The following is a 72,089-nucleotide window of genomic DNA, read 5'->3' as shown; positions in this document are numbered from 1 at the left end:
AAGAGTGCAAATCTATTTGTAGTGTTTTGGTTCAACATAAAATACTCTACGGCTTTTACGCAACATATCATTATGCAATCGTGTACAGTCTAATTGAATTATACACTGTACTCATTGCCAATTGATAATAATTGGATAGTGTATTTGCATTACGCATTCATCGCATATGAGAATTGAAAGTGACTATAGAGATATATACGGTGTGTTTCGACGGAGTGGGTTGTGAGAAGTCCGATGTTTTTTTGCTACATACTGCCGAGATTTAGTGGAACTGCATGTTATTAAGGGTAAACGCTAGTAAACGCTTGAGTGTTATTATTGCCGTTAGAGGTAGCCTGTTTTTTAAGAGGACAATCGAGACAAATTCGCACTTGTCACTGTTGTTTATCACACACATTGTGATGAAAACAATGTCCAGAATAATATCGGATAGTTGTTTTCAGTTTAGCATAAAGTTCGGCATAATCATTCAATTCTCATTGATAAGTGAAGATAAACTTCTTGCATTTAGCAGAAAATTTCAATTTTGGCGAAAAAAGTATGATAAGATATAAAGAATTGTTATCACTGCGGAATTAATGTCTTTTGTCCAATGCAAATCAATTGAATGATATCAGCTTATATCACTAGATTTCCTGAAATTCCCACATGTTAACCTTTATTTCATTTCTTCCATAAACCATCCTTTGTTTTTTTCTAATCTAACTGTTGGCCTACCAGGTCTTGATCCAGCCAGTTTTAGTATTGGTTTACTTCTCTGTTAGCAGTAAACGAACAAACAAATTAACCCATTATATCTAACCATTTTTTTAAACAACATTAATATTTTTGACAATTATAATTAACATGTAGCAAAAAAAATAAAACAACATTTTTATTCTTCGTTCTTTTTCAGCAGAAATTTCACACACTACTATTATGGGAAATCTATTCATATATTTATAAAGAAAGTCAGTGTTATGGCTAAACCGAATCACCGCGAATCAATACCAAACAACTCCGCACACAAATTAACTTTAACAACTAGGTCAATTCGCATCACCGAGTCGCGTTGTTCTTAAATCACGTCGCACCATACGATCATTTCACAGCAGTCGCTCACTTGATGCGAGTCCAAATGATAACATGTAAAGGTTCGGTTATAACGACATTCAAAATAACTAGAGTCATCCATTAGCTGCTTAAATGTATGTACTTAATGACCGAAAAACGTGAATTTTGTGTCACTAACGGAAAATACATTTATCCTTATACTACAACCACAGTGTATCTGTCCAACAGGGAACAAGGTGGGTACGTTGATTTCAAGGGAGCGTGCAATTACTGTCATTACTTGTTATATTATTGAATAAAACAAAATTATTGAATTTATTGCTGTAATCGTTGAAGCACAGAATAACATTGCGCGTGGCCATTAAATGCACATAATGTAATAATCATTCTCTAGACAACATACTCACCAAATACACCAATGCTGCTTAAAAAACGTTGTAAAATAACTCCATTCAAAATATTCAATGCTATTTTGGTTTAAAACGTACATAATATGCATACTCAAATAGTGTGTATGTGGTCATGTAAGTAAATGTGTGATACGAAGTGACTTGGCATGAAGTGACCTGAGTCGGAGAGACTATGTGTTATGAAGTGACTGTGAATATTATTATCTAGAAAATACTTGTCGATCCAAGCATGTGTGGGCTTAAACGTCGGTCTTGTCTTCATGAAACAAACTAGGGTAAATTAACTTTTCAGGCAACTATAATTTAATTTCTTGTCCAATGTTACAATCATGGAAACTACAAAAACCAAGACATTTTTTGTGGATTTATCTCTTCACAGAAAATAAATTGACAACTGGAAATGAGGTAAACACCATTATTTGTGTGGTTCATTCCAATTTTGAATCAAATCAGCTCATGTATGCCTAGGAAATGTGCAAAGCCAAAAACGGTTCATTAAAATGCAAAAGCAAACTAACGTACGTAAGTCTTGTCTTATCCTTGAACCTAATTTGTCAACATATCGGCCAAATTATATCCGAAAAAGGAAACAAGAAACAAAAACAAACATGGCAACCAATCTATCAGTTAATTAAATCACAAAAGAAACATACTGTTAATACTAAAAACACAAAATAAATAAAATGGCTACCAGTTGTTAAAAGTCACCGAAACACAAACAACAATGTACCAACGTGTACCATTATGTTTTGTCTTTTTACCTAGAACAAAATCGTTCAAATTGAAATAACACCAATCTGGTCACCAGTTGACCATTTGGAATAAAATCATAAAATAATTTAAACTATGTCTGTTATAGTAAATATAAGAAACGGACAGCACACTTAAGTAGGCCATTTTAAATCACATTATGATTTCATCAAAATCAAAGAATAAACAAAGATAACATTCAAGCTATTTTATCTATTGTACCAAATTTAAACCAATTCTGTAAAACACTTACAAAATAGACCGTTTTGACCGTTTTCGAATCAAATCGACGTGCATCAGAAACGCACCTTGAGTTATTTCAATGCTAAATCAGTCAAGGCATGTATGAGAAAACGGTTACTGACATGTTCAAATACTGAGTTTGATATGTTTGGGATAAACATGGTGACTAGACTGTCAAATGTCACCCAAATATGCACCTCATATGAATCCTCTTTATAAAGTTTGAAAAAGGTTAAGGCGTGTCCGAGAAAGGATGATGGGCAGCCGGACGGACACATCCCTATTCCGGATTTCGGGCTAAGAGAACAAGTAATACACATGACAGAATGTTAATGCAGTAACATGAACATGCACCCTGATAACCATTAAGGTTGCTGGAGAACAAATATTAGCATTTAGCACCATTTTATGTCTAACTTAGATCGAATGAAAAACAATTAACGTGAATATGTATTTATGAAGTTCTTAAAAAATAGTATTACTTGTCTGAGAAATTTGAGAGACAGGTCAACATCCAACAGCCCTCGTATCCAGAATACCACTATCACTTAAACCATACCATAACAGACAGACGGACAACAATATACTGTTACCTCATCTAAGGTGTTTAGTTTCCTTTTTATTGTCTTTCCACCATTTCTGTGAAATCTTGAATGAAAAGAAAGCCATTACATGTATGCAAATCTCTCAATTATCTTCAATCTGATTAAAATCTGATGTAGTGTACGGGCTTTAATTATTTTGGCTATAAACTTATTTTAATTTTAATTTTTATTACTTTTGTTATTAATGCCTTTTTATTTTATTATTGTACTTTTATTTTGATTTTGTTATTCTTTTAACTCCGCCCTACATACATCTGATCCGATGCATATGTAACGAGATTTCAATGAGACCAACTATCGACGATTTTAGTCAACGAATCACAGACCTCCTTATATATAGCGCACATGATGACGTCACAGGGTAGATTCAGATAAATCCGACGCCTAAGTAAGTCCCGTTCAAATCTCGCGTAAAATTTGTCTTAATAATAGTGACACCTGTTGTTTAGTATGATGGATCCTTACGGTTGAGTACATGAGCATATAAGTTTATAAATAAAATTGTTTTCCATAAGAAACATGAAACCATCATAAATGGCCTTATAAACAGCATTTTACTTCATAGTGGTTGGGTGGGTGGAGTAAACCTGTGATTATTTTTATTACTTTCTCACCATCTAGTTTGCCATTTACCATGTTCATTTGCATATAAACAAAAGCTCCAGTCAATATCAGATTTGACTACTTGTTTCAAGCTGTGGCACTTGGAAATGAATGTTGTGACATGTGGCAAATGTCCAACTGTCTTGGATAATAAGGTTGGCTAAATTTCAACTAGAAACAGGTAAACCAGTATACCTGTATGTACAAAACCAGTGAATGTTATTCAAGCCAAATACACATATACAGAGAATATTTTCTTGGAGCACTAAATGTGACAATTGCCCTACTGTCTGTGATAAATATACCACACCAGCTACATAGCGCCCGACGAGGAACTGGGTAGGTAGTGAAGAAAAACATTGACTGAAGCCTTGCAAAGGACTGAATTGTTGTCAAAAGCAACAAACATACTGGGAAAGTCAAAGACAGTGAGAAAAAAAAAAAAAAAAAAAAAACAGGCATATAAATACTAACTTTCTAAGATCTTTATTGGCTCCAAGTAATCCAGAGTAGAAAGAAATGAATTAACCCTTTAGTCCGCCACCTTTATTTTAATATTAGATGCAACCATTATTTTATAGGGGAAAAAGGGTCATAACTTGAGGGGAGTTAACACCCATGATTTTAAAAATGCCTTGATCAATAAGAGTCTAAGTTACAGGGAAAATTATTTTTCAGTGGACCAATAAATGAATCTGACAGGCAAATATAAAAACTCTACCACAACAGCAATTAAAATAGCTTGCTGCATTATACGTATCACTTCCCGGTCAGATTAGTGGTTCATGCTCATTTGAATCTGAACATAACAGGCCAATTCTATCACACCTTGCTAGGCTCGAACTTCAATTCAATCAGAGCATTCCAAATAAATATGCATGATTCCCCACAAATAGTAAAGAGCGCTCTGACCCAAAAATTGCCATTATCTAAATTAAAAGAACTGTTATATATATCTGTTCTGTTTTTATAGAAGAACCTTCCCAAACAAAAAAAAATTCTAAAATTTAAAAATATAAGAGGTAGTCACTAAACCACGTACTTTCACACTCAAGCAAGAGAATAGACATGTTGGTGAACTAGCCTTGCACTGTGAGTGTTTTATTGTTTAGACTAAAGTTTGTTTCACAAATAAAAAAAATAAAAAAATGAACTGCAGACCACACTTCTTTATATTTATTAGTGGGCAAGCCATGTTTCCACATACAAAAATACACATAGTATATTTCTATTTAATTTATTTTATTTAAAAAAAAATATTTTAGAGGCATAACAATACAACGACTAGATTTGGTGTCACAGTTTGCTCCCAATTCATACTGGAATATTGCCAGCAATAATTAATAAAGCTTGTTCAGAAAACCATTTATTCCCGACATCATATTCAATGGCTAGTTCTCAGGATCTACAACAGTAAATAAATAAACAGAAATCATTTTGATGCGTGGTTTTTAGACGACACTGCCATATCGCACAGATATTCAACACCACCATATCGAATTTGTATTTGGCCATACCATTTCAAGCTGCAGGGTGTCTAAACAATGACTCAACAAACAATAAACACATCTTCCACCCACCACACAAATTCTAGCCACAATTGAGCAACCAAGAAAGCAACAAATATCAGGCTGCATCTTGAAAACAACGAGATACTGCATTACAACCAGTCATTTCAAACATGAAATCCTCCACCCCTCCCAGTACACCCTACAGCATTAATGGTTCCTATACTCATTTGCATCTATGTACAACAAGCTTAGCCAATAGACGCACCTGACTCATCAAACTCATTCTAAATACTGTTGAGTGAGGGCGCTATTTACTAATGAGAGGAATCTTTTAAATAAATTAAACAGATCTAATATTACCAGCAGTGAGTATCTAGTTATGTTATAATTAGAGAAGGTATTCAATTCACTGTAAACATACTGTGGCATGACTTATAACTTGTTCCTATAGATTTGGTAGCCTAGGCGTAGTGAATACGTGTACGATATACGTCTCAGATATTGAATTTGCTTTACTTCTGAAATTAAAATAAAATATTAAAATTAATTCATTACAATATTACCAGCAGTGAGTATCTAGTTATGCTATAATTAGAGAAGGTTTACAATTCACTCACCTGTAAACATATACTGTGGCATGACTTATAACTTGTTCCTATAGATTTGGTAGCCTAGGCGTAGTGAATACATGTACGATATACGTCTCAGTTATTGAATTTGCTTTAGTTCTGAAATTAAAATAAAATATTAAAATTAATTCATTACAATTACAAGCAGTGAGTATCTAGTTATGCTTTAATTAGAGAAGGTATACAATTCACTCACCTGTAAACATACTATGGCATGACTTATAACTTATTTCACAGTATAAGCCCCATACCCCAATACTTCTTCAACAAAAACACACGGTAAATTAAAATCCGAGTTTGGCCGGTTAGTTATGTAATGGCGCAACATGGGGTATATACCTCAATATTTACTCCAAAATTATCTCCATGGGACCCGGACCGAAAAAATAACGTGGTCACAACCTTTGTTGCACACACAATAATCACACGGAATCCTCTTTTTGGAGATCACACAGCATCTGTTCACAATCATATGTACTGTTTGAAGTTGATTTTTAGATTACAATTTGCATCAGTGTCTAATAAAAATAGCATTGACGTCACTTGATATGCTACACAATATCTATACATTCAACATATATTCAATGTTACCTTGAAAGTTTCCTGAAAAACTGAAACACACGTCGATATCTTTGCCTGTTCATAGAATAACAATGGCCGTTTTTTTTGAAGTGCGCCACCAGCGGCATTTGATATTATTCCTTCTTTTTAACTAGACGTGGCGCTATTAAAATAAAATTACCCTCAGTACAAAAAAAACATTCTCTTCAATTTCTATAAATTTAAAACTAAAACGAGAAGTTTATACTTATATCAGCAGATTAAATGGCATTGGAACGTTTTCACAAGACGTCAATGCGCTCATTATTTTAATAAATATTTATAAGATGGGAATGTTTTTGTTGACCTTTTATCAAACATTTTGTACCAGTGGCACATACAAAATCAAGCGAAGACAGTGACCAATTCGGAAATAGATACATTTCAGGCTCTCTTGTGACAACTTAGCTTGAAACAGCGGAAATCTCGATCACGGTGAGCGGGGCATATAATATAAATGTTGTTTTTCTATATACATTTTCAAGATATTTCTGAGGACAACACCTAAAGCTCTGTGACTAGTTGGACGTTTACCATTTATCACAGTTTTAGGCATTGTTGGCAAGTATTGTATTCAAATGTATTCCCCATGCCGACAGCAATTTAATTTTCAATTATGGTATATTGTGCAGTCGTTGTTGACTCGTTCATTTTTCATTAAGTCCCCAAGCACAATCACAATTTTAAAATAAGAAACCCTAACCAAAACGACTCCGCTGTTAGATTGTGCCTGACCACTCAGTCATGTAGCGACCACAGATTTCATTATACATATACTCATCATACATACAGGTAGATATTACATGCTTCTCAAAAAATTTTAAAATATCAAATTAAATGATTTATTTACACATTAAAACATATTGTTACAAGTGAGTTACCAGTATAAGAAAAAAAAATGCCCCTTTAGAATGTACGTGATTATATTTTTTCTCTGTTTCTCGTGATCCATTTTAATTGCACATTAGAACACATTGTTGAAGTATGATATTATTTTCCATGACTTTTCAAAACCCAGGTTTTTCAATATAAATAATTTCACCAGTCACCGTGACCAGAAATTTGGCTAAATATTTCCACCTTGGACGGACTAATTTTCACATGATCTAATACTGACAAAATGAGAGCCATTTGCAAAAATTTAAGAACAAATTTCTCGAAAATATAGATTATAGGCCGGATACTGATAAACATGTACAATTTATTGCAAACAGATGGTGTACGGTTATTTTTAGTTCATGATTATACTTTATACAAACATTCCAGACTGCTGTAATCATGAAAATCTGTCATCAAATATTATTGCTGTATGTTTTACTGTCTGTTGAAGTATATACAAATCAATAGGGTAATTAAATTCGGATTAAATTAAATTCGGATTAAATTCGGATTAAATTCGGATTAAATTAAATTAAATTAAATTTAATTTAATTTAATTTAATTTAATTTAATTTAATTTAATTTAATTTAATTTAATTTAATTTAATTTAATTTAATTTAATTTAATTTAATTTAGTTAAAAGTGGTTCAAAAGAAACAAATGACAAATATAATTACATTCTTAGCACACATTGCCGCCCAGAAAAACCAGAGATAAAAACTCCTACATGAGGAGAAAAGTTTCTGGAAACCTGTACCCGTCGCAATGCAAATGTGTGTTTAAGGGGAGGGTGGCAGGTGACACCATTCAATACTAAACAAATTACTGTAAATGAGAAGCGAATAAACTAGAACAGTGAAAATGATTGAATAGTGTGTCTGTTATCCGGTAGAGATGGTCACGTGGCTCAACTTGGAAGCTGACAATTCTGGTGGTATAGCTGGATTAGTTCCATTTCTGTTAAAAAATTAAAATAGTAACACAGGATTAGATATCAGATGGTAGTTTACATGTCATCACCGGCAATTACAAAATATTCACTAAAGGAGCGGAAATACGTTATTAACACGAAATAGACAAGTCTGATACATAGTACGCACATATCAAAAATAAAAAAAAGATAGTGCCATAAAATCAACAAATCTAAAATAATTAGCTAAAATATATACCAAAATTACAAAATTAAAGATATAAACACAAAATGAAGAATCTGAACGAGAACAACTTGAACCATGCAAGATATATACCGAATTTGAAAAAAAGTCAGCAGCGGTCAGATAAAAAAAACGTCGAAAATATAAGTTTTGTCCACAAAAAATAACCTATTAGAACCAAAGATACAAAATTTGAGATATAAAGAAATCTGCGAGAAAACCACCCTAGATACTAATATACCAACATCAAAGCATTCAGGCTACTGGTTTTCAAAAAGCCTGTAAAAAGTAATTGACGACGGGTGGACGCCGGGCGAACGGTAAAACAACGGACGGGACAATCAGTAATGTGAACATTCGCTGAATCATCTTTGATGACAGGAAGAAAGTTCATTGCCAAAAAATGAACGGACAGATAGAACCAGAATGAATATTCCCCGTTAGTGGACAAATTAAGGATGTGATGCACCTTTTTAATGACACTTATAAATGACAAAAAGCTAGATATGACGGTCGATCTAAAGATATTGTTAATCATGAAATATATAATTCCGAAGTTACTAGTACTATAGTTATTCATCAAGACAAGATTGGCCTCGGGTTCCGTATATATTTTGCGTTTTGGTCAAACAAATACATTTGATATTCTTCTGTTTTTCATAAATTCCGATTTTCAAGCATACGCAACTTGGGAGAGAGGCGCGGTGTTTTCAACAAAGGGTATTGATTTACAAGTCAAGTTCACTGCATGAAATCATTGTTTGACGTAACTAACAAACATTGAAAAAAAACAATAAGTGCCACGAAAGGTGCATATCATTCTTAAGGGAATGTCTGCGACGAAAGCAGAAATTCCGCTGAACTCTCCCCGTAATTGTGCAATAGCTCCACTCCCGCAGGTAGATTCATCTTTGCTAAAAATATAAGAGTCGGTTCTTCGGTCTTTCTGTAAATGTACTTCTTTATATTGTCGTTGTGAATAGAATGATTTATAAATCCTGCCCAGTTTGTTCCATCGCAATCATAGCCGTCGAGTCTGGATAGTAAAAAAAATCTGCGGTGAGCAAATGATTAAAAAAAAATCATTTCCATATAGCGTCACTGTACATCCGCGTGGATGAAATCACAAGTACACTATTATTCACAAGATTTATGCATGCCTCCACTTTCACACAAATTCGATACATAGTTTAGAATAGGAACTTCTGGAACCACAAATAATTTCACTCTTTCATTGTTTTGTTTTGTTTCAGGATAAGAGACTCCTTGTATACCTCAATAAATAAAACACATATTACATGTTTCGGCCATTTTCCTGTAGTTGTTACATCTGAAAACGTACTAAAAAAAAGTGGGGAAAAACGTATGTGACATCCGAACTATAATTTTATTAATGCCAGACTTCAGTAAAAAACGTAAATACGAACCAATTTATCGCGGACTATGTTTTGCAAGGTACTTTTATTGTAATAAAATGGAGCACGTGATACACTAAAACTTGAAGGAAAAAACAGACGGTGTAGATGGACGCCGACCTGCAGCGTCAACAATAGAAGGGGTCATTCTCCTTCCCAGAGTTCCTTGCGGTTAGATCACCGAAAGTAAAATAAAACTCTGCCAGGTAGATTGAGACGGGGTATGACACATCCATGTCTGCCTTTTATAAAAGCAGGTACACACTATATTCAATCATTAAAAAACATAACTCAGCAATCTGGTCTCAATATCGAATGTTTGCTGTGAAATGCGGAAACTTTAATAATCGCTGTTGTGCGGTCACTCGTGATGCATCGCTGTCACTAGATGCGTAGCTACCGTTCTGTGCATAGTTAAAGTTAGTTCGATGACGGGCGAAATGAGCTAAACGGAATTAAGACAACGACACACTCTCGCACTACTGCAGCTAGTGACGCGTTGTTAACAATCAACTTCCCGGGTGATTTTGAACAATATTTGTACAGCCAGCGTCAGGGTGTAATAACTCAAACAGTAGGCTCGATCAAGCAACATTTTCAATATGGACATGAATAATGTTGTTATTTCTGTATTCATAAAGATTTTTCAAAACCACCACATAAAATGTGCCTACCATTTTACACTAAAATAATGATGATGTGGTTATTTGGCACTTGAACACCACAAATAATGTTCGCGAACGAGAAGTCTGGTACGCGATGTGTCCGAAAATGGAATGCGCTGTGTCATACCCGTCTAGTTCATAGTTTAGCAGTATTTCTCATTTATATCGGAACACGGACGCGCACGCGGCGCTGTTAAACAACGTTTTCAACTATCGTGTACTCACTTGCTATCCTCGGGGGCATACGTCACAAGACGTTCTGCGTTGCTAAGACGCGCACCACTGTGCCACGTATTTCTAAGGGCTCTACGCGCGCCACTTGAGAAACGCCGAGCGAAGAGCCGGTTAAAATTCGAGAAAACAACAGGAACCCAACTTTGAAGTAATCCTGAACAATAAAATTAATATGCGTTACACACACAAAGTACCGTTTTCTGAGAGTTTTCGGCTTTTGTTTTCACCGGTGAAAAAGCCCGGATGTCCGCCCCGAGAATTGTGACTTACGACTTTCCCCATTTATTTAATACGTGTCAAATAGGTAAGAAAATTAAATATAGATATAATGGCGTAGTGTGTAGTTTGTGTGTATATTTAATACGAATATTATTTTTTAAATCTTTCAAAGCAGAATATATCCAACACTTTTGCCTAACCCCCTTGTATGGAATGTTGAAATCACGAGCGACCAAAAGCACGAACGCTCGCCGAGTTTTGGAACGTTAGCAGAGCGCGACACGATTTGATACGATCTAACCCATTCTCCTTTCCAGAGTTCCTTGCGGTTTGATCACCGAAAGTATCTCTGACACCGAACTCCGCACAGTTCGATACGCGTTACTTATCATCACTGCACAAAGAAGATTTGCATAGAACTCATTTGCATATTCGAGTATGTTCGAACTACAAGACCTTGGCGGTTAACAAAGTTATGCGAAAGTTACTTTAATCACTTTAATAAGACGTTTCACGCCCTGAATCCGAATAAAATGTTTAGTGATTAGAACAAAATATACAAGACTTGCTTTAGAAAACTGCAATAATTTCCTAGATGCCAAAGCATTATAATGTACAATAAATAAATAACTTTATAAATTTACTAGAACCTTTGTGTTCTATGACTGTTAGACGCGGAAAATCGAACCCGTTCAAGCCAGAAATAGTATTGAAATATTCACCAGAATACAAGATGAACGGAAATGTTAGGAAACCCCTTTCAGTGAAATTAGTCTTTAATGTTTCTTTTCCAACTATATTCGTTAACAGAACGTTTCTTTCCTCTAAATTTCAGTGTATCACGTGCGCCATTTCACCACTATAACCATTTCACCACTATAACATTACCTCGCAAAACATAGTCCGCGATAAAATGGTTCGTATTTACGTTTTTACTGAAGTCTGACATTAATAAATAGTTCGGATGTCACATACGTTTTTTTCCACTTTTTGTAGTACGTTTTCAGATGTAACAGCTACAGGAAAATGGCCGTGCGCAGTGAGGTGATTGACCACAAAATTGAAGGCTGCCTGTGGCAGAGGCACTATTGCGTAAAGCGCAAAGGCCTCTGGGAAGGAGATTGCTCTGCCACCACACACCGCCATTTTGTTGTGAAACGCCACAAGACTTTTACTACGCGTATCATTCGCGTATTTTTGTTATTAAAGGTCTCTAGTGTTTCTTTATTCCTACTGAAAAACAAGTTTTAAAATATTTTATCGATAGCTGATAATGATTTTTTTCGTAAACATACTGAAAACGGTTAAATACTTATAATTTTCAAAAGAAAATCATTTCATCACGGAATAACTGTTACTAAGGTGTTACTCGGTTCATCAAGCTGACAGCCCAGTGGATCGCGAGGCGAAGAACTACAAACTATCGAAAGCACTTCGTATTATTGACGAGTAAATCGTCTTACTGTCACACCGTTTGTGTAACAGAAATAAATAAAAAGAAGCTTCTAACTTTGAAAACAGCCAAAATCTGCAAACAACGCGTACACATTCGTTGAGTTCGAAAATCGAACACTTGCATGACAATGTTTTGGTGAGCGTCTTTGAAAGAAGTACCACTCTGACGCATCGACCAATCAACGACGAACATAAGTTCGCGTGGTGGCAAGGATATATCCGTGGAATAGAACTCTGCCTGGGAGATTGGATCTAACCGTGTAACCAAAATAAAACTCGCTTGTGCTTATATTCACTACAATTTACATGATAATTACATTGTCAGTCTGTAATGAATATGTACGACTAAACTTTAAAAACTTATTATTTCAATTATTTATTGAGAATTGAAACCACTGACTAACAGTTGTTTCCTACTGCCATATTTACACGCGTTCTTTACGTCGCTATGAGTCCCATGTCGAATTTCATGGTGCTAAGCGACGACTGTAGACGACATCATCATTCATCGTTTTATTACACGTAGGGCTTCTTCTCAACTGAATGAAAGCCATGATACATACGAGGTGGCATGTTGTTATGTGAATACAGGCATTCTCTTTTGATGGATTCCTCTTCGGTAATAAAACGTCCACGATACTGGCAAATAATTTCGTTTTTTTGGACATTTCTTGAAAGAAATGCACATTTGCCAGCATCCCTGTAATCACGAACTGTGTGCACCTGTAATTATAATTAAAAAAGCACTGTTAACTATGATTATGCAGTACAGTACTAAATGTTAGTTCTACTGTTATAAAACAATACCAACGCAAATTCAGAAAGTACATATTGTCTCATCGTCAGGTATTTTTTTTCTCGAGAATAATGTATTTCCCAGATCTTTAAAACGAATCAAATTTAACTCGCACTTAGCGTTACTTAGTGTGGGCTAACGTGTTTGTCCTTTTAGCCCGTGCTAAGGAGCTGTTCGCAAACGCAACTAATATTCTAAAATACAACAACATTGTAAGATATTTGAATAAATACAATTATAATCACTTTGATTGGCACATCACGATCTTTTGGGTCGATCTTAATGAACTATCAGGGGGAAATCTCTTTTCTCTGGGGTTCTCCACACTTGTCAGGGGGGAATCTCGTCTCGTCTCTCTATCTCGTCCCCTTGAGGTACGGGATCGGGAATGTCACTTTAACTTTACAGTCAAATAAGGCACACACAACGAAATACGTTTCAGCTCTCGTCTTAGTCGGTCTGTCGAGCACTCTGTAAGACACAGCGCCCTGGGGAAAAGTCCCCAAGACTCTCACAAGGCTGAACCAAGACTCGCCCAAGACTGGACTGCGTCAAGGCTCGCCCCAAGACTCTCTCGGACTCTCGACTGGACTCGACTGCGTCTATCGTGGAGTATTCGCCAAGACCAACTCAAACTCTCTTTATTCATTTTCAAAACTCTAACCAATTACAAAGCAGTAAAAAGACTCTAAGGCGTAAACTTCAATCATAAAGCCAATCAAACTAAGTACTGAATACGTCATATCTTTTGATTAATCGTTCACTACATTAATAACTATGAATATAAACTGTCAGAATGGCGACGATTATCTCGTAATTAGTTCCAAATCACTGAGCCAAGTTCCGTCCAAAACTTCAAATAGGCCTACACGATGACAGACATAACACAGCAATTCGCTAATAATCAGTTAATTAAGTCGGTCAACAGATACGCGAAAACAAATTCATGACACATCCCTTCACCCAAACTGAGATATGCCTCTCGGCATTGCACGTTCATAAATCAAAGATACCGTCAGCCACTCATCGTCATAGGGTTAAATACAATACTAATAATAAAAGGTATAAATCAAAAAGAGTAAAACACACTAATTAAGTACAATGATTATAAAGTCTAAATACAATGGTTATAAAGTCTCAAATATCAACGGTTATAAATCAAAAAACAAGGGAAAGGCTACCAATCGACTCACTTTTCTCAAAACGGTTCGCTGAGGTAACCCTTCGCTGCACTGTCTCTCGTTACTAAGGTTACAAACTCTACATCAAAAGGTCAAAAAACTAAAGCGTGGCGGTGTAACCAAGCGATCAGCCAATCGCTGCAGTCGACAGCATGATCACGTGATTACCAGGGATGCGTCTCTCGGTTAAAGCATTGCAAAGCGGTAACTAATAAACAATGAATAAAAAGCTATTAATCAAACTCCTTTCATATACGCTTATAAACTTCAACTGAACTCAAAAGTCGTTAATCAAAACAAAAGTCATACGGCGTGGAAACAGAATGCAAAGACAAAGCTATCATAATACATTACTCCTCTGGCAAAAAGACGGAAAAGGCAAAACGATAGAAACTACTAAGTTACATATAAACCTGTCAATCATGAAAAAACTTGCGATATCAAACAATACGTATATAAGCGCACCAAACTCTCATCTCAAAAAGACATTAAAAAACGTTACAAAGGTGCTATCAACTCAAAAAGCGTCAGAAGTATTCCGGAACAACACGTAAACAAAAACAACTCTTAAAACGTCGATATTTCTGTACTCGACAAATCTCAAAACTCTGAAAAACTCATTGGGGCATTACTTTCTCCATCATAATCCGTACTCATAAACTCATAAAAACTCCATAAAGCATCACAAAACTCATAACACTGTGTTGCAAATACTTGTCTACTGAAACGCGCTTAAATCGTTGTAAAGGACCTCGCACGTCACTAAATATCAGTTCAAAACAAAGATCTGGGCGCTTACATACATACAATTCGACATCACTAAAAGAAACGGTAAGAAAAAACGATAGGAAAAGCAAGCAATACATTACATTACTGAACAATAGGGTTAGGATTGTGAAAAGAGTTCAACGTCCTTGAGTTACACAGTGTCAGTTACAGTGTCCAACGAGCGGTTCTCTAAGCAATACACAGATAGCTAAAGTCAAAGTCTATAAGCGTCTCTTCTCTTGTCGCGTTAGTCCGGGTCGTTCTTTCATCTTCTTCTTGTCTTTAATGTCGCTCAATTCTTAATTATACAGTCCTATACGATACTGGTCCTTCATAAGGGGGTTCAGAAGTTTTCATCTCTTCAGCGTCGTTCATCGGTGCCATACTGTTAACGGTGTTAGTCGTCAAGCGCGGTTTCCGAGTCGTCTCTGCCATGGAGCTGGTTAGTTCGGTTCGCAAGAAAGACACACCTTCGCCATTTCACTTCTCTTCTCAGGATGTCAATGTGTGTAAATCACCTGCCCGGGATCTCCACTCACGTATCAGGGGGAAATCTCTTTTCTCTGGGGTTCTCCACACTTGTCAGGGGGGAATCTCGTCTCGTCTCTCTATCTCGTCCCCTTGAGGTACGGGATCGGGAATGTCACTTTAACTTTACAGTCAAATAAGGCACACACAACGAAATACGTTTCAGCTCTCGTCTTAGTCGGTCTGTCGAGCACTCTGTAAGACACAGCGCCCTGGGGAAAAGTCCCCAAGACTCTCACAAGGCTGAACCAAGACTCGCCCAAGACTGGACTGCGTCAAGGCTCGCCCCAATACTCTCTCGGACTCTCGACTGGACTCGACTGCGTCTATCGTGGAGTATTCGCCAAGACCAACTCAAACTCTCTTTATTCATTTTCAAAACTCTAACCAATTACAAAGCAGTAAAAAGACTCTAAGGCGTAAACTTCAATCATAAAGCCAATCAAACTAAGTACTGAATACGTCATATCTTTTGATTAATCGTTCACTACATTAATAACTATGAATATAAACTGTCAGAATGGCGACGATTATCTCGTAATTAGTTCCAAATCACTGAGCCAAGTTCCGTCCAAAACTTCAAATAGGCCTACACGATGACAGACATAACACAGCAATTCGCTAATAATCAGTTAATTAAGTCGGTCAACAGATACGCGAAAACAAATTCATGACAGAACTCCGAAATTGCCGCCTCAGTATCATACTGTCGCATGTGTCTCGTTGTACGTTGCATCCCTACTCCAATATAACCCTTAACACACCGACTGCAATGGGAGACTCATTTGATGTTTAAAAGCAGTGATCGTATTTGCTACGAAACGAATAGATTATGAGTAATTAAAACAAAATAATGACCATAGTAGAGGCACAATCTTATATGCCAATTAGTTATCGGTTTGTAGACACAAAACTTTAAACACGCTGAAATGATATATAGATGTTTTTGACACATTCGTTTGTAAAATGTATTTATTTATTGTACTAGTCATGTGTTCAACATTCTGACATTGAAATGACGACTGAGAAAGAAATGATAGAAATAGAAACATTTTAACAAAACATTGTAAAACCGTAGCGTTTCTCTGACCGCGTGCTAGCACGCTGCCTTGGGTGATTCAGAAGTCAACTGACCTCTATCATGGCTGGATTTTTGGATCACATGTCGAGATCGGAAACTGAAAGGATCCGTAGTGTTTTGGGTTTACGCCAGGAGCGTAGTGGACCATGCTTACTGTGGACGGGCGAAGTCAACAAATCTGGTTACGGAGTTGTTAGTGTTCGTGGAATTAATGGAAAAAGAATCAGTATTTATGTTCATCAGCTGGTGATCGCGTTTAATGCGGGTGTTCTGACGAACGCATTAGAGTGTTCACATATCTGCAATATAAGAAGATGTATAAGATCTGAACATTTAATTTTAGAAAGTCGGTTAAAAAATTTATCGCGAAAGACATGTTTTTTGAATAAAAGTATTGCGTGTCCTCATTATCCTGTTTGCGTTAGAAGCTGAAGATTTTTCAATGATGAGAGTAGAAAAATAATTATCACTAAAATAATCAATAGATTTCAGTACGCATGTTAGATATATATATGACATGTGACATTAAATGAAAACCACAATCCACACGCGTTCATCGAATGTCAATGCCGCCAAGTAACGCAGTTCGCTAGTGCGCTTGCAAAGAATAGATGAACGCATTCACAGCATATTTAAAAATGCAAAACGCACGAATTACACAATTTGCAGACCTTCATGATGGATCCATCAATTTGCCAACACGGATTCAAATCACCACTCATAAATTTTAATCTGTAATTAATTAAAATAAAATTATATATTTATATATTTCGCATATCACACCAGTTAAATGCCCTCGTATTATAAATCATTGATATTATATTGCCATAACATGGATTATATTAGTACTGTAACTGTATTAACGTTTATTATGAAATTAAATAAATAAATTATATAAATAAACATATTAACCTTAATCATAATGATAATAATTAGGCTGATAAGTACAATTTGCGTTGCTTGCTAAGCTTGTCATTCACAATATTCATTCAATCCACGAATATTAAAAACATGATGAAATAGTATCTATGACAGTGTATGCAGCGATGTGCAATGATGACTAATATATGACGTTGTTCCAAATGTTTGCGTCTTTTCTGAGCACATATCTTTGCAAACTTTGAAGACGTTTTATCCATAAGCAATTGCCAACCTAGAATGAATATGAGACACAAAAAAATACATTAAAACAACAAACATACATCACGTAAATACATAGATTTACTGAATAAAACGTGTGGTTGTGAGTGTTTTTTTGACACCCGCAACTATTCGAAAGCTTAATAAGTGGTCAGTCGAGTCGGGTTGAAGCAATATTTCAGAAAAAAAACTTCACGATTTCTGTGTGATTTTGAAAAAAAAATGTTCTCGTTGTCACGATATACTAGGCAACGTTTTTCAGACTTGCTAAATCGCCCACCATCATGAATACTAGTATACCGGGGGGGGGGGGGCTACTCCCATACTTCCATTGCGGGTATGCCCGACTGGGGTGTCATTTAACGTTTTTTTTGTTTAAAAGTGGGTATTCATGTATCAATGTTTTGGTTTAGAAGTGTGCGTCATTGGAAGCGTCTGTAATTTCTTACGGACACGGAGGCACGGACCACAGATTACATATGAATGGGTGGCTAGTTTTATGCGTGATTTCGAGTCGACGACGTGTTGCGTCTTCATATTCGCAACTTCAGTGTCAAAGTGAGATGCATGTACATCTGTTATTCCATGATTTTCATAGTCACAATGTGTTTAGTTTGCAATATCATCAATTTGAACAAAAACTATGCAGAGGGGACATTGAGAATATAAAAAATAAAAAGAAGCATAATTGCACTGTTACCCATATATCTTGTAATACATATTTTTATTCAATTTAATGCGTCATTGTTCTGACTATTCTAAGCATGCGTAATGACAGTAAGTTTAAAGTAATGTTTATTTCAGATTTGCAGGACTTCACAACATTTCTCTCGTTTCACATATAATGTCTCAATTGGGAATTGCAATTTGACCCAATTTATTCCCAACTCTACACATGTTTTTCATTATCATCACCCATCAGTTGACCATGAAGTAAGTGTTTGTGACGTCGGTTTATTGAGGTAGAACTTTGAATACCTCTTCCAAGTAAGGTTTAAGTCGTCACGTTCCATGTTTGGAAAACATTGGGCATTGCACCTCCATATATGGAGGTGAACGCAGGTTGGAATATTCATAGCATAGCATATACATGTAAACGAATGAAGTCAATTTATGTAGCGTGTTACTTTTTACTCACTTCAACACCCGCTGGATTGGCGTCATGCAACATTTTTCTACTACTGATGACTGCTTAGTTTTACATCTTGAGTTTCAAAAAGCTTTGCCACTGCCAAAGGTCAATTCACAGGACTGGTACTACAAGAGTAAACTACAGGTGAGACTGTTTGGAATATTTAATGGGAGGACTGATATGTTAACTGCATATTTATGGCCGGAAACTGAAGGTTCGAAAGGTCCGAACGAAGTTTTATCTTGTCTTCAACATTATATCAATGATAAGTCTGTTACGTCTCGAAATGCTGTGTTCTGGAGTGATAATTGTCGGAGTGAAACTAAGAACCATACCATGTTGTGGTACTTGGACAATTTAGTTGCTACTGGCGTTTTCGAAAGAGTGGATTTCAAAACATTAGTCGCTGGTCATTCATACTCTTCATGCGATAGATTGTTTGCACTAATTGACAGACACAGTAACAACATCCAGGCTGTGGAAACACTTGAAGATTGGATAAAAATCGTCGAGGATTCTTCAATAAACGACAGAATTGAAGCGAAAGTCATGACTTTTGAAGACTTTAAAAACTATTCCGACTATTTAAAAAATAAATATACGACACGGTACCATGACGTGAACAATGAAAAAATGTATTATACTGACATGAAGTCCATCATTTTAATTTTGGAATTGGGGAACGAGTGGACAGAATTACAAATGAAGTTAAAACGTATTGTCACGCAGGATTGCCATGGCTGCGGAAGACCCATAATCCTAAAGAGGAACCGATCGTTATGGATTTTGATAAAAAAAAACAAAGAATTGGGTTAGAAAAATGTGAACTTATGCCACTGTATGACGGTCGAATATCCTTAAGTCGAAAAGTTTGGAATGGTGTACGCAGCTTAGTTGGATCTTATTTGTCGCCTCGAGGACAAACATGGTATGATGCCTTGCCAGTTGAGGATACTGGCAATCAAAATGACAAGGACTAGATTACACGACCTAAGAAAAACAATCAAGCAAAACGTAACATACACACTGACTTGTATTTGATGTTTTTATTTTCATAGAACGGGGCAATTTATAGTGTGAATTTTTGGATTGCTGAACTCAACTATAAATATGGATAAAGCTAATACTAGTACCCAGGATAATCATGCTAGAGTGTGGTATACTTGGTCGTATGTCAACCCATGGCTGAAGGTCAGCACATCAGGTCAAAGTGCGGAAAGACAAAGACATCGGAAAAATCGCTGTACTAAATCACGTAACATTTGTTTTCGGCGACAACAACCTAGTAGATAGATAGAGTAGATAGGCCATATACGCACATAGAAACGATCTCGTTAAGTTGTGAATGCAATGCACATTGTTTGAGAAAACTAGGCGGCAGAGATGTAGTAAGTAGCATAAGACGTAATTTTGATAAAGCAAATTACAATGAACAAAGTCTGATATTGTATGGACTTATGACTATTGAAGAACTGGACACACGTTTATCCGTGAGGTACCATTTGCTATCAGTTGATTTATTTAAACTCAGAGTATGTAAAATAGCATTTCTTCGTGCATTTGGAATCAATGCCATGCAAATTAAAACAATATTACGAAACAGGGCATCTGTTGGTTTAATTTCCGATAGACCTGGACACATCAGACGAAAACTGACACCGTCAATGAAGAACGACGTAATTAAACACGTGATGAGATACAAACTTGAACATTCTCATTACTGTAGAAGTAAAAGTTCAAGGCCCTATCTTTCCCCACAGCAAAGTTTGTCAAAGCTTCACCGCGAATTCAATTCACGTCAAAATCTCCGAAACAAACCTACTCTGGCATATTCTAGCTTCTGGCACATTGTCAAACAACAATTTAATCTGGCGTTCAAATTACCGTCCCTTGATACTTGTCAAACATGTGATAAGATTAAAGCTAAAAAAAAAACATTCAAATCCATCAACATGTATTGAATTGAAACATGAACATGAGCAACATTTGAAAATGGCGGAGCTTCATTATGCAGGCCATCAATTCGATTTCACAATTCTATCTAAACAAACGTCTTTGCCCCGCGACAAATGGCCAATTTGGACAGAATGAAAGAATTAATTATTATTATTTATTATTACAGATTTAGTGCATTAATGTTAAATTATTCTATACCAATTTAATTTCTAGTGTGGTTATGGTAAAAAAAGTTGTATACTGTAAGATTTATAGCCCCTATGTATAATTGTCATTAGAGTTATTTTCCCTGATTTGTATTTTTCATCTAACAGATTTAAAAACTATGTTGTATTGTTAAAGTGTTGAATAAATTATCATTTATCCGTATCTGAAATATGCTACTCCATCTTGCGTGAAATGGTGTTGGTTGATAAAAATAAGAGCATAGCAATATGTGGCTTGACGTTGGTTGATTGAGTAATAATGGACGTTACACTGTTCATCATTGAGTGTTTTATGGAGTCATATTTTTACATAATCACTTTCAAAACGTTGAATTAAAATCAATTTGCTTGATTCCGGTGTTTATAAAAACAATAATGAATTTTCCACAGCGGCATATTCTATTCAGAGAAGACACTAGGCGCAATATTTCACAATTTATCAAATGTCTTCATTATGCATACAGTGGTTTGTTTGAACACAATTATTTAAAATCACTGTCTTATTTATTGCAACGTTCTTGATGTCTGTCTTGCGGTGTTTCTGCATAAACCTCAACGATATGGCATCTACTTCCATGGCAACACGCTGAAGGGGCAGAAAGCGCCATTTCGAAGATATTACAGCGTACGTCACGCGAGTGCTTGCAGCCGAGTAACTACACGGGATGCCTGTATTATTAGCGAGAGTTTGTCCGTAACTGGCGCCGTAGGTAGTTCTGTTTCTATGCGACAATAACAGTATTCGTCGAGAGATGGCAGAAAAGACTGTCTAGGGTTAGCCGATTTCATTAGAGGATCAAACATGGCGACTGCAAATAGTTCTGGACCCATATCGCACGGGTTCATCTCCAACAGTGCCCATATTTGATCAAGAGACGAACAATCGCAACCGGAAAGTCGTTTTGGAATGTTGTCACACGATGTACCAGATATTGTACATGTGTCACCAGCAGTCCAGAGAAGCATTCTTGACGGTAAATATATCGGGCGTTATAAATTTATCATCTGCGAGGTTTTTCCCGATAGAATGGTATACTATGGACATTATTGACTTGCCCAACAGTATCCGCGGAAAACTATTCTATGATTACCATGTTTGTTTTGCAAAGAAAGCAGCTTCTGATATAACACTTAGGAATATCAAGTTAGACTAGTCGCTCAGAGACAACGTGATGTTTCTGAGCATAACGTCTGGGCGTCAATCAGCTGCATGTTCCATTAGTGTCAGTACGATGCATTCATTCCATTTTTGCTATCAGAAACAACCAAGCAATCAAAAGGTCGAAATACCCAGTTTTCTGCAAATAACATCAGAGGGAGACCCAGATTATTTTATAATGGTAAAGAAAGGGGTGTGCCAGGATATCATGTTCCCTTTTTCATGTGTGCTGCTTGGGAAGAAAATGGGTTCACAGTGACTACCAACTGCAACAAGTACACATATTAAGTTAACATTGACGCTTTGGAAAGACACTTGAGAGAACACCCAGATAAAACCTTTACACAAAACTGTGTAATGGCCTCAAAGAAGGCTTTTGTACAGGTATTCAAATTGTATCAACAAATTTGTATGGATGTCAAAACAATTTGTCAGCAAGACAAAATCCTGACATTGTTATTGATCTTCTCATGACAAAATTGCGTAAGGATTATATTATTGGCCCCTTTGATACAACATTTTTTGAGATATTTCGCATCAATCCTTTAGGTTTAGTAGTAGGGGAATATTCTGGGAAAACAACAGGCTTGGCACCCCATGACAAGCCTGGTATTTCTAGCCTTAATGATATGATTGACAAAAAATTTTGATGTGCTTTCAATTCTATGCTGCGTCGCAGTCCTACATGTACCTTATAGTTGCCCTCGCTGCCTCTATCCTCATTGCATCAGTCATACCTGCAGCCCTCACTGCTTCACAGTTCAACCCCATAGTTGCAGCCTTCACTGCTTCTAGCCTCATTGCATTAGCCATACCTGCAGCCCTCGCTGCTCCAGTCTCAACCTAATGGGTGAAAACAAATACAGCAAATGATGCAATAAATTATGTGTGTTTAAAATGGCATGGACGGTGTGTTTTAAAGGACGTGTGAATTATATTATGGTGAATGTATTTCAAATTGGCGTTTATATTTTAAAATGTTAAAGTGTGTGTTTATCATGGGACTTGTGTTTTGATTTGGCGTACTTCTACATAGACGCTAACAATAGTTAATGGCCTGTTGGGGTCGAGGTTCTAGTAAACGTCCAATGCCCGTTTCCTCGGAAATTACTCTTCCTTTGTTGAAAACAATACCCGTCTACTGGCTTTATTGTCACAACAATGGCCGTTTTCAAGAAAAAAGTACTTTTTCATTGTTCCAAACATTATCTGTTTACTAGATTGTTTGTTCTCATCAATACCTATTCACTGGGAGAGGATTGTTTTTGTTTTTTCAGAAATAGGATGTTATCATTTGATTGACGTTCAACGTTCCTTTCACAAATATATTTTTTTTTAATCTGTAATATTTGTGTTTATCAGGATTAATACAATCACTTAAAGCACACTCTCGAGCTGTGTAACATTGTAAGTTAAGACATGTCGGAAGAAAATTATGAGGTGAGCTTTTCTTTCGTGTGAATACAAAATAAATAAAAAGTACTGAAACCCAACGGGGAACAAGACAACCCCTAGTTATGAACATCAATACAACTATCGCTTTATTCAGTTTTCCAATTATATACAAGATATTATACAGATATTTTTAGGTTTATAATCCAGATTTATTATTGGCCCGTTCTAAACTATATTAGGAGAATATTTAGTGTTCTGCTAGTAACGTGAAAATGCCTGCTTTGTGTTGTATATTCATATTTCTGGTAATGCCACGAAAAAGTAGTTGCAAACAGGCACATACTATATTCTTACATACTATTGTCACATTCGATTATAGGAAGCTCTGAGGTTGTTTCACCATGTCATCCCGTCAAGTTTAACAATATTCACTAACGAGTCACTCATTGATGGAGGATGGTACGAGAATGCGAGTCTGGCAGAGTTTAGAGAATATCTAAAACGAGCTGAAATCACTGTGAGTTCACAAATTGACCATTATCACGTGATCAACATCGTTACATCCTCTGTGTATACTATCTTCACTAATATAGTATATCATACATCATTTTCTTCCAAGGATACATCATGGGAATGCCAACATTCATAAAGTTTAGAACAGAATCAGCGAACTTCTTTGTGTCCGGTCAAACCTTGATGGCAGTCATGTTTTTTTTTATTATTAGAGGACGCATACGCGCATAATCATTCCATATTTGGAATTCGCATTCTCTTATATGGAACGCTGTAATTTTTGGCGTTTCAATGACAGGTGTGTTGGTTTCGTCGCTTGGGACTCAATTCCCACGCGTGCGCAGGTGACGATCCTTCCGTTTTAAGCTTTGAGTACAGAGTCGGTCATAGATATACATTAGTTGATAATTCCCGCATTGCGTAATATGACATAACGCCATGAACTCATAATGACGTTTGTGGGTATGGAAGCTATATATACGAATGAATGAATGATGCGGTGTATCCCGCGGCCGTGTTTTCACCACCGCTAAAGCTTGTGTCCTATTTGTAATTTGTAATTGGTAATTCGGCGTTTTATTCTAGAGTGTGTGTTATTGTAGATGGGGGGGGGTATTTTTTTTAACATTTTAACAGCACACATATACTGCAGTACCGCACCGGTCTATAAAGACATTTGCATAATTTACCATGGAAATACCGAAACAATAACCTACTTTGTGCAGAAAAATGATGAGGAGGTTTCAGTATTTAAATATAACATTAAAAATATGAACATAGTATGCCGAGACAATTCGAGCCATGAAAACACAACTTTAAAAGAGACTATTTTTATTTTATTTGCGTTATTTTAATATGCTTAACATTGAATTTGCAAAGTTGTTTATATGAATACCTCTGTCGATATGCAATTATTTTTTTATAATGAGTTCTTATAGTACACTACATTATAAAACAGTCGTGATTGTGATAATATCATGTGTTTCATATAAATTTATTTAATTTTTTAAGCTTGACGATATAGATGGTTTGAATATCATTCATATAAGTGGTACAAAAGGCAAGGGATCTGTGTCTGCTTTTTGTGAAAGTATATTACGAGCACATGGACTGAAAACTGGGTTTTACAGGTGCGTAATTTTTGATAATAATGACGTATTTTGTAAAAACTATTCTATAGTTAACAATCTTCAATCGTAGGAATATGTGACTGCAGTGTTTTCTTTATTTGTATAAATACCATACATTCCACAATAGATTCAATAACATGTTGTAAATCTCTTCTATTACAGTTCACCGCATCTGATAGAAGTTCGTGAAAGATTCCGGATCAATGGTGTACCACTGACGAAGGAGAAATTTAGTAAATATTTTTTTTGATGTCTATAGAAAACTAGAATCTACAATGGGAGAATTTGACAGAGCTATGCCAGTTCACTTAAGATTCTTAACAATAATGGCATGGCATATGTTCATACAGGAAAACGTAAGGTTACAAGTTAGATATTTTGATTATTGTCATTGATTATAGAAGAAAGTTTGAAATGGTTACCAGACTGTATGTCCAATATACTATGAGGTCGTGATATTATTAGGTTATTACAAGGATACCTCAAAGTATGCACGAAGACAGTACAGCGGAAGTATCGACCGACGCGCAGCGGAGTTCGATGCGACGGTGCACTTTCTGGGTGCATAGTTTTTGAGGTATCCTCGTAATAACCTTATCATTGTACATGTTTTCGTTCCAAGGATACATCCCGGGAATACTGAAATCAGCGAACTTTCTTTGTCTGGAATCCGGTCAAACACTGGTGAAAGCCATGTTTTTTATTATTAGAGGACGCTTACGCGCGTAATCATTCCATATTTACAATTCGCATTTCCTTATATGGTACTGTGAAAATACCCCGTAAGATACCACACAATTACGACACGCTGTAACTTATAGCGTTACGGTGACAGATGTATAATAATAATGCTTACATGCTCGTTGGTCTGGTGAAATTATTCACAGTCTACTTCATTTAATATTCTGAATTGGACGTTTACAAAATAATTTTATTGGATTGAGTGAACTCCATTTTTCTCTGATTGCTAAAACAAAGATTGTGAAAAAACACACAAAAAAACGTAACAGTTTAAAATTTAGGGAGTATTGCTAAAATTTCAGAATTACCTGCCCAGTGTTTGGTACACAGTTTTGATATATTTTTCAAACACTAGAATATTGTGTTATTGCAGTTAAGAAGGCACCCATGTCATTTTCATTACTAACATGTATTATTAGAAATATTAACATGCAGCGAACGTATTATACAAAAGTATGTTCATTTGAATGAATGAGTACCGAGTAATACTCGTGACTAATTTGATCGATTCATACAGTAATTCATTCAACAAAAAGCGCTTGTGTTCTAGAAATGTTTATTTTGTTGTGAAAGTTAAATATGTTACTTGTGTTGACTTAAATATCTATCATGGTGTGCTATCATTTCATTTTATTGTGAGTTACAACATTATATCACGTTTCACATTCAGCAATTTTGGAACGGAAACAAATCTATAAAAACAATTTAACTAAACATATATTACGGTCACATGATATTGACATAACATTGTATTGTACTGTATTGATATTTTTGATTATCATTGTAGGTTGATGTTGTCATTTTGGAAGTGGGCATGGGAGGCACCTACGACTGTACTAACGTGGTGAGACGTCCAACTGTCACTGGAATTAACCTAGTGGACTTTGATCATACTTAAATATTGGGAAACACGCTAGATAAAATAGCTTGGCATAAAGCCGGTATATGTAAGGTAGGCAATCAATTTGTAAATTGTAGGAACATCAGGTGTCATAATCTTTGTGTAATGGTTTGATCAATTTAAAAAGCAATTAAGAAAAACAAATTTTGCACCATGTATGCATAATTTTCAATGTTCATTGTGTTAATATTACCAGGTTACAATATTTCATATTGTTTAATATATTCAATAACTTTTTATATATTTGATATTTGATGAATGGATGACTTTAAACATTTTTATATGTTCAACTATGTTATCCCTTAGCCGGGTCGACTAGCTTTTACAGTCCCACAGTCAAAAGAAGCCATACTATAATTGCAAGAGCAAAAGAACTACACGTATGTATACATAAAACTGAATCATCAGTTTCTATATTTAATAGTACATCCTGACATACTTATGACAGTACGGAGAGTTTTGAAAAATTATCAAAACAGTAGATAATTTACCAGAATCGCAAAGTTCCAATAATAGCAATGATTTGAAATACAAACGTCAGACATTGCACATGCAATTTTCAAATTTCGTCCAAGTTGTATTGTATAGTATATAACTAGTTTGAAATTAATTATCAGAAATAATGGATATTGTCTGACTATATTACTCCGATGCAACGTAGTCATTTCCGGACTGTGGCCAACAAAAACACATTCTCACCAAGTCATTGAAGCATGGAGTAATGGCACCAACTAGCCCAGATACCATCAAGACAATAGACACAAATATATTGGCAACATTTGGAGAGAGTATACTTGATGACAGAACATTCCCAGTCAGGACAAGAACTGAATGTCTTTGTATTATTGCAATAGTATTAGAATCAATGTGGTTACTACATCGTGGTTGCGATGACAATTTCAAATTTGGTATTAACAGATTGTGTAAAACGAGCCGTGAGGAATGTCTACAGAATTAAGAATGTCTACAGTTCGAAAACGGAAAAATTACACCAGGACTCAATTAATAAATTAAAAAGTGGTAAATTTACATGTCAATAACATATTCTGCAGAGGTGCCTCTGTATTGAAAAGAAATGCCCCAATCTTTAAGAGGTTAGTTGACATTTACATCATGTAGTCATTGCCATATATCTCATAAAGTATGAGCTAGTTATAGAGCAAGTTATAGAGCTAGGTATACAAGGAGAGCATCAACACAGAAATGAATCATTAGCAATACAGTTATGCCGTACATGGATCGAAAAGCATGAAGCAAGTATGTGTTTTCGTCAACTTAGTACTGATACAATTACATATTTAAAAAAATATTATATTCCAACTTCAATTTAAGAGAACAAATTATGTAGTTTCAAGTATTATGTCATGATATACAAAACTAACCACAGTTCTGTTAATTATAAGATGAATTATGCTATTAAGACGTTATTCAAACATATAATTGTTAATATTCCAGAGAATATACACAATTATTTATAGTCATTATTATTATAGTCCTATTAATTTAGATTTTACAAATATGCAGTATTTGTCAGTAGATTGTTATGATAATGTAAGAACTGACAACTTCATCAATATAATGCACTTATGTCAGCAGTTATGAAATATGACATGCATTATTTAAACTATAGGCATGATATTATATTCATGTCTTTCTTCTAAATCACATGTTATCTTCATTTTGTTTCCTAGATATCCTTGGTAAAAAAAAACAGATTTCGAAATAGTTCACACCGACATTGTGGATACCTTAACAGCCCCAGCATTCAAGTTACCAGACACGTTTATAATTGGTAAGAATTGCAATATTTTATTATACAGTCGACTTAATCTCATAGATTACATTACATAACTAATCAATCCAATGGTGCAATTTTACTTTACCTGTTCCCCAATCCAAATATTTAGTCATGATGATCATGCTCATTATTTATTACCAGTACAGCATTTTGTTGTGGGGGAACCTTGTAACAATACTTCGAAAACAGTCTGGATGTACAAGGACCTAACATGTTAAAATATGTCGGCTTATTTCTCAATAATTCTCAATTCGTGAATGGATTCTCCAACATGATATTTATTAACTATTTATTTATCATTTAAGGTAGAGATGCAGTTTACCTGACAGGTATTTTAATTAGTTAATTAGAAAGCCAAGATGACCTCCCTTGTCCACAAAACTATATATTTTCGGAAAGCTTATTGTATAAATTTTAAAATTTTGTTAGTATTTTTTTATGGACACTGTAGTTTGTAATATGCACAAAAGTGTGCTTTTTGGTCAAAAGAGATTTAAAAAAAATTAGCTTCTAAACCATGCTTCTGTTTCCTGTCAAAATTGGTTTATGGGTACATCTGTTTACTATGAAGAAAGCGCCGTCTTGAAAACTGTCTACCAGTTGTCAATTTTACAGGGCAGCAGCTCAAATTTCACTACTTCACGTTTATGCATAAATTAACACCCAGGCTAGTTGTCTGTATGATTGTTGTAACACTGTTCAACCAAAAACAATGTCCCGACGGCGTTTTGAAGATAAACACATTGTCAACCATTTGTGAAAATTTCAAAACAAAAGGTCAAAGCGTCTAGGAGCTATTTTTTTCAAAGTTCTGGGATGTGCACTAAAAATAAACTGAGATAATTGCTAATTTGCATAACAATTCACTCAGTAAGAAGTTTGCTAATGCTCATAATTAAAATGGCTGTAACAGTTCCAAATTTAAATGTATTATCGTTTTGTTAAAAGTTAAATATAGTGCATAATATGGAGATCCCGCCATTTCTTTTTTTACCATGTTTCTTTTTTATTATTTATGTACAGCCTTGCTGAATCTTGCTAAGCTTTCAAAAGAGAGAATGTTTGCACCTGTTATCTATATTTTAAAATCGTTTTTTTGAGTATGTTCCACTATTCACAATTCTACAAAATTTTAACAGTCTTTAGCCAAGACTGTTTGGATAATAAAAAGCAAAAAAAAAAAATTCACTCCCAAGTGCCCACAAACCTGCATCTCTACCTTAATAATTCAGGACTACGAAACTGTTTCTGGCCAGCACGTTCACAGATCATAAAACGTGAAAATGTAACATACTATATGGATGGGGCACATACACAACTTAGTACCAGAACCTGTATCAAATGGTTCGAACAAGCAGCAGAACAAGAAAAAACAATTACTAGGGTATGTATTGAGAGACATTCAAATACATTCACTAACATTATACAATTAACTCTTCATGGACATTAAACCGCAAACATGACGACTTCCCCGGACAACTTCCACTCCATAAAACACTGCACACTGATGACAAACACTGTGTTTATATCAGTAGGTTGTATAATTAAATTTAAATCCCGAGATGAACATGCTATGGGATTCGTTAATGTTTATTTACGAGTACATTGGTTTCTTAAACATAATAATTAACAATATAGAAAATATACTAAATTTAATATCTAACTTTTTTTAAATTTAGAGCATAGTTAGCTCGTAGATTTGATATGATAACGCAGCAACAATCTTGGACTTGTTGATCACGGAGAATGGAAATACTTTTTTCTCTCTCAATCTGTTGTTAGTATAACCCCTAATTGCTAGATGAGAAACACCTAGTTGGCGAAAATTAGACAAGGCTGTCTGCTTCATTAATGAGCGGTTAATGACTATTGCCTGGCATTGATAGACTATATACACTTTTTGAAAATAAAACACGCGTTATACGTCGAGCACTTCACTTTATCAATGAACACATTGACAATTTATTTATATGGACAAACTGAATCTTTAAATATGCAAATAAATCTATAAAAAATTGCACAGTTCATCATTGACATAATCTTCAGTATCAGCAACATTTTATCATACGAAAAAGTGTTTCGTTATTTACCTGTGCAAGTTTTACAACATCAATCATTGTTATATTGGGAGAGACAGCTTAACATCAACCAATTCATACTATCTAGCAAACGTAACGCCGATTGACATTAAAATACATAACATTGATGGTAACTTTCTTAAAACGTATATTCTGTTATTTGCATGCGAGCCTAGTAGCAATCATAATGAGAGCAGATCTTCTTAGTAGACAGTAGCGTTACTTCACTGTCATGAAGGTCAAATTGGTAAGTCATCTTTTTATTGCAATAAACAGGAGCTACAGTAGCTAACATCTTGACTGTCTGCAGTACCCTCTCGACAGATTAAATATTGACTCATGGATCTGGGAACAACCTGCAGTAGCACTGTATAAAATCGAAACCTATAGTTAGGCTTGCCAACGCTCACGCCGGTGAACAGTGTAAAACGCGGAGACACTTAATAAATTTGGTGACCAGTTTAGTTTGATAGAAATATTTACCCCCAATAGAGTGCACGTCAAGACCAAATAAACGTGGTTCCAGCGTTTTATAATACATGCTTTCTATTAATAATTGCTCTTTAAAATAATATTTATTAGATATGTCTACGTCATTACCTCGTTAATGTTATTAGCATATTGTGTACGCAGTGCACATGCTTCGGGCTTTTTTTTCAATATTCCACAATGCATCATCAAACTGTGATCAATTGCAATTTACGGTTTATGCAAGGTAACGTTCAGCACCGTCAATGAGGTTTGACATTTTCACTTAGCATTACAATAATTTGTTTTACCTGTTTTTCAATATAGAAGCCGTTGTGTGAGAGTGTTGATGTACAATGTAACCAAAGGGCGTGATGCAAAAATGTTGATGGAGGACCTCGTTGGTTGTAATTTTTCACCAGCTGCCTTCTGCCCAAATATCACTAATAGGGAGCCAGGACATACTACTGTTGGTAAGCAATTACTCTGTGCAGAACATTACAGTTTCACAATATCATCTCAAATTTTACCCATTTAAACCAGCATGACGATATTCTGTATAAAACCGCCTAAATAAGATTCCTGGTTTTGCCCCAATCAATTAGTTGTCAGATGGTACAGAATAATATGTCCTTGTGGATTGGAGATATTTCCCAGGGCGCTGTCCTAGATGAAATATTTCTCTGTAGCTTGCTATGTTTTGCTAGTCTTGAAGCAATACTCACCACTTGTCAAAACTTAAATTTAACTTCTGGTATATCCTTACACATTATGTAATGTGATACAAATAAACGCACCAAGTTTCCAAAAAAACTAATTAAAATTACAAAGTAATTAAAATATCTAAACAAAATATAAATAAAATCATATTTCGGACATGTAGATTCTTTTAACTTGAATAAATGCCAACAGTATGAATAATTCTGCACAACCATTTCTAAATTAGACGGCACGGTAGCCGTATACAATAACCTCAGATAGCAAATTCAAGAGCGTCATTAAATGATTTCAATTGAAACAGCATCGGACCACATTATGCTTAGCCAATTATAATACCAGACATGACCACATTTATGTCGCCTGGTTGATGTAATTTTACATTTTAATTTACATTAAAATAACAGTGTATTCTGTTAATTAAAATCTGAATCGAAGTTCATTACAACTATTAATTTTACACAAAGTATATTTTGAATTCTGTTTTCCTATTATTGTTAAATGAAATTGTTACAATAAGCGTGGTATAATCTCTAATGATATTGTAGAAGCCATGCAAATAGATATTTGATTTTGCCTACTAAATCAAAAAAGATAACGATATATATCTGCAAACTGCTCAGTGTTACATAAATTATTCACATAAGCTTGTATATTCAATGACTGTCAACACATGTTATGACGAAAATGGCGTGTCTATTTTATTCTAGATCGATCATTTATGGATGTTAATTCAAAAGAAGAAACTGAGTTGTGCAAGCGTAACAGAGACACGTGGCAAATAGTAGAAGAGAAAGCCAAAGTTACTTCGCGGTCACCAGTACCGTATACTGCGTCTTCGTCTTTTTTGCCATACAATTCAAAATACGCAAGTTTTGAATGTGTTAAGCACGCCCTACAGTAGTTATCATGTGGCAAAGATTCTTATATGCCAAACCCGAGATCAGAGGATCCAACACCACCGCAAAGTATCATGGAAGCAGACCATGTACAAGTTTTGGTCACCGGAAGTCTCTATCTAGTTGGTTGTGTTATAATGCTTCTTGATCCAGATATTATGACAAAGGGAAAACAGCATGATAATGTTAAGATTTGAACAGCATGCTCATGAGATTCACTAGCCACTGCTTATTTACTCTGAAGCAATTAAAGACGGCATTCAAATGTTGCTTTTTGTGTATTCAACAATCAATATTACAAGCTGTTTTATTTTAGTTAAGTTTATTTTGGTATTTGGTGGAAATAATATTATTTGCTCCGGCAAAATGTTGAAGTTTATTTATATTAGAAAAAACACAGTGGTCTCTTCATTGCAATAAGTCACATCATCTGTTGTCTAGAATGGTTAAGCAATATTAACCTGTAAGCTTTCAAGCATAATTATAAAGTGTAACTATTATCGTATATTTGAAGGGTGTTATATACAATAATGTTTTGGCCTTTTGCAGTATAGATGTATATAGTGGTACATGTATTACGTTCGACATAACAAATAACTAGTAAATTAATCTGGTACACTTCCATGTACACATAATGACATCGTGGCGACGCTATAATGCGAATATCTATAACAATTTTACCAATTAATGGGGACAGTTGTTATTATAAATTGGTTTCAAAAACGTTTATAACTAGATGGGTGTAGTTTGCATATTACGTGACTTTATACTGACAACTTGAGTTGTCAAAACATCAAACTGTTCAAATGTATAACAGTTTTTGTTAAAACATTTGATTTAATGGTTTGAATGATCTTTACCGCTTCCATTCAGTTGATGTAAAATGATAACCCAAAGTAATTACACGATGAGATAGTTATAGGATCAAATAAAACGCACATGTTGTTGCCTGGCGTACGCGGCATCTTTGAAATTGTGTGCTGGTAATATTTTTTTTTAACACACGAAGCATGATTTATTAGTTTTATTTTTTCACCTTCAATCTATCTAGCTTATTTTCTCTAGTCATGTCACCTCAATAATGATCTGTAGCAACGAATTCTTCTTGTTGACATGAACATTAAATGTATTTATTCATTACATTAAACATTTCAATAATGGTTATCTTCATTAATCTTTAGTAATGTAATTTTTGATTGCAAATTCAAATTGAAAATGTAACTTCAGATTATCGATTCATCTTCATATTTTCAGTTGAATTGTTATGTATTAGACACATAGAGGAGCTCGTTTAATTACACTCAAACTGTGGTGGTAATCACCTTATTAGATTAATTCAACATTGAAGCTCTGCCAATAAATTTATAACTATGAAAAAATCTAATGATTAGATCACAAGAAATTAACGACTGTCTCGCGCTGCGTCATCCAGCTTACTAACTTGAGCATGGATAACAACACCGTGCATGTTTAAATGCATCGGTTGTTAGACTTATGACAGATACATGGCATGCACGCTCGCAAAATGTATGAATATATAGGGCTATTTATTACTGAAACTACTAAAATCAATAAATATATCGCTACAATCCCAGTACATCTGCCGGCAATAGTGACGTGTGTGAGCATTTTGTATTGCATAATTTAGACGGCATACAAAAGTGCCTTGTATATGGACACTTTTTTTTTCTCTTTACACAATTTTATTTCATTTGATTACAAACAATACAGTAAACATTAATTACATAATACAAAACGACAAAGACAAGCAGACAAGAGTAAAAAAATAAAACAAACAAAAAAAAAACAAAAAATATGGACACTTATATTGTCGGGTGTTTTAGGGTGTAACATTGCATCTGTGTTTGTTTTGTGAAGTATTTCAAAATGAAACAGTTAGGTTTTGTTTACATGTCGTATATATAAAAACTTATGAAGCATGTATATTCGGGTGTTCACATGTAAGAATTCTCAGATGGGATTGGAATTTCACCACGTGTCTCGATTTCCCCTTTTACTTATATGATGGTAAGACCATATACGCGTGCATACAATTGATTCTGTCACATCCTAGTGCTTGATAAAAAACTATTCTCTGATTGTAATGCCATGACCATCTAATTATGCTCTGAATTACGTCACCTTCGGTGATTGTCTAGTTTGCATTATACAATCTTGTTAAGTAAATATCTGGACGTAAATTTAATACTGTTTATGGTGGGGCTTATAATCCTCTAGCAATATCACTTGTCGTTTTGGGAGAAAATTTATTTGAAATGACGGTAACCTGTACACCAGGCAGACTCCCTTGTATGCAAACCGGACCCATGCCAATAACGACTGCACCGACGATATACACTGACTTTGCCATCTTAGAAAAACACAAATGAGAGTCGAATGATTTATATCGAATTATGAAAATAAGTGTGAGTAATTTTTGACAAGCTTAAAAAATGCACATAGACCTTAGAGAGAAAAAAACATAGTCTCATATATTACTTCCCACGATTTTGTGATGATTTTGCCGTTGGTGTCACATCAACTTCATACATACATCATATCGGACAAAAATACATGCATTTTAGGTCATCATTGCAGGATTGCAGTTCTAAGGATCTATATGTTGTTCGATATTATGGATATAGGTAGTCATTTGATATTTCGTCCCAATAATACAAACGCGACTATGACATTGATAATATCTTGTTTAATGTATCTGTATATATTTATTGGTTGTAACCAGTTTGTTTATGGCTCAGTGCTCGAAGATGCAGTCTAGTGCGCTCTATAATTGATATTTTTCAGTATTGTAAATGTAGTTACTGTCGAAGAGCTTTTGATTATATTATGCTTCTATTATTATCGTTTGACCAATATGGCGCTGATCTGATTAACACAGGTGCATGCAAAACAACCATAATGCAAAGAAAATATAGCATATGATTTCGTTATTGACTATTATTGATATTGTCTTTTAGTTAGTTTAGATAGTAATGGTTAAATTAAAAAAACAGCCTACATAGACATGAAGCGAGAAGGCGTCACGCACATACAAAGGTCAGGACAAATAATCATATTATCACGGAAATCAAAATAATATAGTATTTTAATTGAAAAAAAATATCATCATTGAGAACTTCATGCAGCAATAAATTGTACAACAAGAGAGAAAAATCATTATACGATTTAGATTCTTCTCTAAAGCAACCGTATAAAATATAGTGATCACAAGTACCAGCAAGTCAGATATATATATATATATATATATATATATATATATATAGCCAGCTTAAAAATATGATATCACGTGAGCTTTTCCATATAAATGTGTGCATGACAATACACAGATTAAAAACAATGACGCCGTTAAAATATCTAATCATTAGATTTTTTCATAGTTATAAATTTATTGGCAGAGCTTCAATGTTGAATTAATCTAATAAGGTGATTACCACCACAGTTTGAGTGTAATTAAATGAGCTCCTCTATGTGTCTAATACATAACAATTCAACTGAAAATATGAAGATGAATCGATAATCTGAAGTTACATTTTCAATTTGAATTTACAATCAAAAATTACATTACTAAAGATTAATGAAGATAACCATTATTGAAATGTTTAATGTAATGAATAAATACATTTAATGTTCATGTCAACAAGAATTCGTTGCTACAGATCATTATTGAGATGACATGACTAGAGAAAATAAGCTAGATAGATTGAAGGTGAAAAAATAAAACTAATAAATCATGCTTCGTGTGTTAAAAAAAATATTACCAGCACACAACTTCAAAGATGCCGCGTACGCCAGGCAACAACATGTGCGTTTTATTTGATCCTATAACTATCTCAGCGTGTAATTACTTTGGGTTATCATTTTACATCAACTGAATGGAAGCGGTAAAGATCATTCAAACCATTAAACCAAATGTTTTAACAAAAACGGTTATAAATTTGAACAGTTTGATGTGTTGACAACTCAAGTTGTCAGTATAAAGTCACGTAATATGCAAACCACACCCATCTAGTTATAAACGTTTTTTGAAACCAATTTCTAGTAACAATTGTCCCCATTAATTGGTAAAATTGTTATAGATATTCGCATTATAGCGTCGCCACGATGTCATTATGTGTACATGGAAGTGTACCAGATTAATTTACTAGTTATTTGTTATGTCGAACGTAATACATGTACCACTATATACATCTATACTACAAAAGGCCAAAACATTATTGTATATAACACCCTTCAAATATACGATAATAGTTACACTTTATAATTATGCTTGAAAGCTTACAGGTTAATATTGCTTAACCATTCTAGACAACAGATGATGTGACTTATTGCAATGAAGAGACCACTGTGTTTTTTCTAATATAAATAAACTTCAACATTTTGCCGGAGCAAATAATATTATTTCCACCAAATACCAAAATAAACTTAACTAAAATAAAACAGCTTGTAATATTGATTGTTGAATACACAAAAAGCAACATTTGAATGCCGTCTTTAATTGCTTCAGAGTAAATAAGCAGTGGCTAGTGAATCTCATGAGCATGCTGTTCAAATCTTAACATTATCATGCTGTTTTCCCTTTGTCATAATATCTGGATCAAGAAGCATTATAACACAACCAACTAAATAGAGACTTCCGGTGACCAAAACTTGTACATGGTCTGCTTCCATGATACTTTGCGGTGGTGTTGGATCCTCTGATCTCGGGTTTGGCATATGAGAATCTTTGCCACATGATAACCACTGTAGGGCGTGCTTAACACATTCAAAACTTGCGTATTTTGAATTGTATGGCAACAAAGACGAAGACGCAGTATACGGTACTGGTGACCGCGAAGTAACTTTGGCTTTCTCTTCTACTATTTGCCACGTGTCTCTGTTACGCTTGCACAACTCAGTTTCTTTTTTTGAATTAACATCCATAAATGATCGATCTAGAATAAAATAGACACGCCATTTTCGTCATAACATGTGTCGACAGTCATTGAATATACAAGCTTATGTGAATAATTTATGTAACACTGAGCAGTTTGCAGATATAGATCGTTATCTTTTTTGATTTAGTAGGCAAAATCAAATATCTATTTGCATGGCTTCTACAATATTATTAGAGATTATACCACGCTTATTGTAACAATTTCATTTAACAATAATAGGAAAACAGAATTCAAAATATACTTTGTGTAAAATTAATAGTTGTAATGAACTTCGATTCAGATTTTAATTAACAGAATACACTGTTATTTTAATGTAAATTAAAATGTAAAATTACATCAACCAGGCGACATAAATGTGGTCATGTCTGGTATTATAATTGGCTAAGCATAATGTGGTCCGATGCTGTTTCAATTGAAATCATTTAATGACGCTCTTGAATTTGCTAAGTGTGGTTATTGTATACGGCTACCGTGCCGTCTAATTTAGAAATGGATGTGCAGAATTATTAATACTGTTGGCATTTATTCAAGTTAAAAGAATCTACATGTCCGAAATATAAATTTATCTATATTTTGTTTAGATATTTTAATTACTTTGTAATTTAAATTAGTTTTTTTTGGAAACTTGGTGCTTTTATTTGTATAACATTACATAATGTGTAAGGATATACCAGAAGTTAAATTTAAGTTTTGGCGAGTGGTGAGTATTGCTTCAAGACTAGAAAAACATAGCAAGCTACGGAGAAATATTTCATCTAGGACAGCGCCCTGGGAAATATCTCCAATCCACAAGGACATTTTCAGTCATATTATTGTGTACGATCTGACAACTAATTGACTGGGGCAAAACCAGGAATCTTATTTAGGCGATTTTACTTCTTTCTGTAGTTTTATACAGAATATCGTCATGCTGGTTTAAATGGGTAAAATTTGAGATGATATTGTGAAACTGTAATGTTCCTCACAGAGTAATTGCCTACCAACAGTAATATGTCCTGGCTCACTATTAGTGATATTTGGGCAGAAGGCAGCTGCTGAAAAATTACAACAAACGAGGTCCTCCATCAACATTTTTGCATCACGCCCTTTGGTTACATTGTACATCAACACTCTCACACAACGGCTTCTATATAGAAAAACAGGTAAACAAGTTATTGTAATGCTAAGTGAAAATGTCAAACCTCATTGACGGTGCTGAACGTTACCTTGCATAAACCGTAAATTGCAATTGATCACAGTGTGATGATGCATTGTGGAATATTGAAAAAAAGCCCGAAGCATGTGCACTGCGTACACAATATGCTAATAACGTTAACGAGGTCATGACGTAGACATATCTAATAAATATTATTTTAAAGAGCAATTACTAACAGAAAGCACGTATTATAAAACGCTGGAACCACGTTTATTTGGTCTTGACGTGCACTCTATCTGGGGTTAATATTTCTATCAAACTAAACTGGTCACCAAATTTATTAAGTGTCTCCGCGTTTTACACTGTTTACCGGCGTGAGCGTTGGCAAGCCTAACTATAGGTTTCGATTTTATACAGTGCTACTGCTGGTTGTTCCCAGATCCATGAGTTAAGATTTAATCTGTCGAGGGGGTACTGCAGCCTGTCAAGATGTTAGCTACTGTAGCTCCTGTTTATTGCAATAAAAAGATGACTTGCCAATTTGACCTTCATGACAGTGAAGTAACGCTACTGTCTACTAAGAAGATCTGCTCTCATTATGATTGCTACTAGGTTCGCATGCAAATAACAGAATATACGTTTTAAGAAAGTTACCATCAATGTTATGTATTGTAATGTCAATCGGCGTTACGTTTGCTAGATAGTATGAATTGGTTGATGTTAAGCTGTCTCTCCCAATATAACAATGATTGATGTTGTAAAACTTGCACAGGTAAATAACGAAACACTTTTTCGTATGATAAAATGTTGCTGATACTGAAGATTATGTCAATGATGAACTGTGCAATTTTTTATAGATTTATTTGCATATTTAAAGATTCAGTTTGTCCATATAAATAAATTGTCAATGTGTTCATTGATAAAGTGAAGTGCTCGACGTATAACGCGTGTTTTATTTTCAAAAACTGTATATAGTCTATCAATGCCAGGCAATAGTCATTAACCGCTCATTAATGAAGCAGACAGCCTTGTCTAATTTTCGCCAACTAGGTGTTTCTCATCTAGCAATTAGGGGTTATACTAACAACAGATTGAGAGAGAAAAAAGTATTTCCATTCTCCGTGATCAACAAGTCCAAGATTGTTGCTGCGTTATCATATCAAATCTACGAGCTAACTATGCTCTAAATTTAAAAAAAAAGTTAGATATTAAATTTAGTATATTTTCTATATTGTTAATTATTATGTTTAAGAAACCAATGTACTCGTAAATAAACATTAACGAATCGCATAGCATGTTCATCTCGGGATATAAATTTAATTATACAACCTACTGATATAAACACAGTGTTTGTCATCAGTGTGCAGTGCTTTATGGAGTGGAAGTTGTCCGGGGAAGTCGTCAGGTTTCCGGTTTAATGTCCATGGAGAGTTAATTGTATACTGTTAGTGAATGTACAGCTATTTGAATGTCTCTCAATACATACCCTAGCAATTGTTTTTCTTGTTCTGTTGCTTGTTCGAACCATTTGATACAGCTTCTGGTACTAAGTTGTGTATGTGCCCCATCCATATAGTATGTAACATTTTCACGTTTTATGATCTGTGAACGTGCTGGCCAGAAACAGTTTCGTAGTCCTGAATGATAAATGATAAATAAATAGTTAATAAATATCATGTTGAAGAATCCATTCACGAATTGAGAATTATTGAGAAATAAGCCGACATATTTTAACATGTTAGGTCCTTGTACATTCAGACTGTTTTAGAAGTGTTGTTACAAGGTTCCCCCCAGAACGAAATGCTGTACTGCTGAAGAGAGGTCTTCTCTGGTAATAAATAATGAGCATGATCATCATGACTAAATATTTGGATTGGGGAACAGGTAAAGTAAAATTGCACCATTGGGTTGATTAGTTATGTAATGTAATCTATGAGATTAAGTCGACTGTATATTAAAATATTGCAAATCTTACCATTTTTAAAGGTGTCTGGTAACTTGAATGCTGGGGCTGTTAAGGTATCCACGATGTCGGTGTGAACTATTTCGAAATCTGTTTTTCTACCAAGGATATCTAGGAAACACAGTGAAGATAACATGTGATTTAGAAGAAAGACATGAATATAATATCATGCCTATAGTTTAAATAATGCTGACCTCTGTGCATTATATTGATGAAGTTGCCAGTTCTTACATTAGCATAACAATCTACTGACAAATACTGCATATTTGTAAAATCTAAATTAATAGGACTATAATAATAATGACTATAAATAATTGTACTTATTCTCAGGAATATTAACAATTATATGTTTGAATAACGTCTTAATAGCATTATTCATCTTATAATTAACAGAACTGTGGTTAGTTTTGTATATCATGACATAATACTTGAAACTACATAATTTGTTCTCTTTAATTGAAGTTGGAATATACTATTTTTTTTAAATATGTAATTGTATCAGCACTAAGTTAACGAAAACACATACTTGCTTCATGCTCTTCGATCCATGTACGGCATAACTGTTTTGCTAATGATGCATTTCTGTGTTGATGCTCTCCTTGTATACCTAGCTCTATAGCTTGTTCTTGCCAATCGTAGTCACGCAACTCAGGTACGATTTGAAGTGGTGCCTGTCAGTATGAAACATCCATTAACATATTTTATTTGATGACGATAAGTATCAGTACTTGAACAATCACAAATTATTATTTGATAATAACATGACAGAATTATGAAAGGCTTTAGGACATTTCAAAAAGACAAACCTCTACCACAGATAACTCCACTCTATTGTATCATTCATATCTCTCCTAAAATCCAATTGTTTGGTTTATGTTTCACGAAACCACTTCTTTATAATTAAGAACATTCTTTGCGTACTTTATGAGATATCTGGCAATAACTACATGATGTAAATGTCAACTAACCTGTTAAAGATTGGGGCATTTCTATTCAATACAGAGGCACCCCTGCTGAATATGATATTGATATGTAAATTTACCACTTTTTAATTTATTAATTGTGTCCTGGTGTAATTTTTTTCGTTTTCGAACTGTAGACATTCTTAATTCTGTAGACATTCCTCACGGCTCGTTTTACACAATCTGTTAATACCAAATTTGAAATTCTCATCGCAACCACGATGTAGTAACCACATTGATTCTAATACTATTCAATAATACAAAGACATTCAGTTCTTGTTCTGACTGGGAATGTTCTGTCATCAAGTATACTCTCTCCAAATGTTGCCAATATATTGGCTATTTGGTGCCATTACTCCGTGCTTCAATGACTTGGTGAGAATGTGTTTTTGTTGGCCACAGTCCGGAAATGACTACGTTGCATCGGAGTAATATAGTCAGACAATATCCATTATTTCTGATAATTAATTTCAAACTAGTTATAATACTATACAATACAACTTGGACGAAATTTGAAAATTGCCTGTGCAATGTCTGACGTTTGTATCTCAAATCATTGCTATTATTGGAACTTTGCGATTCTGGTAAATTATCCACTGTTTTGATAATTTCTCAAAATTCTCCGTACTGTCTTAAGTATATCAGAATGTACCATTAATTACAGAAACTGATGATTCAGTTTTATAAAATGTATACATACGTGTAGTTCTTTTGCTCTTGCAATTATAGTATCGGTGGCTTCTTTTGACTGTGGGACTGTAAAAGCTGGTCGACCCGGCTAAGGGATAACATAGTTGAACATTTAAAAATGTTTAAAGTCATCCATTCATCAAACATCAAATATATAAAAAGTTATTGAATATATTAAACAATATGAAATATTGTAACCTGGTAATATTAACACAATGAACATTGAAAATTATGCATACATGGTGCAAAATTTGTTTTTATTAATTGCTTTTTTTGAATCAAACCATTACACAAAGATCATGACACCTGATGTTCCTACAATTTACAAATTGTTTGCCTACCTTACATATACCGGCTTTATGCCAAGCTATTTTATCTAGCGTGTTTCCCAATATTTTAGTATGATCAAAGTCCACTAGGTTAATTCCAGTGACAGTTGGACGTCTCACCACGTTAGTACAGTCGTAGGTGCCTCCCATGCCCACTTCCAAAATGACAACATCAACCTACAATGATAATCAAAATATCAATACAGTACAATACAATGTTATGTCAATATCATGTGACCGTAATATATGTTTAGTTAAATTGTTTTTATAGATTTTTTTCCGTTATGTCAATAAAATTACAAAATTGCTGAATGTGAAACGTGATATTATGTTGTAACTCACAATAAAGTGAAACGATAGTACACCATGATAGATATTTAAGTCAACACAAGTAACATATTTAACTTTCACAACAAAATAAACATTTCTAGAACACAAGCGCTTTTTGTTGAATGAATTACTGTATGAATCGATCAAATTAGTCACGAGTATTACTCGGTACTCATTCATTCAAATGAACATACTTTTGTATAATACGTTCACTGCATGTTACTATTTCTAATAATACATGTTAGTAATGAAAATGACATAGGTGCCTTCTTAAATGCAATAACACAATATTCCAGTGTTTGAAAAATATATCAAAACTGTGTACCAGACACTGGGCAGGTAATTCTGAAATTTTAGCAATACTCCCTAAATTTTAAACTGTTACGTTTTTTGTGTTTGTTTTTTTCACAATCTTTGTTTTAGCCATCAGAAAAAAATGGAGTTCACTCAATCCTATAAAATTATTTTGTAAACGTCAATTCAGAATATTAAATGAAGCAGACTGTGAACATTTTTATCAGACCAACGAGCACGTAAGCATTATTATTATACATATGTCACCGTAACGCTATAAGTTACAGCGTGGCGTAATTTTGCGGTATCTTACAGGGTATTTTCACCCTACCATATAAGGAAATGCGAATTCTAAATATGGAATGATTACGCGCGTAAGCGTCCTCTAATAATAAAAACAAGCATGACTGCCACCAGGGTTTGACCGGACCCCAGACAAAGACGTTCGCTGATTTCGGCATTTCCGGGATGTATCCTTGGAACGAAAACATGTACAATGATAAGGTTATTACGAGGATACCTCAAAAACTATGCACCCAGACAGTACGCCGTCGCATCGAACTCCGCTGCGCATCGGTCGTGCATACTTTGAGGCATCTTCGTAATAACCTCATAATATCACGACCTCATAGTATATTGGACATACAGTCTAGTAACCATTTCAATTTCTCTTCTATAATCAATGACAATAATCAAAATACAAATGTATCTAACTTGTAACCTTACGTTTTCCTGTATGAACGTATGCCATGCCATTATTGTTAAGAATCTTAAGTGAACTGGCATAGCTCTGTCAAATTCTCCCATTGTAGATTCTAGTTTTCTATATACTTCAAAAAAATATTTACTAAATTTCTCCTTCGTCAGTGGTACACCATTGATCCGGAATCTTTCACGAACTTCTATCAGATGTGGTGAACTGTAATAGAAGAGATTTACAACATGTTATTGAATCAATTGTGAAATGTATGGTATTTATACAAAAAAAGAAAACACTCACTGCAGTCATATATTCTGACGAGTGATTGATTGCTAACAATAGAATAGTTTTTACAAAAAACGTCATTATTACCAAATATTACGCACCTGTAAAACCCAGTTTTCAGTCCATGTGCTCGTAATATACTTTCACAAAAAGCAGACACAGATCCCTTGCCTTTTGTACCACTTATATGAATGATATTCAAACCATCTATATCGTCAAGCTTAAAAAATTAAATAAATGTATATGAAACACATGATATTATCACAATCACGACTGTTTTATAATGTAGTGTACTATAAAAACTCATTATTGCATATCGACAGAGGTATTCATATAAACAACTTTGCAAATTCAATGTTAAGCATATTAAAATAACGCAAATAAAATAAAAATAGTCTCTTTTAAAGTTGTGTTTTCATGGCTCGAATTGTCTCGGCATACTATGTTCATATTTTTAATGTTATATTTAAATACTGAAACCTCCTCATCATTTTTCTGCACAAAGTAGGTTATTGTTTCGGTATTTCCATGGTAAATTATGCAAATGTCTTTATAGACCGGTGCGGTACAGTTCAAACTAAAAACAATGAGAAAATCAAAGTTGTGTGCCACTGTTATAGCTGCAGTATAGGTGTGCTGTTAAAATGTTAAAAAAATACCCCCCATATACAATAACACGCACTCTATGGATGGCGAGTCACGGAAATATACAAACCTATGAAGTCTCAGAAAAAATTTCCTGAATTTGTTTGTTTGTTTCATTTGTCTGTATGCTTTTTTCGTTGCTTATGCTGTGGCTAACACTGCGACGAGAGCACGTCTGCCAATATTTGCATATGAATAGAATAAAACGCCGAATTACCAATTACAAATTACAAATAGGACACAAGCTTTAGCGGTGGTGAAAACACGGCCGCGGGATACACCGCATCATTCATTCTTTCGTGTTTATAGCTTCCATACCCACAAACGTCATGATGAGTTCATGGCGTTATGTCATATTACGCAATGCGGGAATTATCAACTAATGTATATCTATGACCGACTCTGTACTCAAAGCTTAAAACGGAAGGACCGTCACCTGCGCACGCGTGGGAATTGAGTCCCAAGCGACGATACCAACACACCTGTCATTGAAACGCCAAAAATGTCAGCGTTCCATATAAGAAAATGCGAATTCCAAATATGGAATGATTACGCGCGTATGCGTCCTCTAATAATAAAAAAACATGACTGCCATCAGGGTTTGACCAGACACAAATAAGTTCGCTGATTCTGTTCTAAACTTTATGAATTTTGGCATTCCCATGATGTATCCTTGGAAGGAAATGGTGTATGATATACTATATTAGCGAAGATAGTATACACAGAGGATGTAGCGATGTTGATCACGTGACACTGGTCAGTAATATGTATGGAATGACGCGATTTTTCTCTGATGGAATTTGTGAACTCACAGTGATTTCAGCTCGTTTTAGATATTCTCTAAACTCTGCCAGACTCGCATTCTCGTACCATCCACCATCAATGAGTGACTTGTTAGTGAATATTGTTAAACTTGACGGGATGACATGGTGAAACAACCTCAGAGCTTCCTATAATCGAATGTGACAATAGTATGTAAGAATATAGTATGTGCCTGTTTGCAACTACTTTTTCGTGGCATTACCAGAAATATGAAAATACAACACAAAGCAGGCATTTTCACGTTACTAGCAGAACACTAAATATTCTCCTAATATAGTTTAGAACGGGCCAATAATAAATCTGGATTATAAATCTAAAAATATCTGTATAATATCTTGTATATAATTGGAAAACTGAATAAAGCGATAGTTGTATTGATGTTCATAACTAGGGGTTGTCTTGTTCCCCGTTGGGTTTCAGTACTTTTTATTTATTATTTTATTTAAAGAAAAGCTCACCTCATAATTTTCTTCCGACATGTCTTAACTTACAATGTTACACAGCTCGAGAGTGTGCTTTAAGTGATTGTATTAATCCTGACAAACACAAATATTACAGATTAAAAAAAATTATATTTGTGAAAGGAACGTTGAACGTCAATCAAATGATAACAGCCTATTTCTGAAAAAAAAGAATCCTCTCCCAGTGAATAGGTATTGATGAGAACAAACAATCTAGTAAACAGATAATGTTTGGAACAATGAAAAAGTACTTTTTTTCTAGAAAACGGCCAATGTTGTGACAATAAAGCCAGTAGACGGGTATTGTTTTCAACAAAGAAAGAGTAATTTCCTAGGAAACGGGCATTGGACGTTTACTAGAACCTCGACCCCAACAGGCCATTAACTATTGTTAGCGTCTATGTAGAAGTACGCCAAATCAAAACACAAGTCCCATGATAAACACACACTTTAACATTTTAAAATATAAACGCCAATTTGAAATACATTCACCATAATATAATCCACACGTCCTTTAAAACACACCGTTCATGCCATTTTAAACACATAATTTATTGCATCATTTGCTGTATATGGTTTCACCCATTAGGTTGAGACTGGAGCAGCGAGGGCTGCAGGTATGACTAATGCAATGAGGCTAGAAGCAGTGAAGGATGCAACTATGGGGTTGAACTGTGAAGCAGCGAGGGCTGCAGGTATGACTGTCATGCATTGAGGTTAGAGGCAGTGGAGGCTGCAACTATGGTGTTGAGACTGAAGTAACGAGGGATGCAGGTATGGCTGTCATGCAATGAGGGTAGAGGCAGCGAGGGCTGCAACTATGGTGTTGAACTGTGAAGTAGCGAGGGCTGCATGTGTGACAGTCATGCAATGAGGATAGAGGCAGCGAGGGCAACTATGAGGTACATGTAGGACTGCGACGCAGCATAGAATTGAAAGCACATCAAAATTGTTGTCAATCATATCATTAAGGCTAGAAACACCAGGCTTGTCATGGGGTGCCAAGCCTGTTTTTCTTTCCAGAATATTCCCCTACTGCTAAACCTAAAGGATTGATGCGAAATATCTCAAAAAATGTTGTATCAAAGGGGCCAATAATATAATCCTTACGCAATTTTGTCATGAGAAGATCAATAACAATGTCAGGATTTTGTCTTGCTGGCAAATTGTTTTGACATCCATACAAATTTGTTGATACAATTTTAATACCTGTACAAAAGCCTTCTTTGAGGCCATTACACAGTTTTGTGTAAAGGTTTTATCTGGGTGTTCACTCAAGTGTCTTTCCAAAGCGTCAATGTTAACTTAATATGTGTACTTGTTGCAGTTGGTAGTCACTGTGAACCCATTTTCTTCCCATGCAGCACACATGAAAAAGGGAACATGATATCCTGGCACACCCCTTTCTTTACCATTATAAAACAATCTGGGTCTCCCTCTGATATTATTTGCAGAAAACTGGGTATCTCGACCTTTTGATTGCTTGGTTGTTTCTGATAGCAAAAATGGAATGAATGCATCGTACTGACACTAACGGAACATGCAGCTGGTTGACGCCCAGACGTTATGCTCAGAAACATCACGTTGTCTCTGAGCGACTAGTCTAACTTGATATTCCTAAGTGTTATATCAGAAGCTGCTTTCTTAGCAAAACGAACATGGTAATCATAGAATAGTTTTCCCGGACACTGTTGGGCAAGTCAATAATGTCCATAGTATACCATTATATCGGGAAAAACCTCGCAGATGATAGATTTATAACGCCCGAAAGCTATTAGAAATTCGCTGAGAGTTAATGTTTTATTTAAACGTACATTTCCCGATGAATCGAATATCGAACGAGAATCGCACGCCTCATCGGGGATAAGTGGCGAGGTTGATATATTTACCATCAAGAATGCTTCTCTGGACTGCTGGTGACACATGTACAATATCTGGTACATCGTGTGACAACATTCCAAAACGACTTTCCGGTTGCGATTGTTCGTCTCTTGATCAAATATGGGCACTGTTGGAGATGAACCCGTGCGATATGGGTCCAAAACTATTTGCAGTCGCCATGGTTGATCCTCTAATGAAATCGGCTAACCCTAGACAGTCTTTTCTGCCATCTCTCGACGAATACTGTTATTGTCGCATAGAAACAGAACTACCTACGGCGCCAGTTACGGACAAACTCTCGCTAATAATACAGGCATCCCGTGTAGTTACTCGGCTGCAAGCACTCGCGTGACGTACGCTGTAATATCTGAGAAATGGCGCTTTCTGCTCCTTCAGCGTGTTGCCATGGAAGTAGATGTCATATCGTTGAGGTTTATGCAGAAACACCGCAAGACAAACATCAAGAACGTTGCAATAAATAAGACAGTGATTTTAAATAACTGTGTTCAAACAAACCACTGTATGCATAATGAAGACATTTGATAAATTGAGAAATATGTTATATATAGATGTTATATATCTACGTCATAAATACTGCCTAACATCACACATTAACCAAGCATAAATAGTTAGTATAAATAGACACACTAGTCAAAACAATTGACACAATTCTCAGCAATAATGGAGATCCTGACCAAGCGTTCAATTATTATATATACAGTGATGGGTTGTGGATCAGTTTAAAATCAAAATACACACACACATACATACATACATACATACATACATACATACATACATACATACATACATACATACATACATACATACATACATACATACATACATACATACATACATACATACATACATTTGAATCTTTTATTCTCGAGTAATAAAAAAAAATCAGTTAACAATCACTGTTTAAATACAAGAATTGGACATATAGCGGTAAGTATAAATCAAAGGCGAATACAAGTGATACAGTACAGAAAAGTACACAATATAATATGTTTGAATATAAAACGATGAAAATTAATTACACATGATAATGCAACGAAATATAAAGTAATTGTACAGGTAGGTATAAAACAATATCGGATACAGTACAAATTATAGTCGAATATGTACAAACAGAAACAGTAAAATAATCTTGAGAATAAAATCAAAGTGTTCATTTTATTATAAAAATAGTTCAATTTATTATTTACATAATATAATCTGGATGGACGAGGTCTTCGCCGATGACCGATGCTACTGCGTCATTGATGCACCACCGTTGGATGAAGGCTGCCATAGTACCAGTCAGCTTGTGGTAGTTGTATTCATCCCGTAATCTTGATTTCAGTCGTGCTTTGAAGCAATGGGTGACATCAGTACCAGGTAAGTTCTTCATTTTCTTTATCCGGGTAATGTGTATTGAAGCTTTTACCGATGTGATGATGAACACCAGCAATTTGTGAAGCACTAATGGTTTCTTCCTAGGTGGTCCAAGTAAGTAATGGGACAGTGGGATGGACCCAATGTCTAACAGATTGTGAATAACTTTATTAAAAGTTACAAACAACGGACCCAGCCTGGTGCACTCTATGAATACGTGCATTAAGTCATCTTTTTCTTTGCAGAAAACACAAGTGTCCGATTCCCTCAGCCCAGACTTGAATAAGAAACCTCCAGTGGGGTAAGCGCCATGAAGAAGACGCCACTGGAGGTCGCCATCTTTTTTGGTGAGTGGATGGAGGTAACAATCCTTAAAATTCGGTTTCTGAGTATCAATCGATAGCAAGTCACACCACACAGTGCCTGCCTGTGTGGCGTCCTTGGAGAGTTTGTTAACCGACACCAGAAAGTTGTAAATGCTACCTTTCTTTAGTGTGTACAAGGGACAATTGAGCAAAATATTATTATCATCATCTTTATACAATAATTCAAGCGAATATCTTGGATGTGTAATATTTGTGGAATCTGTGGTGTTTTCATTATTTACAATATCTTTCATACTCGTAGGGATAGCATTGTGAACAATATCTAGAGCGATACCTAGCAGGCGTGCTGAGTATATACTAATGCGTGGATGTAACGATTGAACTGACAGCCATTTTCCATCAGTCAATAAATCGCCAATCCTAGTCACACCGGATTCAATAAAATGAGTAAGTTTGAGAGGTGTCTGTCTTAAAGGATGTAAAATGAGTTTATTATAAAATAACGGTTCCAGACAAACGCTGTGGTAAGTAGATGGTACGTCCTTACGCACAAAAGTAGTGCTAGACCAAATTTTTAACAAACTACAATAAAAACTGGGAACATTAAAATCAGACTTCGGAATATCAATAATAAACAACTGTTTATTATAATTCAGATTTTGAAATTGTCTTAAAAAGTAATCAGCGAAAAAGAAGCACGGATGACTTGAGTTAAAATAAAAATACCGTTGTACATATTGTACGCGGTATGAGGCTATACGGGTTGGCAAGTGTGCTAATCCCTGTCCTCCGTCACTGGGAGGCAAATACACCAATTCGGCAGGAATCCAATGTCTTCCCAACCAAAAGAAGTCAACAAACATTTTTTGAATCGCATTAATTACTCGATCTGGAGGAGAGAGACAAATTAGTTTGTGCAAGAGTTTGGATACAACAAGATTGTTAATAATCAGAGAACGCCCTCTGTAGGACAGAGCAGGTGCATATTTTGACCAGTGACCTATTTTCGCCTCGACCTCGTCGATGACATTAGACCAATTACGATCCGTAAAAGCGGTGTTATTCCCAACAAAAACGCCGAGAACTTTGAGGCCGTCAGAGGTCCAGCCTATATTTAGTGGCTTATCAGGTCTATTTTTCCAGGCACCTACCCATAGCCCTTGCGACTTGGTATAGTTAATGCGAGAATTACTGGCATTCTCGTAAAAAGATAGCCATTCTCTGAGTTTAATAAAATCAGAGTTCTTGGTGACAAAGAAACTGACATCGTCAGCATAAGCAGAAAGTTTAACCCCTCGATCAGGAGAGTCATCAACCTGAACACCACGGATACCACTCTGGGTTCGGATCTTGTGCAAAAGGGGCTCGATAGCTAGCGTGTACAGTTGCCCTGATAGGGAACATCCTTGACGAATACCCCTATTAAACTGGACAGGGCTGGTGAGGGCGCTATTGACGCGGACCAGACTTTCAGTGTTAGAATAGACAAGTTTAATATAGTCACAGAACCGATTACCGAACCCAAAGGCCTGTAGCGTTTTTAATAAATATCCGTGGTGAACTCTATCGAAAGCTTTCTCTTGGTCGAGAGAGACAATTCCTAGTGTTATGTTTTTACTGTTTGCGTACGTGATGACATCACGTATCAAGTGTATGTTGTCATAAATTTGTCTTCCTGGGATAGAGTAGCTTTGATCGATATGAACTATACTGCCAAGGACGGATTTTAATCTTAGAGAAAGCGCTTTGGTCAAGATCTTGTAATCCGCGCATAGTAAGCTTACAGGTCTCCAATTCTTCAGTAGTCCATTGTTACCTTTTTTTGGCAGTAGAGTGATAACAGCCCGTCTACACGACAAAGGCATCAGGCCCTCTTCGATTGAGGCAGTAATGACGTCGTGAAGATCAGAGCCTAAAATCGACCAAAAATGTTTATAAAATTCGCCGGGAATACCATCTATGCCTGGGGATCTATTGGTGGAAATTAACTTGACTGCGTTGGTAAGATTTTCATGCGTTATTGGCGCATCACAATCTTCCCTGATAGCGTCGTCCAGTTGAGGCAACCCGGAAAGCAGTTTATTTTGAGCTTCAATGGAAATCGGACCGGGAGAAAACAAATCGCTGTAAAACTCTTTAGCCATTGACCTCATTTCAGCTTGTGACCCAGTCAGCGATCCATCGGAATGCTGTAAGTGTGACATTACTTTACGCGACCCCCTTTGTTTCTCACAGTCAAAGAAAAAGGATGTAGGGGCATCGTTTTCATTTAAAATTTTATGCCGAGATCTTATGGCAGCACCCTTACATTCCGTTTTTGTTAGATTTTCCAATAAAGTTCGTTTCTCTTCGAGTATCCCTTTTAGTGAAGGATCGTCCTTTAAGCGGTCTTCAATATTTTTAATATCCTTGCGTAATCCAGCTTGATTATTCCTGTATGTACAGGACAACTTGGCACTGTACTGCTTTGTGAGTACTTTAATATTCAGCTTGCCAATGTCCCACCACATTTGAATTTTACTGAAGCGTGATTTCTCACTGCGCCACTTCAACCAATAATCTGTGAATATTTCACAAAAATCTTCATCCTGCAGGAGGCTTAAATTAAAGCACCAAACAGGATTACGTGCATTAATGGAGTTAAAAGACAGACGGATATCGACAGGAAAATGATCAGAAAAATCATAACGAGGCAGTATAGACGATAATTTAATTCTGGATACGATGGATTTAGATATATAAAACGTATCAATTCGTGATTTGCTTTCATTTCTACTCCAGGTATACTGCCTGACAGTAGGATTGTGATGGCGCCACGCATCAACAAGTTTGAAGCGCAACAAAATTTGTGATAGAAACCTAGAAGAAGAAAGGTGTGGCTCTGGGCTGTCCACCCGGTCAATACTCGCCTCCATTGTACAATTAAAATCGCCGCCAGCGACGACTGGGTCATTGTTTATATTATTTAAATGATGTTTCAACACCTTAAAAAAACTCCAACCGTTCCGGCCCATTGGTTGGGGCATATACGTTTATCAAGTGCAGCGGGAACCCATCGATTTCGACATGAATATGCAAAAGACGACCCGGGACTACATCATTGACATTCAGAATTTTAATATTTGCATTAGATTTAAAAAGTATAGCAACGCCTGCCGAATTCGTTGATTCGTGAGAAAAAACTATAGGCGCCCTCCAGACCACACGCCAGTTCGGCTCATCAGACGGAACAGAGTGTGTTTCCTGAAGAAAACAAAAATCCTTAGAATAATTACTTTTAATGTATTCAAACAGCTGGTATCGTTTTAAAGAATCTCTGCAACCATGTACATTCCAAGTAATTCCAGCTACGTTTGCCATAATTAGAAGACATAAAAAGCAACCAAACCAGTAACGCATATCTATGGAGTGTTGATTCATAATTAACACACAATTCAATCAGTTGAAACAATGACAGATTGCGAGGAAATGCCTCGTTTTTTACTCAAGATGCTTGATCTTAAATTCCCATCTCCTTCAGCACTGGATTTTAATGAACGTTTAACATGTTTCGAAATACGCATTGTCATTCGCTGTACGCGTATCTTTTCTTTGCTCGGGAAATCGGCACTCTTACGAAGACTGTTTAAGGACCTCACTAAAAGTCGGAGGTCGGAACAGAAAGAAACCGCCTGCTCGATTAATTTCCTCGAGTTAAAAGACTCTTCTAGAAAAACCAACAATGATTCTTTAGATAACATTTTTTTATTTTCATTTTCAGACATCCCAACGTCTTCCAAAGAAGCGACACTCATGTCCGACATATCTGACATTACAGACTCATTATCGTCTCCGTCATAAGACGCCACAATTGACTTCGAATCAAACACATCCACACTTTTAGAACTGTGTAATTCACCTGGATCAGGTGGATGTAAATGGTGTGAAGAAGATGGTGTGTCTCCCGTGGGAGGGGGTACTGAGTAAGGGGTTCGTACCCTTTCCTCGCCAATTTCTATAGCAGATGATCTTGAAAGTTCATCACTGGAAACAACAGAACCTGGTTCATTATCATCACAATGATCAGTACGCGTGCCATCTAATTGACATTCAGATATGCCACGCGTGACAACAGCTGCATGTTCTTTAACACCAGTAACCGCAGTTGTGATCAATTCATCAGTGTTATTAGTGTTTCCAAAGTTTGTAGTGTTTATAGCGTCGATGTCGTTTTTTTCAAATGGAGCATTATTTGTATTTGTATCATCAGTATCATCGTGTGTATTATCGGCAGTTATAATTGTATCAGTGTGTTCATCAGTATCATTTGCAATTATGTCATTTATATCATTTGTATTATTATCATGTTTAGAAGTTGTGTCAGTTTTATCATTTTCAATATTACCAGTTGTAGAAGCGGATGTAGATGGAGATATTTCCATATCAGTAGTGTTGTCATTGTCGCCATTAACAGTATCCTGTACAGGGATATTTCCGGGACAATTTCTTTGAATATGGCCTTTCTGTTTACATTTATGACATGTCACCTCATCCGTCGACAGGTATACACGATAGTTACGCTGTTCGTGGATGATGGTTATAACGCCGTTGATTGATTTTTCATCGCACAACATGTACACCTGACGACGGAAAGACTTGACATGTCTCAATTCTGGACTTTTGCAGCCAAGGGGAATCAGGCGTATGCGTGAAACCACTTTACCATAGAGAGAAAGTTCACGCTCGAGCACATCGTTTTTTATAAAGGGCGGAACCCCAGAGAGAATGACCTTGGTCGCCGGTTTCACCAATGGCTCAACATAAATAAATGCGTCACCGATTGTACTAATACCTGTAGCACACACCTGGTCAACGCATGAAACTGAATTAAGAAAAACTAAAACGCTGCGGTTTGCTCTAGAAGCAGCCAGAACATTTTTAGGCTCAACAATGCCCGAAATCGCCTTCACATAAGTTTCAATTGAGACTCCATCAACAGACTCGCACTTCACACCATGTTTGCGGGTCAACCCCGCGAATTCACTGACACGTGGGCTTGCCGTGGAAGCGGCCATCTTGGCAGGTTCACCGGCAAGTCCCCAGAACACAAAAAGGAAAACAACCAAAAAATACAGCAGATTTATGCTGAATAAGAAAATAAAGGTAGCGACAGAGTGCACAAAGTATTCACAAAACCAATAGAACCAACAAAAATAACTACTTAGCTTTCTGAAAGGTGAAAATCGTAGATTTTTCGGGAGCTCAGAACAACGACGTGTGTATGCTAATTACATACATACATACATACATACATACATACATACATACATACATACATACATACATACATACATACATACATACATTTGAATCTTTTATTCTCGAGTAATAAAAAATCAGTTAACAATCACTGTTTAAATACAAGAATTGGACATATAGCGGTAAGTATAAATCAAAGGCGAATACAAGTGATACAGTACAGAAAAGTATACAATATAATATGTTTGAATATAAAACGATGAAAATTAATTACACATGATAATGCAACGAAATATAAAGTAATTGTACAGGTAGGTATAAAACAATATCGGATACAGTACAAATTATAGTCGAATATGTACAAACAGAAACAGTAAAATAATCTTGAGAATAAAATCAAAGTGTTCATTTTATTATAAAAATAGTTCAATTTATTATTTACATAATATAATCTGGATGGACGAGGTCTTCGCCGATGACCGATGCTACTGCGTCATTGATGCACCACCGTTGGATGAAGGCTGCCATAGTACCAGTCAGCTTGTGGTAGTTGTATTCATCCCGTAATCTTGATTTCAGTCGTGCTTTGAAGCAATGGGTGACATCAGTACCAGGTAAGTTCTTCATTTTCTTTATCCGGGTAATGTGTATTGAAGCTTTTACCGATGTGATGATGAACACCAGCAATTTGTGAAGCACTAATGGTTTCTTCCTAGGTGGTCCAAGTAAGTAATGGGACAGTGGGATGGACCCAATGTCTAACAGATTGTGAATAACTTTATTAAAAGTTACAAACAACGGACCCAGCCTGGTGCACTCTATGAATACGTGCATTAAGTCATCTTTTTCTTTGCAGAAAACACAAGTGTCCGATTCCCTCAGCCCAGACTTGAATAAGAAACCTCCAGTGGGGTAAGCGCCATGAAGAAGACGCCACTGGAGGTCGCCATCTTTTTTGGTGAGTGGATGGAGGTAACAATCCTTAAAATTCGGTTTCTGAGTATCAATCGATAGCAAGTCACACCACACAGTGCCTGCCTGTGTGGCGTCCTTGGAGAGTTTGTTAACCGACACCAGAAAGTTGTAAATGCTACCTTTCTTTAGTGTGTACAAGGGACAATTGAGCAAAATATTATTATCATCATCTTTATACAATAATTCAAGCGAATATCTTGGATGTGTAATATTTGTGGAATCTGTGGTGTTTTCATTATTTACAATATCTTTCATACTCGTAGGGATAGCATTGTGAACAATATCTAGAGCGATACCTAGCAGGCGTGCTGAGTATATACTAATGCGTGGATGTAACGATTGAACTGACAGCCATTTTCCATCAGTCAATAAATCGCCAATCCTAGTCACACCGGATTCAATAAAATGAGTAAGTTTGAGAGGTGTCTGTCTTAAAGGATGTAAAATGAGTTTATTATAAAATAACGGTTCCAGACAAACGCTGTGGTAAGTAGATGGTACGTCCTTACGCACAAAAGTAGTGCTAGACCAAATTTTTAACAAACTACAATAAAAACTGGGAACATTAAAATCAGACTTCGGAATATCAATAATAAACAACTGTTTATTATAATTCAGATTTTGAAATTGTCTTAAAAAGTAATCAGCGAAAAAGAAGCACGGATGACTTGAGTTAAAATAAAAATACCGTTGTACATATTGTACGCGGTATGAGGCTATACGGGTTGGCAAGTGTGCTAATCCCTGTCCTCCGTCACTGGGAGGCAAATACACCAATTCGGCAGGAATCCAATGTCTTCCCAACCAAAAGAAGTCAACAAACATTTTTTGAATCGCATTAATTACTCGATCTGGAGGAGAGAGACAAATTAGTTTGTGCAAGAGTTTGGATACAACAAGATTGTTAATAATCAGAGAACGCCCTCTGTAGGACAGAGCAGGTGCATATTTTGACCAGTGACCTATTTTCGCCTCGACCTCGTCGATGACATTAGACCAATTACGATCCGTAAAAGCGGTGTTATTCCCAACAAAAACGCCGAGAACTTTGAGGCCGTCAGAGGTCCAGCCTATATTTAGTGGCTTATCAGGTCTATTTTTCCAGGCACCTACCCATAGCCCTTGCGACTTGGTATAGTTAATGCGAGAATTACTGGCATTCTCGTAAGAAGATAGCCATTCTCTGAGTTTAATAAAATCAGAGTTCTTGGTGACAAAGAAACTGACATCGTCAGCATAAGCAGAAAGTTTAACCCCTCGATCAGGAGAGTCATCAACCTGAACACCACGGATACCACTCTGGGTTCGGATCTTGTGCAAAAGGGGCTCGATAGCTAGCGTGTACAGTTGCCCTGATAGGGAACATCCTTGACGAATACCCCTATTAAACTGGACAGGGCTGGTGAGGGCGCTATTGACGCGGACCAGACTTTCAGTGTTAGAATAGACAAGTTTAATATAGTCACAGAACCGATTACCGAACCCAAAGGCCTGTAGCGTTTTTAATAAATATCCGTGGTGAACTCTATCGAAAGCTTTCTCTTGGTCGAGAGAGACAATTCCTAGTGTTATGTTTTTACTGTTTGCGTACGTGATGACATCACGTATCAAGTGTATGTTGTCATAAATTTGTCTTCCTGGGATAGAGTAGCTTTGATCGATATGAACTATACTGCCAAGGACGGATTTTAATCTTAGAGAAAGCGCTTTGGTCAAGATCTTGTAATCCGCGCATAGTAAGCTTACAGGTCTCCAATTCTTCAGTAGTCCATTGTTACCTTTTTTTGGCAGTAGAGTGATAACAGCCCGTCTACACGACAAAGGCATCAGGCCCTCTTCGATTGAGGCAGTAATGACGTCGTGAAGATCAGAGCCTAAAATCGACCAAAAATGTTTATAAAATTCGCCGGGAATACCATCTATGCCTGGGGATCTATTGGTGGAAATTAACTTGACTGCGTTGGTAAGATTTTCATGCGTTATTGGCGCATCACAATCTTCCCTGATAGCGTCGTCCAGTTGAGGCAACCCGGAAAGCAGTTTATTTTGAGCTTCAATGGAAATCGGACCGGGAGAAAACAAATCGCTGTAAAACTCTTTAGCCATTGACCTCATTTCAGCTTGTGACCCAGTCAGCGATCCATCGGAATGCTGTAAGTGTGACATTACTTTACGCGACCCCCTTTGTTTCTCACAGTCAAAGAAAAAGGATGTAGGGGCATCGTTTTCATTTAAAATTTTATGCCGAGATCTTATGGCAGCACCCTTACATTCCGTTTTTGTTAGATTTTCCAATAAAGTTCGTTTCTCTTCGAGTATCCCTTTTAGTGAAGGATCGTCCTTTAAGCGGTCTTCAATATTTTTAATATCCTTGCGTAATCCAGCTTGATTATTCCTGTATGTACAGGACAACTTGGCACTGTACTGCTTTGTGAGTACTTTAATATTCAGCTTGCCAATGTCCCACCACATTTGAATTTTACTGAAGCGTGATTTCTCACTGCGCCACTTCAACCAATAATCTGTGAATATTTCACAAAAATCTTCATCCTGCAGGAGGCTTAAATTAAAGCACCAAACAGGATTACGTGCATTAATGGAGTTAAAAGACAGACGGATATCGACAGGAAAATGATCAGAAAAATCATAACGAGGCAGTATAGACGATAATTTAATTCTGGATACGATGGATTTAGATATATAAAACGTATCAATTCGTGATTTGCTTTCATTTCTACTCCAGGTATACTGCCTGACAGTAGGATTGTGATGGCGCCACGCATCAACAAGTTTGAAGCGCAACAAAATTTGTGATAGAAACCTAGAAGAAGAAAGGTGTGGCTCTGGGCTGTCCACCCGGTCAATACTCGCCTCCATTGTACAATTAAAATCGCCGCCAGCGACGACTGGGTCATTGTTTATATTATTTAAATGATGTTTCAACACCTTAAAAAACTCCAACCGTTCCGGCCCATTGGTTGGGGCATATACGTTTATCAAGTGCAGCGGGAACCCATCGATTTCGACATGAATATGCAAAAGACGACCCGGGACTACATCATTGACATTCAGAATTTTAATATTTGCATTAGATTTAAAAAGTATAGCAACGCCTGCCGAATTCGTTGATTCGTGAGAAAAAAATATAGGCGCCCTCCAGACCACACGCCAGTTCGGCTCATCAGACGGAACAGAGTGTGTTTCCTGAAGAAAACAAAAATCCTTAGAATAATTACTTTTAATGTATTCAAACAGCTGGTATCGTTTTAAAGAATCTCTGCAACCATGTACATTCCAAGTAATTCCAGCTACGTTTGCCATAATTAGAAGACATAAAAAGCAACCAAACCAGTAACGCATATCTATGGAGTGTTGATTCATAATTAACACACAATTCAATCAGTTGAAACAATGACAGATTGCGAGGAAATGCCTCGTTTTTTACTCAAGATGCTTGATCTTAAATTCCCATCTCCTTCAGCACTGGATTTTAATGAACGTTTAACATGTTTCGAAATACGCATTGTCATTCGCTGTACGCGTATCTTTTCTTTGCTCGGGAAATCGGCACTCTTACGAAGACTGTTTAAGGACCTCACTAAAAGTCGGAGGTCGGAACAGAAAGAAACCGCCTGCTCGATTAATTTCCTCGAGTTAAAAGACTCTTCTAGAAAAACCAACAATGATTCTTTAGATAACATTTTTTTATTTTCATTTTCAGACATCCCGACGTCTTCCAAAGAAGCGACACTCATGTCCGACATATCTGACATTACAGACTCATTATCGTCTCCGTCATAAGACGCCACAATTGACTTCGAATCAAACACATCCACACTTTTAGAACTGTGTAATTCACCTGGATCAGGTGGATGTAAATGGTGTGAAGAAGATGGTGTGTCTCCCGTGGGAGGGGGTACTGAGTAAGGGGTTCGTACCCTTTCCTCGCCAATTTCTATAGCAGATGATCTTGAAAGTTCATCACTGGAAACAACAGAACCTGGTTCATTATCATCACAATGATCAGTACGCGTGCCATCTAATTGACATTCAGATATGCCACGCGTGACAACAGCTGCATGTTCTTTAACACCAGTAACCGCAGTTGTGATCAATTCATCAGTGTTATTAGTGTTTCCAAAGTTTGTAGTGTTTATAGCGTCGATGTCGTTTTTTTCAAATGGAGCATTATTTGTATTTGTATCATCAGTATCATCGTGTGTATTATCGGCAGTTATAATTGTATCAGTGTGTTCATCAGTATCATTTGCAATTATGTCATTTATATCATTTGTATTATTATCATGTTTAGAAGTTGTGTCAGTTTTATCATTTTCAATATTACCAGTTGTAGAAGCGGATGTAGATGGAGATATTTCCATATCAGTAGTGTTGTCATTGTCGCCATTAACAGTATCCTGTACAGGGATATTTCCGGGACAATTTCTTTGAATATGGCCTTTCTGTTTACATTTATGACATGTCACCTCATCCGTCGACAGGTATACACGATAGTTACGCTGTTCGTGGATGATGGTTATAACGCCGTTGATTGATTTTTCATCGCACAACATGTACACCTGACGACGGAAAGACTTGACATGTCTCAATTCTGGACTTTTGCAGCCAAGGGGAATCAGGCGTATGCGTGAAACCACTTTACCATAGAGAGAAAGTTCACGCTCGAGCACATCGTTTTTTATAAAGGGCGGAACCCCAGAGAGAATGACCTTGGTCGCCGGTTTCACCAATGGCTCAACATAAATAAATGCGTCACCGATTGTACTAATACCTGTAGCACACACCTGGTCAACGCATGAAACTGAATTAAGAAAAACTAAAACGCTGCGGTTTGCTCTAGAAGCAGCCAGAACATTTTTAGGCTCAACAATGCCCGAAATCGCCTTCACATAAGTTTCAATTGAGACTCCATCAACAGACTCGCACTTCACACCATGTTTGCGGGTCAACCCCGCGAATTCACTGACACGTGGGCTTGCCGTGGAAGCGGCCATCTTGGCAGGCTCACCGGCAAGTCCCCAGAACACAAAAAGGAAAACAACCAAAAAATACAGCAGATTTATGCTGAATAAGAAAATAAAGGTAGCGACAGAGTGCACAAAGTATTCACAAAACCAATAGAACCAACAAAAATAACTACTTAGCTTTCTGAAAGGTGAAAATCGTAGATTTTTCGGGAGCTCAGAACAACGACGTGTGTATGCTAATTACATACATACATACATACATACAAACAGCATAAATAAATAAATAAATAAATAAACAAATAAATAAATAAATAAATAAATAAATAAATAAATAAATAAATAAATAAATAAATAAATAAATAAATAAATACAACGATCAATTTTGTTGATATTTTGGTTGTAAATATGAGCGTCAACCCAAAATACTCACTATGCCTTAGCTAATTTTAAAAGCATAAATCCTCGGGTGCCACGTATATGATTAAAACCTTGCAACTATTGCGATCACATCATGATCCAAAAACAAACGCCATACTTTTTCGAAAGGTCAATAATTTTAAGATCATTCGTTTGGTAGGTTCTAATGTCAATAACAGAAACTACTACAATTAAATTCAAACATCGGTCATACTCACGGCTCAGACGAGTACCACTCTCCAGCGATATCATGTACCAGTATACTAACTGCTCTATTTATAGTCAGAATCAAGCTAAAAGGTCAAAGGACAAGTTGACATTTACGCATATGCGCATGTTCTCCTCATGTCTCACGCCGCTAATTATAATTGCGTTTGATGTTTGGTTAATTGACAACGACCGATTACCTGTTGATCTAGACAACTCTCAATTATTATTATTATACACGTGTCACCGTAACGCCATAAGTTACAGCGTGCGGTGATTCTGTGGTACTTTCATCCTACCATATAAGGAAATGAGAATTCTAAATATGGAATGATTAAGCGTCCTCTAATAATAAAAACAAACATGGCTGCCACCAACGTTTGATAGGACTCCATACAAAGAATTCTGATTCTGTTCTCAACATTTTGGATTTCGGCATTGCCATGGTGTATCCTTGGGATGAAAAGATACCTCAGGATACCTCAAAGTAAGCACCCAGACAGTACACAGTACGCGTCGGTCGATACTTCCGCTGTACTGTCTTACGTGCATAGTTTGAGGTATCCTCGTAGTAACCTCATATTATTATTAGTGATTTTTCAATCGCACTCGGACAAAAACAACAACTCAACCTAACTAACAAACAAACAATAACGTGAACGTTAAACAAAGGGATCCTGTAGATAGATCAGACTCTCTGGTTCTCACCACAAGGGGTTACGATGTGCCCTACCAATCATTAAGGAGGAATAAAACACACAGACTGCAATGTTTAAAAACTACGTAGACCACACTGGGGTAAATAACTGACTACAAGGAAACGCGTTGTTATAAGGTCTTTTATTAAATGTAAATGGGATCATAAGATCAACGTGGCAGCATGTAAATGCGTCTACCACCCTACGAAGCGTGCTTGATGCTCGGTGACAGACTCACCTTGAAGTTCGTAACCAGATGTTCCGCAAAGCGGGAGTGAAAACAGATCATATACAGATATTGAGTGTCTCTCCATCTCGATTGCACAGTGCACCCCAACAGCCCAAATGTTATCAAACTCATGTAACCGACTAGTTAAACTCAAACTCTAAGTTAATCCTTGAATGCGTACGACGCTTAAAAATCAGTAGTGCCCATGTCTTGACGCGTATTCCTGCGATTGAGATGAATTGACATCATTGCCGTGGCAACAATGTAAATGAACAGTTGATATGCTTGTTTGGGAGGTGGTAACATAACAAACCACCATAGATGAATGACTGAATCAGGGAATATGAGGCGACCAGCAATGATTCTGATGTGGGTCATCAAAGCATTGATATTGGGACATTCATAAAATATGCGATCCAATGAATCGTCATCGCTGCAAATAGGGCATTTATCGTGTTGTGTGAGTCCAGTACTATAGAGATATGTGCCAGTAGTATAGGCACCATGGAGAATTCTTCATTGAAGATCGCCTTTCAGTTTGCATAATGGTGGGGAGTAACATCCTTTGAAATTTTGCTTTAACTCGTTTGGAACGCTCAAAATGTCGCGTCATACAGTATTAATTTTATTAGTATGATGTTGAGCATGAAGTATAGAAATCATATATTAATAGAAATCCCCATTTTCCATCTTATACTGAGGCGTATTTAAATTATCAGAGTTATATAGGTCAATGTGTTTATTTGCTGGGGGCAGGTCACTAGATTCATTTTTAAAGTATGTTTGAATACAGTCTTTTCACGACGCAGGGATGGACTCGCGAACCATTTTAAAACTGAGATTAAAGATTCTCTCCGACTGCATTCAAACTTTCCTGTACAAAACCGGCGACGGCAGCCAGTCTTTTCCTGGTATGCGATCAAATCACCTACTTCAGTGATGCCAGCATCAACAAAGTGTTTGAGCACATACGGTTCATTTCTAAGTGGATGTAGAACTAGAGGATTATTAAAAATAGGTTCTGAAAGAATTTTAAAAAACATTGTCGGTGTTAACCTTATGGCGTATATTCAAAGAATTCCAACATTTCAACAGATCAGAATAAAAGGTAGGTCCATGAAAGGATGAAATATCAATACTGGTTAACAATACCTGTGATGTGTATTTGAGTTTACCTACTTGGCTGAAGTAATAATCCGTGAACTTGAAGCAAGGATATCTGTGAACGTATAAAATTCGCATAACTTTAATTTTGCTAAATAGATGAACAACATTTTGACCACCGTTTTCCAAAGGTAGATACAAAGTTTCCGCAGAAACCCAGTGCCGACCGTGCCATAAAAAATTCACAAGTAAAGACTGAATGTAATTAACAGTGTCAATAGGCGGGAAAATACTGGCAACACGATAAAGCAAGTAAGAAGTAACGTTATTGACAATTAACGAGCGCCCTCTATATGACATGCCGGACGAAAAGCGGGGCCAATACTCAAGCTTACCTTCAGTTTTTTTGTACAAGCTCGGTCCCGTTTTTTAGTGTAATCATTGTTGTTACCAAGGTAAAAACCGAGTACTTTCAGGCCTATGTTGTCGAATCTACGCAGTTGCTCCACCGCCCGACCCACATGCCATCGGATTGGAAGCACGTTGGTAGATATCAAGCCATTTTATCAACTCACCAAAGTCTTCGTTATTTGTTATGAAAAGTTCTATATCACCTGCATAAGCAGTAAGTTTTGTATTTTTGCTATTACTGTTAGGTATAGCCAGTCCAGTTACTTTGCTTTTATTTCTTATTTTATCTAGAAATGGTTCAGTACACATTACATAGAGTTGGGCAGAGAGTGAACAGCCTTGGCGTATACCCAGAGCTAGCGGGAGGGTGCAGTGAGGGAGCTGTTTATCCGGATAAATAGTTGAGCATTTTTATATATTAAGCCAATGATATTAATAAAATTGTCTCCAAAGCCAGATGATTTTAGAGTGTTCATAAGGTATGTATGATGAACCCTGTCGAAAGCTTTTTCCTGGTCAAGTGCAACTATACCCAAAGACATGTTAAACGCATTAGTATAATCAATGCTGTCCCGCAACAATGATACATTGTCGTGGATATGCCTGCCCAGAACAGAACGGAGATGATGATCTTGATGATCTTATAATCACTGCACAATAAACTATCTGGCCGCCAATTTTGTAAACAAGTATTGTCACCTTTTTTGGGTAGAGGGGTAACAATCGCTCTGTTACAAGAGGCGGGCACAATACCATCATTGATTAACGCAAGTAAAACCCGATGAAAATCCTTCCCCAAAATATCCCCAACATTTTTTATAAAACTCATTGGGCAAGCCATCGATACCGGGAGCACTTCCGACGGTAGGAGTTTAACTGTAAAAGGGGATGTCAATGTCGAGAGCATCTTTGTCCTTGGTATTTAATTGAAGCAAATACTGCAAAATAATATTCTGTACATTAGTATCAACTGGGTCGGGGGAATATAACCTTTTATAGAAACCACAGGTGCGAAGGCAGATTTCCACCTGGTTTTCAGTAACAGTGTTATCAGGTCGTTTAAGTTGGGAAAATGATTTTCGCGCGCCCTTTTGCTTTTCGAGATTGAAAAAGAACGAGTTACACATGTCTGAGTTGTTGATAAAGTGATGACGGGCGCATGTAGCAGCACCCCGAGCCTCCACCTTCGTGAATTCAGCGAGTAATTTCTTTTTTCTTTATAAGTTTGAAAGAGAGACTCGTCATTACCCAAGCTCTGCTCAATATTTGATATTTCATTTTCAAGTTCTAGCTTTTGGTGTTTATTGTTATTGTGTTTGAAATGACAATATTGCTGCGAGAGCACCTTTATTTTCTGCTTCCCCAAATCCCACCAAGTTTGAAGATTCGCGTAATTAGCGCGATGTTGCTGCCAACTAGCCCGAAATTCGAAAATAATTTGAGAATAATCATCGTCAACCAGCACTGAGGTGTTCAAGCACCACACTATGTTACGGTTACTGAAGTTTTTTTGTGATAAATGTATATGTACAAGTGAATGATCTGTGAATCCCAGAGCAGGATTGCTGATAGAGATGATTTATTTTGCTGGATAAAAACTTAATGTAATGTAAAATTTGTCCAGACGTACCAGCGTCTGCCCTCTACCCCACGTAAAGTTGCGTTCACTACCATGATAAAAACACCATGCATCAAGCAATTTAAAAGGGAGTAAAATTTTCAATAACAAACGTTACGTGCGCATGTCTGGTTCGACGCCGCCATTGTGGTCCAGGTCAGGTGCGATTGTGCAATTGAAATCCCCGCCAATAATGACGGGGTCATCATTAACCCTTATTCTGCGTGCCCCATGTACTTTTACATTGACTTAACCAGATAAGGGTTAAGTGTAGTAAGGTGATTTTTTTTAAAAAAATTCAAAGCATGCCATACGCTCTATTCCATTTGTAGGGGTATAAACATTAAACATATGCAGTGGATTGTCGTTTATTAACATGTGAACATGCAATACATGATCACTGAGTACTTCATTCTGGGACAGCACATTAACATTAGCACCTGGACGGAACAAAATAGCTATACCAGCGCGATTTGTGTCACAGTGTGAAAATATTGCATTACTCCTCCACAAAATACTTTATCTATGTTCATCTTGCTTTAAAGTATGTGTTTAGTGTATAAGATAAAAAATCACGCTTGACAAACTCAAAGATTTGATATCTCTTGGCGACATCTTGTGCTCCGCGAACATTTAAGGTTATACCTTAAATTGATTGGGCCATTAAAATGAAGTATAATACAAACACAAATACATTATGCTGAAAATAGTTACACAATGACAGAAACGCGTCCTGTCGTTTACGTTTTGATTTTGTTAACAAGTTTTAATATACGCGCCCTTTGTGAGGTGTTTAGATTAGAGACTGTGTAGAACGATATTTTGATATTAGGGAAAAAATCAAAACAATTGTCAATTTCTTTTTTTTAATTGTTAGTAGATTCTAAAAACTCAGAAATAGCATCTATTGAAGGTGCTAGTGACGTTTTACTAGCTTGAGAAAAGTCCGATATATTAGATATGTTGGACCCAACAGATTCGTTGTCATCCAAAGATTCACGAGTATTAATCAGAGGGGTGGATGGTGTGACAAAACCACCGGATGATCCAGAAGAGAAAGCTGGCATGGGAGAAGCATGTGAATTGAACATGTCTGGTGTAGGTGGAAAGCTAGAAGGCCACTCACCAGTGTTAGCCCCACCCTGTGTGGCAACAGAATTCGAAGGAGGGGTTTGTACCCTCTCTTCAACAGTAGATTTGTAAACATCAGCTGAAATATTTCATTAGTTGTAACAGTATCATTTGCATCAATAATATTATTATTACCATTATGTAAAGCGTCACTATATGCCTTGGATTTTACATTGCGCATGTTGGTATCTTTCATTTGTTTATCAATACCTTTTTCAGTATCATTTTGTACTTCATCATTACTTTTTTTTATCATCGTTTGACAGTGAGCGCTGGCATTTGAGGGCTTTAGTACTACTCGTAGTGTTACTTGAGTCATCAAGTGCTGGGAATTATGTTTCGTAATCAGTTGTTTTGATTGAATTGAAGTATTGTTTGCAGGTGTACCATTATTAGTAACTTCACTGGTGTGCGTGTCAATTTGCATATCAATGGTTTCGTTGTCATTGGCGCTTGGGCAATTCTTACGAATATGTCCTTTTGATTTACATAAAAACATCATAATTCGTCTGATGAAACGTAAATATTGTAGGAACGTCTTTTGAAAGTAACAGGTAGCAAGCCATTGATTATATTGGTGTTTAACCATAAGTAGACTTGCCTTCTCAACGATTGAACATGTTTTAGTGAAGGGCGTTTACAGCCAAGTGGGATCGTGTGGATAGCACTCGTAATTCGACTAAGATGGGCTATGGCTTTTTCAATACAATCATTGGGAAGAAAGGGGGGCATTGGATAAAACAAGTTTCGTTGATGGCCGAACCAAAGGCGCAAAAGTTATCAATTCACCCCCAATATTAATACCTTGAACAGAAACCAAAACAACACACGAGACAGTGCCCAAAAAGACAACCAATGATCTGTTCATTCGTGACACTGCAACAATCATTTTGTCGTCAACCACCTCGGACACTGCCTCAACATAGGTTTTAACTGGAATACCATCCATGTTCTCGCATCTGATGGCATGGATGCGAGTCAGTCTATGTACAATCGGGTGTGAATTACGTAGCGTCTTTTCAGTGGCGGCTATCTTGGTGACGACTGACCACAACACACCAAAACAAAAATGAACGCAGAACGCTGTTAAAAACCCAAAATATATACACAGGAAGTAAAATAGAATAGAGTTTTATTTAGCAGTTTGACAAGGACAAATAATGTAAATGAAAGAAGAAAAAAACGTACAACGTTAAACTTTGGGACCCTGCAAGTAGGCCAGTCTCACTGGTTCTCACCACAAGGGGTTACGATCCCCCCAACAGCCCCAAAACAGAAATAAAACACACAACAAAGTTTAAAAACTACGTGATAACACTACCAGTTGATTTATTCGTGATTAAAAGTGGACATGATTTGAAATGACAGTAGGCGGATAGTAGTAGTAGTGAGTTTTAATTAGCAGTTTGACAAGGACACATAACGTAAATAGTGGTGCTCACATATGGCTAAAAATTCTTTGTGAATTTCTTGCAGCATAAAATTAATACCCAATTCTCATTATATCGTGAACTAATACTGGACGATATAAGTGAAATCACAATATACATTTCGATTTAATTTCTTATTTTACAATTAACCAAGAATAGTCTTGTTTCGTGATTGATGTATTGATAATCCTTTGTTGAATATTACAGCTTTAACTGACTGTGTTATTCGATTGGGAAAATGTTCATGATCTTTGAATGTTTAATGTCCGCCTCAGTGGAAAAAGATCCATTTTAATAGTTTTTATCAAATTTACACTGATTTATATTTTGAAATATGACGAAATAATGTCACTATAGAAATCAGTATAGAAATGCACATTTTGATGTTCTTAGTGACATTTCGGACTCTTATTTCCTGAAAGAATTTCAACTTACCCTATTTTGTTTCATTTTGGTATCTTACCGGCACCAACGCATACTAATAAAAATACGGAAACGAGGATATATACTTTTCAATTTGACAAGAACCAGGAAGAAAGAAATTTATCATATAAATACTTCGGTTGAAATAATGAATAAAAGGTGCAAAGGAAATAACTTTGAATTGGTCTAATCCGGCCACAGCGTAACATATATTTGAAATTTGATATTTATAAGCAGAGTCACTGGAAAGACATATAGTCAATTATAAAGTCACAACATACAAATTAATTGGGACAGAAAAAGTGGAAACGTAATTTGCTGCTAAGTAATTTGTGTTTATCAAACAAATCCTTTATAACATTCATATATTTATATGTGAATGTTATTGTTGTATTTTGCAGTCATGAGTGTTTGCAACTGACTATGACGCACAAGAACCCACCAATTGGGTGTGAACAATCCTATGCGAGTGGTTTGAAGATGTTGAAATCAGCATATTAGATTTTAGTGATTTGAAAAAAACGTATTATAACAATAGTTTTTTTTTTTTTTCAAATTGTAGATTTCAGAACAGGACATTTGTTAGATAATTTTACCAACAAAACATATAGTTGAAAATCAAACGGGACTTTTATTATTATTTATTTGGATTATATAAAATAGTCTATACGATCCTTTTATTGTTTCAATCTGAAATCAAAAACATAAAACTCGCAATGCCTACATGCCAATTCGCGGATTTATATTTATGTTTACCTCTATAAAGCTGATATGTAGCTACAGCCGTTCTTTCATTGATCCGTCTTTTTATCGATAGTCTGTGTCTTAGTTTATTTTTGATGAAATGAAAGGATTTGGATGGGTATAAGCAATTCAGTTTAATAGACAACTCTGTTTTGGTTGCAAACTATAACAACGGTATTTTCTCAAATTTATGAACAACCAAATGTAAAAATTATATCGACGTTTTGAATGGCGTATTATAAACCCGACTACGCCACAGAAACGCTTTGTCACAAAAGAAGCATCAAATTGGAGATGATTGTTATTGTTTATGGGGGAGTTATTGTCATTTCGAGGTGGTGGTAATATTTGGTGTGAAGCTGGTGGTAGTATCTTAGCCTTTCCTGGCGACGCGGAAAGTTCTACCGATGTGGATTGTTTTGGTTGATCAGTCTTGATACATTCAAATGTTGGACTTTATATCGAATAGACATAGGGATCTAACACCTCCACAGTATTCCCTCGCCAGGACGCCGGCGCACACAAAGGCGAGATGTGTTTCAATATTTTTTTGATTTTGATCTTTGTGACAATGACTTCTACAAATATCAAATATCATCGTGGATGTTGCGTGCTTGCAGCAAGTACACGTACATAGAGCTCGTCACCTGGTGGTTCTTTGCCCATAATTATGCTCCATTGAGTTTAATAAAATGAGACATTACTTAGTTACAATAAACGATGTGGCTACGTTAGTTTGTTTTTATATGTGTTAATGTGTATTTGCTAAGCCTTCACACAGTGGCCATTCCCACAGTCCCGAAGCACCAATGTTCAATGAGCCAACTATTTCCAATGCCTGTTCACATTTTATTAAACTCTTCATGCGAGCAATTAGTTTGGCTTCATATTTATTCTAAATCCATGCGGTTGCGGTATTTGTTTACAGATTGTAACAAATGTTGCACTTATTTTGAGATTGTGCCAGTCTGGAGAGTTAATTCTTAACAAGTTAAGGGTTCATTGAATGCATACCCAGTATGCCTATAACCACTAACCTCGACGTGACCTCTGATTGTTTATTGACAAAACGTCGAATATACCCATTTATGTAAACAATTCACTTATTTTGGCAACTGCAGAAACTCTAAAATAGCTTCATTACTGTGTTTTTGGTTGTCGACACACTCTCACATTTTTTGGCTTGGATCCATTTTTAAAAGTTAGATCCAGATTCTTCTTCACCAATCACATGTCTTACAAATGGTGTTTAAATACACAGCCTAATGCCAAGTACTGACCATGCCATACTACGAAATGTAAAATAAACTACATATCTAAAATGCACTGCGATGCGTGACAATGCACTGCCAGTTGCATAAGAAATGCATTGCAAATACAGTTCCAGTAAACATATTGCCTATTGCTGTATATGGTCTGGCAATTCCATCTATTTGCTTGGTGACAGCAACGGAAACGAAGACATTTGTCTGAAGATAAAGATGTCACGTAATAGTATTCACCAGCAAGTGTGCATGTATTGTTGCGACAAAAAGTCCATTTACAGAAAAGTGCCTATTTTTGTACAGTATTTCTCACTGTTGGACCCGAACTTTGCCTATTCTCCAGTGTGTCACAGGGCATGTGAAACTCCATAACGTGCGTGTTATGGTCACGTATTCACTGACGACTATTTGGCAAGCTATTCGTCTACATTTTTGTCTAAGACTTTAACAATATCTAGTTAGAGGTTGTACCAACGTTTAGTCTCATTTTATTGAGGATAATTTGCCGAAAAAGATAGAACTGTAAGTCATTGTAGTACTGAGTTGACAGATGAGATTTTGCCATTCAGTGAAAATATGATTGTTCACAATTTCGCGAGGCTTCTTCATCCATATCTGCCTAACAGTGGTATGAACATTATAAAGATATAGAACGTTAGTGACACTTGAACCAGAAATTTCAGAGGCCTTATATTTCATTATTGCACGCTATACACGCTATAATAATACGCTAGTTTACAAAAAGTAGCTCCCAGTATTCACGACCGTTTAATCATAAGGTATCAAATGAAGCAATAAGCTTGCGGCATATGAATCGAGCAGTTTGTCAGAGTTACTAACATTTTCTGAGCTCTTGTAAATATTTACCAGCTGCAGCAGATAGCTTGAATATTAGTAAGCTGAGGCACACTGTTAGTATGGCTTATTCTAGTGATACATAAGATGACCACACGAGATCCACCAGGTAGCATAACACACTGCAGACTACGAGGTGCTAACACTGTCCTTATCTGACGTTAAATTGTCAACGGCAAAAGATA

At 36.1% G+C, this 72,089-nt stretch overlaps 3 protein-coding genes and 2 long non-coding RNA genes across 5 annotated transcripts; 2 read left to right on the top strand and 3 right to left on the bottom strand.

The window, feature by feature from the left end:
* Positions 1-9,260: 9,260 nt before the first annotated feature.
* LOC146732655 (histone-lysine N-methyltransferase set-1-like) lies at positions 9,261-15,546 on the bottom strand. The gene is made up of 3 exons (XM_085491878.1): positions 15,481-15,546; positions 12,947-13,149; positions 9,261-9,474 (listed from the first exon to the last, which is right to left on the bottom strand). The coding sequence occupies exons 1-3, from the start codon at positions 15,544-15,546 to the stop codon at positions 9,261-9,263; spliced, it is 483 nt and encodes a 160-aa protein (XP_085348004.1).
* Positions 15,547-36,395: 20,849 nt separating this feature from the next.
* LOC146732654 (folylpolyglutamate synthase, mitochondrial-like) lies at positions 36,396-41,330 on the bottom strand. Its single transcript, XM_085491877.1, has 5 exons — positions 41,261-41,330; positions 41,079-41,177; positions 40,590-40,740; positions 38,949-39,094; positions 36,396-37,965 (listed from the first exon to the last, which is right to left on the bottom strand). Exons 1-5 carry the CDS (start codon positions 41,328-41,330, stop codon positions 37,580-37,582), a joined length of 852 nt encoding a protein of 283 aa, XP_085348003.1. The 3' UTR covers positions 36,396-37,579.
* A 1,562-nt stretch (positions 41,331-42,892) lies between these two features.
* LOC102803522 (folylpolyglutamate synthase, mitochondrial-like) lies at positions 42,893-46,602 on the bottom strand. The gene is made up of 6 exons (XM_085491875.1): positions 46,582-46,602; positions 46,114-46,251; positions 44,758-44,876; positions 44,398-44,590; positions 43,060-43,224; positions 42,893-42,916 (listed from the first exon to the last, which is right to left on the bottom strand). The coding sequence occupies exons 1-6, from the start codon at positions 46,600-46,602 to the stop codon at positions 42,893-42,895; spliced, it is 660 nt and encodes a 219-aa protein (XP_085348001.1).
* Positions 46,603-49,370: 2,768 nt separating this feature from the next.
* On the top strand, positions 49,371-50,612 carry LOC146732653 (uncharacterized). The gene is made up of 3 exons (XR_014926772.1): positions 49,371-49,848; positions 50,091-50,192; positions 50,473-50,612. It is a non-coding gene; the product is annotated as an uncharacterized LOC146732653 (long non-coding RNA).
* Positions 50,613-56,332: 5,720 nt separating this feature from the next.
* On the top strand, positions 56,333-60,702 carry LOC146732652 (uncharacterized). Its single transcript, XR_014926764.1, has 3 exons — positions 56,333-56,367; positions 56,648-56,793; positions 60,106-60,702. It is a non-coding gene; the product is annotated as an uncharacterized LOC146732652 (long non-coding RNA).
* Positions 60,703-72,089: the final 11,387 nt, after the last annotated feature.

The sequence above is a fragment of the Saccoglossus kowalevskii genome, chromosome 17 (assembly GCF_978046115.1).
Source record: "Saccoglossus kowalevskii chromosome 17, keSacKowa6.1, whole genome shotgun sequence".
NCBI lineage: Eukaryota > Metazoa > Hemichordata > Enteropneusta > Harrimaniidae > Saccoglossus > Saccoglossus kowalevskii.
This window is presented reverse-complemented; position numbering and strand designations above follow the sequence as displayed.

Excerpts from the sequence above, each read along its gene's own strand:
- LOC146732654 (XM_085491877.1), bottom strand. The coding sequence starts at position 41,330 with ATGCAGTATTTGTCAGTAGATTGTTATGCTAATGTAAGAACTGGCAAC. Across the intron at positions 40,741-41,078 it reads ACCAGACACCTTTAAAAATG|GACTACGAAACTGTTTCTGG; the intron begins GTAAGATTTGCA and ends TTTATCATTCAG. Across the intron at positions 37,966-38,948 it reads GCCAGGACATATTACTGTTG|ATCGATCATTTATGGATGTT; the intron begins GTAGGCAATTAC and ends ATTTTATTCTAG.
- LOC102803522 (XM_085491875.1), bottom strand. The coding sequence starts at position 46,602 with ATGTCGGAAGAAAATTATGAG. Across the intron at positions 46,252-46,581 it reads TGTCGGAAGAAAATTATGAG|GAAGCTCTGAGGTTGTTTCA; the intron begins GTGAGCTTTTCT and ends ATTCGATTATAG. Across the intron at positions 44,877-46,113 it reads TAAAACGAGCTGAAATCACT|CTTGACGATATAGATGGTTT; the intron begins GTGAGTTCACAA and ends TAATTTTTTAAG.
- LOC146732655 (XM_085491878.1), bottom strand. The coding sequence starts at position 15,546 with ATGAACGACGCTGAAGAGATGAAAACTTCTGAACCCCCTTATGAAGGA. Across the intron at positions 13,150-15,480 it reads GACCAGTATCGTATAGGACT|GTGCACACAGTTCGTGATTA; the intron begins GTATAATTAAGA and ends TTATAATTACAG. Across the intron at positions 9,475-12,946 it reads GTTGAGAAGAAGCCCTACGT|ACTCGACGGCTATGATTGCG; the intron begins GTAATAAAACGA and ends TTTACTATCCAG.